The sequence below is a fragment of the Tauraco erythrolophus genome, chromosome 1, assembly GCF_009769465.1.
Source record: "Tauraco erythrolophus isolate bTauEry1 chromosome 1, bTauEry1.pri, whole genome shotgun sequence".
NCBI lineage: Eukaryota > Metazoa > Chordata > Aves > Musophagiformes > Musophagidae > Tauraco > Tauraco erythrolophus.
Genome location: NC_141465.1, coordinates 35870071 through 35940958, shown reverse-complemented (window position 1 = coordinate 35940958; position 70888 = coordinate 35870071). Strand labels below are relative to the sequence as shown.

General features: G+C 43.3%; 2 protein-coding genes across 4 annotated transcripts; both read left to right on the top strand.

Moving 5' to 3' along the window:
* Positions 1 to 594: 594 nt before the first annotated feature.
* On the top strand, positions 595 to 20042 carry ZBTB21 (zinc finger and BTB domain containing 21). 2 transcript variants are annotated; one of them, XM_086618332.1, is made up of 2 exons: positions 595 to 606; positions 12854 to 20042. In XM_086618332.1, exon 2 carries the CDS (start codon positions 12867 to 12869, stop codon positions 16041 to 16043), a length of 3177 nt encoding a protein of 1058 aa, XP_086474458.1. In that variant the 5' UTR covers positions 595 to 606; positions 12854 to 12866; the 3' UTR covers positions 16044 to 20042. The 2 variants fall into 2 exon arrangements, 1 of the variants encoding a protein (XP_086474458.1); XR_015222405.1 differs by lacking the exon at positions 595 to 606 and having other exon boundaries at positions 12854 to 16194; positions 18112 to 20042.
* Positions 20043 to 32593: 12551 nt separating this feature from the next.
* On the top strand, positions 32594 to 70403 carry C2CD2 (C2 calcium dependent domain containing 2). Of its 2 annotated transcripts, none has more exons than XM_086618309.1 (14): positions 32594 to 32881; positions 35106 to 35204; positions 45445 to 45564; positions 45951 to 46052; positions 49681 to 49803; positions 50102 to 50222; positions 53214 to 53322; positions 56397 to 56458; positions 58835 to 58974; positions 59257 to 59428; positions 60175 to 60288; positions 62994 to 63121; positions 64388 to 64697; positions 70022 to 70403. In XM_086618309.1, the coding sequence occupies exons 1-14, from the start codon at positions 32594 to 32596 to the stop codon at positions 70246 to 70248; spliced, it is 2115 nt and encodes a 704-aa protein (XP_086474435.1). In that variant the 3' UTR covers positions 70249 to 70403. The 2 variants fall into 2 exon arrangements, with proteins under 2 accessions (XP_086474435.1, XP_086474444.1); XM_086618318.1 differs by lacking the exon at positions 32594 to 32881 and adding an exon at positions 34092 to 34530.
* The last annotated feature ends 485 nt before the right edge of the window (positions 70404 to 70888 follow it).

The window sequence follows — 70888 nt, the reverse complement described above, 5'->3', positions numbered from 1 at the left end:
GCGGCGGGGAAGCGACCGCCTCCCCGCCGCGCACCCCCGCCGTCGTCCCTTTCCTCCCGCTTCCCCCGCCGTGTCCCGACCTGCGGACCCCTCCCCGCGCCCCTCTTCCCGCCCATCCCCCCCACCTCCGCGGCTGCCTCAGTTTCCCTTCCGCGCGCTACGCCGTTAGCGGGCGAGAGGTTGCGGGGGGGGGGGGGAGGGGGGGTGACGGTGGCAGCCGGGGACACGTCGGTGGACGCCACGCGCCGCCCGGCGCGGCAGAGCGCGTGAGGCCTCCCGCCCGCCCGCCCGCCCGCCGCCGCGCGCTACCTGCGGGGGAGGGGCGGCGGGTGGGGGATCCCCCCCCCCCCATAACCGCCACTAACCGCCGCCACCCTCCCCGCCGCGCCAGCGCCTCGCCCCCCCCCCCCCCCCCGCTCCCCCGCCGGCCAATCGGAGCGCCGCGCACGTGACGAGCGTTCCCTTCGATGACCTCATCCCTGGTGTGGGATGACGTCAAATTCAAGATGGATGGAATCACGGCGGTGGCAGCAGCGCGCGCGGGCGAACCGTGAAAGGAGGCGCCGAGGGGGGCAGCAGGGGGGGGCGCGGCTGGCGGCGGAGAGGGTGAGTAACGGCCGCGTCTCGCACCCGTTCCAGGGGCTGCCCGCGCCGTACGGGTCTCCCCGCGTACAAAGGCGTCTTTTCCTGACGTAACTCTGAGGTGTTTTTTTTTTTTTTTTTTTTCCCCACCGAGCGGGGCTGCGGTCTCCGAGCAGCGCGCTGCGCCTGCGCCGGTTACGAAACCCGTCTCCCTCATCTCCGCGCATGCTCCTTTTGCTTTGAGGAAACGGCTCGATGCCCGGAGCGCCGGCACACGCCCGCCACATAGACCCGCCGGCCTGCCTTCTGCGCATGCTCCGTGCCCGCGCTCGGCTTCAGCTGTGCCTCGTGCGCATGTGCCGCACCTCCCCTTTCCCCCCGCCCCGCCCCGTGCCGGAATCCCGCGGAACTGCGCCTGTGTGGCGGCCGGAACCGGCAGCAGCGCCCGCCGTCGTCACTCTCCCTCACGGCGCATGCGGAGCGGCGCCGTTGCCGGGCGGGCGGGTGGCGGGGTGGGGGGAGCGGCGTCGCGTGGGGTGGGGGCGCGCGCGCCTGCGCCCCGCCGGGGCTGGGTGGGGTGGCGGGAAGGAGCGCGCGGCCGCCCGCGCGCACGTGCCCGCCCACCTGCGCCGCGCCCCGTCACAACGGCCGCGTGAGGAGCGGCGGGGCGGGCGGCCGGGACGCCCCGGTGGTACCGGCACTTCCGTCTGCCGCGGGAGCGGCAGATCACGACTCTCCCCGGGCAGATACCGGCTCTGGTCTGAACTGTAAAACATGGCAGAGGATCCAGGAGGGCTGTGCCTCAGCGTCACAGGCCCTCCCAGGTGTGTCTTGAAGGGAGAGCCACGCTAGCCTGCAGATTTCAGGGCGGAAAGCAATCCAGCAAGGTTCCTGCGACCTATAAGTACATGCAGGTACTAAACGAAGTGCAGTTTTGCTAATCCAAGCGCTCTTTGGCTGTATTATTAATGAGTAGGAAAAAGTACTGTCTAGCGGGAAAATCCTCTCTGCTGTATGCCAGCATGTGCTATGCGTTTGCAGGAAGCTGTGGAAGGTATTCTAGCCGATCACAGCTGTCAGAGAAAATTTTACTTCAATGCTCTTAAAAGTCCGAACTGTCATATGTCCAGATTGGATGTGGCTCATGTAAAGTATCAAACGGCAGGAAAACTTAATCTAAAGGAGTTACTATGAGGAAGGAAACATTGTGGAATTTTATTGTGTACTGAGTAAGCTCTTCTTAATAATTAAATGGCACTTGTTTTAAAAGCTGTTCAGTTTTTTTGTTGTTGGACTCACAGTGGAAGTAAGAGGTAGGTAGGCTGTGGGTATCAGAAGAGATCGTGATGAATTAAATAATCACATGACTTTTTGTGAATACAGTGAAGATCTTGTAGTTACAGTTAATATTTGTATCCTTAGATGTTAATAGGAAAACATATTTAAAATGTATTTTTATACATCAAGGCTTTCAATATTAAATCAAAGGTAGTAAATATGTATTACAGGTAAATCTAGTACTGCTTTATGTTTGTATTGCCTGAACAATGCCAGTTATAGTGTTCTGTTCTGACTTTACTCAAACTGACAAAGTTACTGCTTTGACTACAATTTTCCACCAGGGTTATGCTGATGTTTTTGAGGGGAAGTTTTGAGCAAACTTTAGCAACTGTTTTTATAAACCTTGTTTGCAAAAAAAAAACCCCGCAACAAATTATGTGGCCGTCTCTTGGGTGGAAGGGGATCTGGCATCCCTTTGTCTCAGAAATTTTATTACCCACATGCTGTATGGTTGTAAACTCATAGGAATACTTGGTTTAATCTACCTGTAGAAAATCCACCCAAACTGACTGGATTATGAACATTTAAAGAACTGTCATTTGCTTGTTCTCAGTAGGGACTTGCAGGGAGATGTCACAAATTGCAGCCTCTGGGGTTTTCGGCTACAACAGTATGTGCCAGACCAGGATTTATCAGGGGGTTCTCCAGATGTGAGCTCCTCTGAGCCTGCTGGAGCCAAGATAACCCCTGGGGATTGGAACTGAGAGTGAGCGACCTTGTCTCTTGCTCTTAGTGGTGCTCCTACTCCTCCACTAATTTCAACATGGCCCCGTGATCCAAAACAGGATTAAAGTCATAATGAGTTGGGTGCTTTTTTGACACTTAAGGTAACTTATCCTTTTGTACATATTAGCACTCTAATATAAGAGGCAATAGGTTGTTAGAAATTCCTGAAGTCCTCTTTGCGCAGTACATTTAATGATACACAGGTGTGATAAATGTGAGCATTTGTGCTTCCTTTTCCTACTAGGGAGGTTCCAAGTGGCAGGGTGATGCTCTGTCAGCTAGCTCAAATTCAACGTGCTTCTCAGACTGAGAATCCTCCAGATTACTAGAAGCTTGATATCACCAAGAGATTAGGTTTTATGAGCTCATGTTTTTTGTGTATGATGCTAGAGAATACTGATACACAGACAATTAGTTGGTGCTCTGATCATCTTCATAGTAGTGGCTGACTATGCTTACTTTTAAATTTTTAGTTTGAGGCATGCCAACATTTGGGTTCCAAAGGACAACTGTACAGAAAGCCATGAGCTTTCATGCTGTATTGAAGTTGTTTCTTTTTGAACTTCAGTAGCTGTGAAGCAGTTACTGTAAAAAAAAAAAAAAAAAAAAAAAAAAGTAATTTACCATTATAGTTTTCAAGGCTTTGAAAGTTGTTTTATCTGCAAAATATTGATAACTACCGTCTATAAACAAGTGTAGACTTACAGGTTAGAGGAAGGAGGAGCTGGGGAGAGGAAGTTGGGCTGTAATGACCCGAATGGTTTGTACTGCACTGGGAGGTACTATGCTATGAGTCACACACTACAGTTGCAGCTATTTCCCACTCTCCTTAGAAGAAATTCTCAACTTTTGAGCAAGTCAGCCGTTTCATAATGAACTCTGCTACATTTAACGATCTGAGATCCTCAGAAGGGAAGAAAAAAAAAATCTTTACAGGAAGCAAAATCGTTTGTTGCAAGTGGAAAGACTGTAATGTACCCTGCTTTAAAATAGGTATTTTGTGCAGAAGGAGTTGCTTTCCCCAAATATTTATGGTGTAGGTTTAATATCAGTCTATGTACTGTATTTTTTTTCCCTTTTTTTCCTTAATGAAATTTAAGACAGCAGTTCTATTTTCTTTCATTCAGCAGTGAAATAATAAAAAAGCAGCTTATTGGCTGCTTTATGTATTATCTTTTTCTAGAATAGTTCAGACATTTTATGAACAAGAAAAGAGTGTTGCAACTCTTTACCTTCCTAAACTCATTCTACCTCCACCACAACCACCATCAGTTCAGCAGTCTTCCAGCCCATCAAAAATAAGAAAGTTTTAAAATCACCTAGTCCTGATTTTTGAGGGGGTTTCTCCTCTGAGATTTAGTGAAACACCACACCTTTGTTGTGTAAAACTGTTCCATACAACCTCTGATGAAAAAGCATGAAAAATCCTTTGGCCAAATAATTTCCAAAAAATGTTGTGAAACTTGTCCTTGTATTTGTATACAATTTGTGTATATACATATAAATACATTGTATACAAATTAAATTGTCATTTGTATACAATTAAATTGCATTCTTCAGGAAAGGAATAAATATGTTTCCCTTTTTTTCTCAGAGCATTAATCTCCTTATCCATGGTTTATCCTACATCAGTGTGAGTAATCTTTAGGTTGCGATTCAGTCTCTTCGATAAGTTGTCGTTAGCGCAGGGGCAGTTCTTTCACACGAGGCAGTGAGTGTCCCTGCTGCCCCATCCCTCTGACTCACTCATTTCCCTCCAGCACAGCGTAGCTCCTGCGCAGGCCAGCACCAGGCCTGACACCACAACACACTGGAACTAGGAGCACCAGTAGCCCCACTGGAGTGGGTGCCCTCCAGCTAAAAAACATCAGAGCTACTTTAGAGTGAACTGTTTGACATTCTGGCCTGAATACGTTTGTGAGTGTCTTTGGAGAATTTTTCAAAAATAGTATAGTTGGTTCAATAAATAATGTCTCGCAGAAATCCTTTTAAATTAAGTTAAGAAACATGGATAGAAGAGCAGCAGAATTGCAGTGATTTCTAATCACTGCTTGCCACTACCTAATCTACCTGTCACAAGCAAGAGGAATTAGTTTATTTTGTGCCAGGACATAACTCTGAGTACAGTCCTTCAGCTGTTGAGGTCAGTGGCCAAATACCCTGCAAGTTCAGTAAGGATAGGATCAGCCCCTTTCTCATAAATACTTTTGAGGAATGAAGAAAAAATACATGTTTTTCTTGTTCATGGAGGAGGATTTTAAATATTTTTTTAAAAGCAGTATGAGTCGTTGCCTGCCTCCAAATGCACGTGAACTTGGAGTAAGCTAAAAATATTCCACATTCTGTTCATGACCTTGTAAATCTCTTATGTGAAACTCATGTAAAGTTACTGTTGTCCTTCCCCTTTTACAGTATCTTGCATCTTCTTCCCAGTATCTTGCCTGTAATTAATGATGGCTGAATGGAGTTTTCTTTAGATCCCTTCAGTGTGCGGGAGACACCTGCATTCCCTCACCCACAAGTTTCTCACTTGGCAATTTTCTAGACTCAGCTTTTCTGCATGTTTCAGATTAAGTGCATGACTTTTTTCTGCCATCTCTAGTTTTCTTATAGAAACCTTAGTGTAAACAATTCTGTTGATAGAAAATTACCTTATATGGGTATAGCTGGTTTCTCTTCCCATCTAAAATATACTATGCCTGTAAAAAGCACCTTTATATTAATAGAAATATGCCCACAGTTACAGTTTGTCATTTTCACTATACCAGCAAAATTAAAAGCAGTATGTAGACAAGATTTTATTGTGAATTGGGCCAGTGAAACAAAGAAAGAGTGACTCATACAGTAAAGCAGACGACTGAATGTTATGCAGTTTGGTAAGTATGTCTCAGTATTACCAATAAAATAATAAAGTCAACCTGTAGAAAGAGTACAAGTGTACACATTTGGTGTGTCTCCCCTTCTTCAAATTCTTGATTTCATGCATCTCTTACCAAGAAATTATATGAAATATTTCTGGGGATGAGCTTTTTGTAGGTGTTTAAATTGAATATTCTGCTATCAAGCCTTTAGGTCCTGTCCCATCGGAGAGTTTAATGGCAATGTTGCAAAACTCAAGAGAATGAAAACTGAAGAATTCTTTAGGACTTTTAAACTTTTTAGTCTCGTGATTTAGTTTACAGTAATTTGGGTGATGAGTTACACACCTTTCATTGAGGCTAGGACAAACATTTTACCAAACTGTTTCATGTGTTTGAATCTTCCTGAGCTCGTTCAAGAAGAATTAGAAAAGCTCGAAGCCAGCGCACATTCCTGCCCTCTCCCTCACATCCAGTAGTTGTGCAATCCCATGGTCAGCTGGATCAGTTTACTGATCTGACAGAAAGCTAGTCCTTCCTTGTTGGGGGAGGAGACATGGACTGCTCCTTGCAGGAGGAATCTCTGGTTAGATTGGACTGAGAGTAAGATGAAATTGCACCCTTAGCTGCTGCTTGTTTGTAAACAAGAATGAGAAGGACAAGTGGAGCTTTGCGGTGTTATTCTGATGTTTTGTAGTTTGCTGCAAGTCAGGAGGAGCTGTTTTGAATGCCAGTTGGCAAAAGTGTGGGTATGACCTGAAAGTGAAAAGTAGCCTCTAATTTCTGAGAGAATTTCTAGTCTGTATCAGGATAACTGCTAATTATTTGTCTCTAATGGAGCGCAAAATAGAGAGACTGCACAATGTTACAGAATTTCTTGTTTTCCTCTCCCCAAATTTCTGCGATAAGTAGTTGGAAATTAATACATCAATTTCACACACTAGCAAATACATTATTTATCTGATGTTAATACCTGTCTTCATACAAGTGAGTCTTTACTTACTGCTGACCTGTTGGAAATTAAAAACGTTTGTCTTCATGGAGAAAGTTCACATTATTTTCTGCAGTGGAAAACAGTGGTAACAGCTGCAATCACATTTCGTTAAATCCAGGAAGAGAGAATCCCCAAACTTGCAGCAATAGATTACTCAAAAATTTAGTTAGAAAAAGATTGTAGAAGTGCAAACAATCTTGCTCTGCAGGTTTAGAGCTTTTACATGTAACTTTTGGAGGTATGTGAGGGGGGGTGTGTATAAATATATATGGACTGTAGGAGAGTATCTGTTGCAAAAGCTGTTAATGGGAGAAGAGACATTTGAAAAACTGTTGTCGAACTTAAGTAATAAAATCCAGCATAGGATACTTGAGTAGAAGTTTAAGCAGTGTATCTTTTGCATCTGGACTCTTGATGAGTAATGGGACTTTTTTTCCTCTATTTTGTCTGAAACAGCGCGTGAATTCTCAGAGCCATCAAATCCTTTGCAAAGCACTCACAACTGAGTGCAACATTCCTACATTTACCTGGGGATACCCCAGGAAGTCACTTGTATTTCTTAGCTGAGTCTTGTAATCCATGTTTCTTTGGTTTCTTTAGTGGGTTTGCTCCCACCACACTACTTATGTATGTTTTCCCTGTTGAAACCCCTGTTGAATCTCCCTTGTTGCTCATCTCCTCTTTCCTTGTGTTCTCCACTTCTAACTGCGGTTTCCCACAGCCCTGGTGCCTCCTTGCTGCAACATTGCATCTCATTAAGTGTTTCAGAACATCATCTTTCCCACTGCCACCCCCAACGTGCTATTAACACAGCTTTAGCTGACAGCTATGTTGTTATAATGGAAGTCAGCAGGCAACATCAACATCTTGTTCTAGTTGCTTGTGTATTTGCAAGTGTAAGCTGTTACACTGAAATTGTTCACACAAATATCTCCATGATTCTATTTGTAAACTTTCAGCGTCATTGACTTCACTGCTTCTGAAGGTGAAGTTTCACATGGGCAAAGTTGATTGAACAACTTGCTGAGAAAGAATGGGTAGTTTCATGACTTCTCTTGCTGCAACGTTGATGCTCATCTGACCTCTCAGTGAGCCGATTATGCTTCCAACTTATAAAATAGCAAACTGATATAAAAAGGTGGGTTGATTTTGTTTGGTCTTTCAGTTGTTTCCTACTTCATTTTAGGGAGCTGAATCAGCTTACTGGGAGGTCAGCTGAGCAGCAGAACTGGTGAAAGAAAGAGGAGAGTACCACAGGGCTGGGAGGAGGAGATGTGAGAGTAAGGGACAGAGGAAAGGAAGGGGAATTACTACTTCAAGGGCAGGTAGCTGTTGAATATCAATAAACTGCTGAGCCAAAGATTAAGCTTTTTCACCCTTTCCTTGTGAAGAGTTTTCCTGAGAAGAGATTTCCTTTTTGCAGAACGTAATTTTAAAATAGCAGAGGTGTCTTTTTCTATCCTTGTTCAAAAATAAAATAAAATCAAATAGATCTCGTACTAATTATAGTACTTAGTTTTCTGAAATTTAGTTTGCTGAGATCAGTAGAGGGCTGTTGAAGACTGACACTAGAATCTCTTCTTGGCCTCCTGACGAAGGCTGCGGGGGCTCCTGCTGCACTTGCTCTTCTTGGGTCTGGAGTCTTGCTGTCACTGTTCCTCCTGAGGACCAGCAGCTGCTCTAGCATGTGGCACCTGAACACAGACAACAGGATATTTTCTGATATGCTCCTGCTGTTTCCTTGATGTCGCCTGAAGGTCGTGGAAGAAAAGAGGAAAGAGCTTTGTTTCCAGTCAGTAGTGAAGATGGCTGGGAAAAAATGGTTGGAGAGAATGGAAGCACATTATCTAGAGAAAAGAGCTGAGGTAGTTAATAGCAAAATAATCTTCATCTGAGGAAATATGAGTCCTCAAACACCTGGAATCAAATCTGGTATTACAAGAGACTGCCATAGTTCTGTTACCTACACGATAGCTGGGCACCGCTTTTGTGTCAGGGCTGAGCGCAGCCCGCCAGGCGTTGGCTTTGATGACAAACTGTTGTAAGAAGTTCTTGTCTTCTCATAGCTGCTCTGCTGCCACCGTTTGCTACCTCTTCAGCTGTGCCAATGTGATCGTTCTTGAGATTGTGGTTTAATATAAAAATTGACCAGCATTTGAAAAGAAATATTTTTTGATTTTCATTTATTGTCTGATCTGCTGTGTAATACAGGCCTGCAAGTATTTGTACTGCCATAGATGAAAGAGTGAACTGCAGCATGCAGATAAAATAAAAAAAAAAAGAGACCAGAAATGTCTTGGATCAACTTTGCTACTAAGAAGTGTTCATGTAGTGAAATGAAATCGTACATTTACTGTAGTAATTTTCAGGGGTTTTTTACATCTAAGTATTTCAGGCTTTCAGATGATCTGTGTGAATGTCTTTAAATGTTTCTGTAAACGGGTTCTGGTTTTGTTTCTTGAGGTATCATAGCTTGTTTTGTTTCTGACTGTTGTGTTTAAAGGCTATTAAGCTGCAAGTCAAGCACTTGAATTAGGAAATACCAGGATTAAAGCTGCCTTTCCAGGATTAATTTGGTCCCTTGCAGTTTGTGTATGTTGCAGCCTTGGTTACTGTTAAAGTGACAGAGTTACATTACACCAAAGTGCTCTGCCTCCTTCACTGCACAAAAGAGAATCTGAGAATGACAGGAAGGATTGTAGCAGGATGCTTATCTCTGTCTTGTTTAATGTAATAAATTGAAGGTGTTCTATGAATAAACAAGGAGAATGTGGAAAGAAGGATGATGACTATTGAATTCTGCTTTAGACGTGTAGATTTTACACTCGTCTCTACTAATGCCATTGCTGTGTTATGATGGACAAAGGAACACATAGTGATTACACTGTGTTTATTCTGCGAGTGTCTTATGGAAGACACGAGGCCTGGGTGTCTTGCATAAAGCAGATTAAAATGAAATATTTTCAAATATTTCCAAACATTTGGCTAATATACTCTTTCTTCACTGTGTTCTTGAAGTTCAGGTTCAGCAGCAACTTCTATTGGGTGTTTCTACAATACTGTTTTAGATCAAGTTTCCTCCGTAAGCACACTGTTGACCTGTTACCTCCATGTACCATTCTGCAACTTGCATCCCAGATGAATCACTTGCGTTTGCAAATTCAATTTCTTTCAGATGAAGCTAAAGGAATTAGCTAGATGGTCACTCAGAGTTGCGGGCAATGGCTCGATGTCCAAGTGGAGAGCAGTGACTAGCAGCGTTCCTCAGGTGTCAATATTGGGGTCGGTGCTGTTTAGCGTCTTTGTCAGTGACATGGACAGTGAGATCGAGTGCACCCTCAGCATGTTTGCTGACGACATCAAGCTGTGTGGTGTTGTGGACATGCTGGAGGGAAAGGATGCCATCCAGAGGGACCTTGACAGGCTGAAGAGGTGGGCCTGTGAGAATCTCATGAAGTTCAACAAGGCCAAGTGCAAGGGCCTGCATTTGGGTCGGGGCAATCCCAAGCACAAGTACAGGCTGGGTGGAGAATGGATTGAGAGCAGCCCTGAGAAAAAGGACTTGGGGGTGTTGATTGATGAGAAGCTCAACATGAGCCGGCAATGTGTGCTGGCAGCCCAGAAAGCCAACCGGCTCCTGGCCTGCATCCAAAGAAGCGTGGCCAGCAGGTCGAGGGAGGTGATTCTGACCCTCTACTCTGCTCTCGTGAGACCTCACCTGGAATACTGCGTTCAGCTCTGGGGTCCTCAATATGAGAAGGACATGGAGCTGCTGGAGTGAGTCCAGAGGAGGCCCACAAAGATGATCCGAGGGCTGGAGCACCCCGCTTCTGAAGACAGGCTGAGAGAGTTGGGGCTGTTCAGTCTGGAGAAGAGAAGGCTCTGGGGTGATCTTATAGCAGCCTTCCAGTACTTAAAGGGGGCCTACAGGAAAGCTGGAGAGGGACTTTTTACAAGGGCGTGCAGTGACAAGACAAGGGGCAATGGCTTTAAACTGAAAAAGGGTAGATTTAAATTGGATATAAGGAATAAATTTTTCACTCAGAGCGTGGTGAGGCAGTGGAACAGGTTGCCCAGAGAAGTTGTGGATGCCACATCCCTGGAAGTGTTCAAGGCAGGTTGGATGAGGCTTTGAGCAACCTGATGTAGTGGAGGGTGTCCCTGCCCATGGCAGGGAGGTTGGAACTAGATGATCTTTGAGGTCCCTTCCAACCCAAACCATTCTATCATTCTACAAAAAGATGCATTCCTGCAACACTTGTTCTAGTAACAATCCAAGTGTTAATGGGTGCTCAGACCACAAGACTGGATGAGGGCCAAACTCCACCACTTTAAATTGCAGTGGCATCCACAAAGGAGATGGTAGCTCACCCCCTTCCACTAGACGATACTTTTAAGTAAAACATAGAAAGCAAACCAAAACAGATTTGTTTCTCAACTTCATAGAAGCTTGACTGGTCTGCTCTTTTTAGATGGAGGTGTGGGGATTTACGCATTACAACTATCCGAGGTGAATTAAGGATAAATTAGTGTCTATGAAATGACACTGCAAGACACTGAAACACTCAGTAAAGACAGATCTGGTGAGGAAAGAGAATTCTGCTGTTGCTATTGCCATGACACTGTTAACTCATTTGGTGGTTTCAGATGGAGAAGTGGTAGCCCAGTCCTATGATATCATCATTGGCCTGAGATGCTGTGTGCAGCACCCTTTAAGTAATTTCTCAATAATACCAATTTAGACTTTGATCACTTATTCATATCCATTAATATATCCATCCACCCTTGTTTATTACTCATAGGCTTCTTAATATTGTTTTTTATTTTTATAAACTTTTCAGGTTTGCATGTAAGCTGATGAATAGTGAAACTTTTTTGTTGTAGTAGCATACATCACGTATAAACTAAAGAGTAGTTTCTCAAATCATCTATAAAAGGAAAATAATTGCTTTTAACTGACACATCATTGACTTGTTTTAGTACCACCATGGAGGAAGGCAGTGTCAAATTCTTACAGGTTAACTTGAACAGAATTGTAAGAGTATCCATGAAAAAAAAGAAAATTGGATATTGCTGATTTCCGTGTGTGTGTGCATGTGCACAGATGTGTAAATTTCAAGTCATGCCACAGAAGTTCTTTGCTTAAACTAATGTAAAACCTGATTCTCTTCTTTTGTTAAGACCTAATCAGGAGCAGTCTATTGAGTTATTGAGACATCCTGCAGTATGGAATGGGCTGTCTTTTGAAGCATGCGGAACATGGAGATTTCTGCACTGCAGTTTAATTTGTGCTTTTTGTACTCTTGGATGCATCCGAGGGTAACTGTTCCTCAAGTATATGGGTTGTAAGCCTGAAGTGCTCTTATGCTAATGAATGAAATGGGGAATTCAGTTCTCTGATAGCTTTTAAGCTAGAACAAAGCAATATGGGGATACTTCAGTTGTAGTTGTGACATTTCGAAGAAAACAGATCCTGTCAATGCAGTTATAAGTAATGCATATTTGATAGCTAGAAGTATATATTAAAAACACTTATTAAGTGTAAGAAAACATGATGAATTAATCTAGATTACAGACAGTAATCTTGCTTCCTTCTCCCTTCCCAGTGTTAATGTCCTTTCCATCCTCCTATTAAAAATGACAACAAAACCCCATTAATTTGTTTAGTCAGCAGCAGACTGTCGGGCTTGCTTAGCCTCAGAAAGGTGACTTGGCTTAACAAAGCTTCAGGTATCTGATTCAAGAGTTTATCAAAGCAGTTGTCAAGATAGATCTTCATAAAGCTAAAGCTGAGAAAAAGATGATCAAGAGTGAAACGATTGAACCGTTCCTTCATGTGGACAGGTGTATTGCAGGAAGAGAACAGAGCCCCCTTATCTCCCCCCTCCTCAGTTAGTGTTCTGGTTCTGTCTGGGATAGAGTTAATTTTCTTCCTAGTAGCTGGTATAGCACTGTGTTTTGGATCTAGGATGAGAATAATGTTGATAACACACTGATGTTTTAGTTGTTGACGAGCAGTGCTTACACCAAGTCAAGGACTTTCAGCTTCTCACACTGCCCTGGCAGTGAGAAGGCTGGGAGTGCACAAGAAGCTGGGAGGGTACATAGCCAGGACAGCTGACTCAAACTGGCCAAAGAGATATTCCATACCATATGATGTCATGCTGAACATTAACACTGAGATGTTTTAATTCCCGTACCTTTCCTCCAAACAAGCTGTTTTTTTTCAGCACTGCTGATGGTTGTTTAGCCAGCTTATGAAGTGCAGAGGGATTAGGTGTGTTTGCTTTATCTCTAACAACAGTTCACATAAGGCAACCTACAACTTTTTTTTGTTGTTGTTCTTTTTCAGAAACATCAGAATCATGGAGGGGCTTTTGCATTACATAAATCCAGCACATGCCATTTCACTTCTAAGCGCACTGAATGAGGAGCGTCTAAAGGGACAGCTGTGTGATGTTGTTCTTATAGTAGGAGATCAGAAATTTCGAGCTCATAAAAACATTCTGGCTGCCAGCAGTGAATACTTCCAGAGTCTGTTCACGAATAAGGAGAATGAGTCTCAGTCAGTGTTTCAACTCGACTTTTGTGAGCCAGATGCTTTTGAAAATGTGCTAAACTACATTTATTCTTCATCTTTGTTCATTGAGAAAGGCAGTCTTGCAGCTGTGCAAGAACTGGGCTACAGTCTTGGCATATCCTTTCTTACAAACATTGTTTCTAAGAGTCCTCAAGCTCCTTTTCCAGCTTGTCCTATTAAGAAAATACTGTACCAAGACGAAGACGAAAGTAGTTCTCAGAAGAGAAGTGTCATTGTCTGCCAGAACAGAATTGAAGCACAAGCGAAAAGTATAAATCAAACACAACATGATCTAAGCCATACTTCTAAACCTTCACCCTCTGTTGCTGTCAAAACTAGCGGTAGACCACAAGTAACAAAACCAACTGAAATCCTTCAGAACTTATCACTGACTGAAAGGAGATGGCTGAAAGAAAGCCCTGTGAGCTATACCAAGGTTCATGAAACTTCTGGAACTGTGGAGGATCACGGCAGAGGTGGTTTAGTGAAAAGGAACACAGTACTGCCTCAAATGCCTTTAGCAGAGAAAGAAATTGCAAGCGATGAACCAGGAAGCAGTGGGCAGCTTTTAAGAGGAAAGGCCGCAGAGATGTCATTAAAAAGACTGCGTCCACCAGTCTTGTCTCTGCGTGGCGCATCAGAATCTACGTTTTTGTTGCGAGAGGCAGGAAAAGGAAGTGGTCAAGGTGAAGAAAGGAATTTGCTATACTACTCAAAGTTAGGACTAGTAATCCCATCTAGTGGATCTGGTCCGGAAAACCAAAGTATTGACAGAAGTGGGCCGCTTGTAAAAAGCCTCCTTCGAAGGTCACTGTCCATGGACAGCCAGGTTCCTATTTACACATCTTCTGTTGACCTGAAACCTTCACAGGTATCATCATCCTCCTCACCAGGAACTAATGATTCCCAGAAGACGTTTAACGTTGTATCTCAAAAGTCATCCTTGAAAGAGTCGTCGGAGAAGTTAGTCTTAGATGAAAAACCACAGGTAATACAGCCACATCGCCTTAGGTCTTTCAGTGCCTCTCAGTCAACTGATAGGGAGGTTGCTTCCCCTCTCACAGAGGTGCGAATAAAAACTGAACCCAGCAGTCCGCTTTCAGATCCTGCCGAAATAATAAGAGTTACGGTGGATGATGCTTCAGCATCGACAAATAAAGACTTTCATTTTAAAACTGAGGATGATCATAAGGAACCAAGTAGACTCCCAGCAAAAAGGAGATTTCAAGCTGATAGCAGACTACCATTTAAGAAACTGAAGGCAGATGAGCAGGGTTCTCCTGGGTCGGAAGATAACTTTGAGGAAGGTTCAAGCCCTACGCACCTTGATGCTGATTTTCCTGATTCTGATGTCAGTAAAGATGAATACAACGAGCTGGAAGAAGCAAGACCAAATAAAAAATTTAAATGCAAGCACTGCCTTAAAATTTTCAGATCGACAGCAGGTCTTCATCGTCACGTGAACATGTATCATAATCCAGAGAAGCCCTATGCTTGTGACATATGCCACAAGAGATTTCACACAAATTTCAAAGTGTGGACGCACTGCCAGACACAACATGGAATTGTGAAGAATCCCTCACCAGCTTCCAGTTCGCATGCTATTTTGGATGAAAAATTCCAAAGAAAACTGATCGATATAGTGAGAGAGAGAGAAATTAAAAAAGCTCTAATTGTTAAACTAAGACGTGGCAAGCAAGGTTTTCAGGGACAGTCTGCTTCACAAGCACAACAAGTCATCAAAAGGAATTTGAGATCGAGAACTAAAGGAGCCTATATTTGTACCTACTGTGGGAAAGCTTATCGTTTCTTCTCACAATTTAAACAGCACATAAAAATGCACCCAGGGGAGAAAGCAGTCGGAGGAAATAAGGCTCCTAAGCAGAAAGATCATGTTCATACTGAAAATCTGGTAGAAAGCAAAGAGGTTTATCAGTGCCGTCTCTGCAACGCGAAGCTCTCCTCACTTATTGAGCAGGGAAATCATGAGCGACTCTGCAGAAGTGCTGCCGTCTGTCCTTACTGCAGCCTTAGGTTTTCTTCTCCAGAGCTGACGCATGAGCATGAAAGCAAGTGTGAATACAAGAAGCTTACCTGCCTTGAGTGTATGCGTACCTTTAAGTCATCCTTTAGTATTTGGCGTCATCAAGTCGAAGTTCACAATCAAAACACAATGGCTCCATCAGAGAACTTTTCTTTACCTATCCTGGATCACAACGGAGAAATAACTAGTTCGTCAAGATTGCCTCCTCAGTCAGAATCCAATAAAAAGAAGAGTTTTGTTGCTGCGAAGGAAGATGGTGTGTTCAGTGATTCGTCAGAACAAATAAATTTTGATTCTGAAGATTCCTCATGCCTACCTGAAGACTTAAGTGTTTCAAAGCAGTTTAAAATTCAGATCAAAGAAGAGCCTGCAGATGATATAGAGGATGAGGTCACTGAAACGAGCAAAGAACCTAAGAAAGTATTCTCCAACAGAGATGCTGGTGTGTGGTCCTGCGAAAAGTGTGGGAAGATTTTCACTCTGCGCAAACAGCTGGAGCGTCACCAAGAGCTCCTGTGCTCTGTGAAGCCATTTATCTGTCATGTGTGTCACAAGGCCTTCCGAACCAATTTCCGGCTGTGGAGTCACTTCCAGTCTCATATGTCACAGCCTGCAGAGGAGTCCACAAATAAGGAGCCTGAGATATGTCCACCAGCTAATTCACCATCACCACCACCCTTACCTCCACCCCCACCCCTCCCCAAAATCCAGCCTTTGGAACCTGATAGTCCAACAGGCTTGTCTGAAAGCTCCACTACTACTGAAAAATTATTTGTACCACAGGAGTCAGATACACTCTTCTATCATGCTCCACCACTCTCAGCAATCACATTCAAAAGACAATATATGTGTAAACTCTGTCACAGGACTTTCAAGACAGCTTTTAGCCTTTGGAGCCATGAACAGACACACAATTAGCTTTAACAGGTACCTTAAAAAGCTGGTTCGGTGGAGGCTGTGTTCGGGATCTCAGATGTATGCCATATAAACTAGAAATCTAAGAGGATCAAAACGATGACAACAGCGAAAAATTTGGAATTTGTGATGCTGCTTGGATTTGAAGATTAAGGTAAACTAGCTTGGTTAGTAGGTAGAAAGCAGAGTAATTTAAAATACTGTGGTCTGGGATCTAATAGTAACAGAATAATTTTTATTTCATTTAACACTGAAGTACGATCACATCTGGATTGTATGCATGGATCTTCATCCTGTGATGTTGGTGTGTGCGTGTGTATTATATATAAAGTTATATATTAAATGAAAGAGCAACAACAATTTGGTTTCTAATTGTGAGTTTATAGTAATGAAATACGGTAACCAACTTCATTAATTATTTTTTTTTTAAAGAAACCAACACACAAGCTCCATATAAATAGTTGCCATGCACTCGTGGTTAGGGAGGAAGTGGATTGAGTGTCTTGCTGTATTGACTTAGGTCTTAGAAACCTTTAGCAATAACAAACCAACCTCAAGTTTGAGTAATCTTGATGTTATTGGATACGAATGTTTGATATTTTAAGGGAACATAGAATTGTTTTGTTGTTATATGGAACTTGTGCAAATTAAAATAGAATCTAAAGTCAGCAATATTATTACTGAGATTTTATATAAAAGGTAGCAGCAAGCCTGCTTTCAGCCATTTAATTATAAGTTTCTAAGGAAAATTGGGGGAGAGGGTAGTTTGCTTTATATGATGTCCCAAAGACTAATTTACTATAGATACTTCGGTAGCTGAAGTCATTGTATTTAACAGCCATCATAATGCAAATGGTACTGTTTATAATATGAACTAAGATTGAATGGATGCCAGACAAGTTTCATAATTTTGTTTCCACTATTTGTACAACTGTTTGTAATTCTAACTACAAAGGAATGTATAACTATTAAATCAAAAAAAAGAGCTCGTTAAGGGACAGAAGATGAGTTGTGTTACTACACACAGTAATAAGCTTGGCCATGAGTACAAAGATACGATTTAACAAAAACTAAAAATGTAAATATTTATATAGACACCTGTATAAATGAAGATGTGTTTGAAATTTGTATTAAGCATACATATCCAGCTCAAAGCAGAGGAAAAACCATCACACTACAATCACTGCATTTTATGAATACAATGCTTAGAGTATTTCTTTCTACCGCTTTCTATCGTATGTGATACTGTGTTGCAATTTTCTAATTTGTTGAAAATCATGGTAATAATGGGCTGCAGATATTCTGTGGGGTTCCATTATTTTACCTCAAATCACAACTGGAGCATTTAGTGTACGTAGGATCATTGAAATTTACCAGAAGCTATAGTAAGGGTCCAAAATTACTCTGTAAGTGGAAGAAATGTTTACCCAGAAGTAGGTGGTGAACTAACAGTGAAAAATTCTTCTGCTAGAATTTAAACTTAATGAAGTGGTGATGGATTAAAGTGAACATAAATGATGCAAACGGTATTTGTGATCCTGACTAACTTTACCCTGTGTAGTTTGGGAAAGGGGGACTGCATTCCACACTATGTGGTCAGAGTCCTGTCTGGGTTCGCTGAAAGCAACAGGAGTTTGCTCACCAGTTTCAGGGGGAGCAGGAGTGAATCTTTAATTCTGTATGTAACCGTGAACAATTTTTCATCATCCCAAACTCAAAAGTAAGAAGAATTGCGAGCTGACACCAAGATTTAGCAAAATTAAGTGCAAGAGTAACTCCTAAGAATCTGAGGATGGGCATCGTTAGTTAGGTACGTGCAGGAATAGATTTTTCTCAGTGAAAGCCCAAGTGTGCTACCATTTTTTCCAAAGGATTTTTTTTTTTTACATTATTTTTCCTGTAAGTTAAGTTTAAAAGAATTGGCTCAGGATGGACCCCTGACTTTTTTTCAGCTACCGAAATAATTGCCATGTTAGTCTTAAACCTATTCTGTTTCATTTTGGATTAAAACCTAAAATTGTTACTAAACACTTCTAATAGTAACATGTTGTTCTTTTTTGTCCTCTTTCAGGCAAATTGTAGCTGAATATGATTATGCTAATTTGTTAGAATATCAGTTAAACTCTTTCGGTGACACTGCAATTAAAACAAGGTGCTTGTTTAATAGCGTTGTGGTTTAGGGCGGCCGGCAACTAAACCACGACAAATAGTGACATTTCTAGTTATTGACTTTTTTATTCCACCTAATAAGACTAAATTTCTTTCTTACCAGAAACAATTTCAAATTAAAGTGGTTATTGCACTTAGCCTGGTTTAACAAAATCAGAAAAACATAAAGCTTCGCTAAGTATCCTTTAAATGTATTTAAGAAATCTGTGCATATAGAATATGAACATGTTTTTGTAAAATGGTTCCTAAGTTTTCACCAGTGATTCCTCTACACAACAGTCTGAAAGTTTATGTGTAGCCTTATAAAAATCAGTGTGCTTTCTGAAGGAAGATGGCAACTAGTTCAACTATGTCATAGTCATCTAACTTCTAACTGGGATTCTGCTATGTGATGTGATGATGAATTCCACACGCTTTCAATCAAAACCTTGTGCAACATCTTTGAAGAAACCTTGACCTTCTTCCTGGTATACTATGTATTACAAAAAAATCCATAAACTATTTTTGGTTTAAATAGCCTCCTTCTACATTTTTCTTTAGTTGGTTTGGTTTGGTGTTTTTTTTAAAAAAAGTTTTGGTTTTAACTTTGAGCATGTTCTGTGGGTTTTGTTTTAATTCGGTTCCTGTTGTTTAGTAAAGGAATTCAGGATGTCTGAAGTTTAAATATGAGATGTTTATATAGCAGTTCTGGTTTTCTATTAGCTTTTATACAGTATCTTAAAAAACCCTTGATAGAAGTGTTTATTTTGGAGGATACAGAATAAATATGCTTCCACTTATATAACTTTAATATATGTTTAAAAAGTTAAATTATGGAAAAAATGTTAGTTGCTTGTTTATAAATAAAGGTCTTTTGAAGAGTGTCTAGTTTGGCCACAGCCAAAATAAAAGGCGAATTTATGATACAAAAGCCTGTCTTCATCATATTTTGTTTAATTTTGTAGCTATGTACTAAAGTGACACAAAGTTAGAGGTCTTGTTAATTATAAAAAGCGTTTCGCTTCTTTTCTTAAAGTTTGTGACAGGAATGTGCAGATGTTTTAATATATAGATTAGAATCTTTAATTCTTTTTTTGCTATTTTTATAATGTCAGATAAATCTCAGAGAACTATCCTGCTTCAGTGGAAGTACAGTGGAAACTTCTAGTGCATTTAAGAGAAGCAGGGTCGAGCCATGAAATGGATTTTGTTTTGGGATTTTTTTTCCTTTCAGGCACTGTGTTGGCAAAGCATCTAAGCCTATGGTTAAGTTCCATGAAGATCAGTCTTAATTTTCTTTAAACACACGCTTAAGTTCTTTGCTAAATTGGGACCATGATCAACCTTGAAAGTGAGCAATGACAGAAAAATACATACAGATTTTTTTTTCGGTAAAGGGAGAGTGAAACACCCTGTGACAGTTAATTGAGCAGATAACCTGCTGAAGCAGTAGGTGACACTAGAGTTTGTCTTGGATGTTTCAGATGGAGATGTAGCCTTATCAGTGAACCAAAACACAGCTGTAAGAGACTTGTTCCTGCATTTCCTACTTAGGCAGGCCTTCTAGTGACATCCAGTAGATTTTTTTGTCTGATGTTGTTTGTTTTCCCCCCAAGTAGGACATGCGGGTTTGATCTGAAGCTGCATGTGCTCTGTTTTTGTTCCAAGCTTCCAGTGATAAAACTAGAAGTTCCTCACATGGGATAAGGACAGACTATGCCTAACTTCTTGGCACTAACAGTGAGGGTGCAAATATCTGGCATGTGCCTATACTGTTCAGTAAAATTGTTTACATTTCCTACCAGAAGATTTAGATTAAAATCAAAGCAAGCATAGGGTTTTGTTTTGTTGGTTTTTTTTAAATGTTGCTGTTAATGAATCAGTGTTAAAATCTTTTGTTGTTGTTGTTGAACACAGCCTGATAGTATTTTTTAATGTCATTGATTCTTGTTTATTTAAAATGACTTGTGAAAAATTGTACTATAACTGTTGTACATAAAGGGACACTATCAAGAGAAAGGTTGTATACAGTAAATGTTCTTATCTGTATTAAGAATACTTAATAAAATCGAAGAATTTAAAAACATGAATTGAGTCATAACACTTGAGCTGCTTGAGCATGAAAATGCCCGTTAAGGGCATCCGCAATTGTTGCAAGGATGTCTGAAAAATGTGTCTGAGTTCTGTGGGTTGAGCTTATTTTTCATGTTGCTTTTTCTCTCACTGCTCCAGAATAAAGGACTCAGTCCATTTTTCCTTTTCCAGTTTCTCAGCGATAAACGTTACCTTTTAAAGACACGAGCTTCCCACTACTGCAGCAGCATCTATCATTAAAATATGTACGTAAAACCAGAACAAACCATCTTGTGCAATGTAACATACAAAATACATACGAAGTATGCATTTTGAGGCTTATTCTTGACAGTGTCCCTTTTTAAAAAGCAGGAAAATGGCACCACTTTTAGTGCTTGGGTACAGGGGAATAGTTTCCTACAGTTTCTAGAAATTGGAGTTATCCAATATATTTGCTATAGAATTTTCCAATTAGTTACACAAAATCACTTGTCATTTTAAAGGATTATAGAGGTAAAACGAAAGAAGCTGGCTTTATAATCCTGTATACCTTATAGTCATTCTATATCAGTTCAATACACCAGGATGGGTTTTTACTTTTTTTAGGACTGAGACTTAATAGCTTAGGGTAACTTTTTCTTTAATGTAATGTAAATCCATTGCTGCTTTGTACAACTTTTTCTACTGTGTGTTTTCTTTACTTAGATCTTGACTAAGAAATGTTGGCGTCCAATAAACTTACACTTTGTTTCTTTTGAATTACTGTGTCTCATACTGGAATCTCTTGGCAAAGGGTGATGTTATTGTACATACCATTGTGTCTGTGGGATGGGAATTTTATTTATAAAAGAGCATCTTTTGATCTGCTTGTTGGATGTAAATGATAGTTTTTACATTACTAAAATAATGGCTTTTTGTTTGTTTTAGTATGTGCTCCACTGGACCTTTTACTGGAAAACACAAGAAACCCAACTGCTTTAGACAATTTCTTACAAACTTGAGCACAGCCCAAATTCTCTTTCCTATGCAATCAGTGATTAAAATGGGACCTTGTGGAGGCAAGGTTACATCAACTGAGTATCTCTTTCATCTAAAACTGGATTGAACCAGATGTTTGAAAATACAAAGTCAGGAATCTTTATGGTATTTTGCAGTGCTCTCATCGAAAGCAATTTTGCTGCATGTATTACCCCTCTTCAAAAACCCCTGCATGGGAATGTAGAGCGTGGATTCCCACGATGCAGAAAATGATCTCTGTATCATTTGGGAACAGGGTTTACTAGGCTCCTGTCTTCGAAATAGAAGAGACCTATCTTTGAAAACTCTTAGGCCAGTTTTCTCAACTTCTTGGACTCCACATTTGCTGTCCTTTGCCATTTTTAATTTGTGTGGTTTGGTTGAACCCATTGACCAGTTTCACTCACGTTTAATAGAGGAGACAAGGTCTCAAGACAAGGTCTCAAACTCAACAAGTTTCATAAAAATCACTTGCTGGGTAGCAAAAGAACGGTCTTAGTGGGAAAGATGAGATTTGAAGGAAGAGCATGTGCTGAACAGTTTTCTGTGCTTTTTACCTCAGCACTTGTCACCGTGTGCAGGTGTACTGTTGTCAGAGTAAGCAGGGTAATACGTCAGGTGAAAAACATGGCAAAGCTGAAGTACTAGGTCTGCCAAACAGTCAGAATCGAGGGTTGAAAGGGCACTCCAAGCTCAAGAGGATTCAGGCCTTTGATGCTCTTTAAATCTCTTTGAAAACAGGGACAAAGAGATCCTGGCCTGTCCCTCGGCGGAGTATCCCTGCACTTCAGAAGTTAGGTGAGCTGTGGAAAAAGCAGAGGGAAGGCGGAGAGCTGCTCTCTGACTCGTTCACAGAGTCGTAAATCACCAATGTTTGGTGCTGTCTTTCTCCTTTCAGCATAAGGAATTCTGCCAGTTCTTTCTGCATCCAGTTAAGATCTACATACAGTCCTCTCTGTTACTGTTTCGGAGCAGTCTAACATCTGCTTAAGTGCTTCGCAGAAAATGTCCGCTCTAGAGACCATACAACCAATATTTGACATAAAAGTCAAGAAGCAAACCAAAATTATTAAAGAGGTACTGATAATGCCGTAAGCACTGTGCCTGTTTTCGTGGTTACTTTTTGTTCTAATTCCAGTTGTCTGCTTCTAAGACAGTTGCTCTGCAAACAAATCCAGTAATGTTTACTTACTTTTCCATTCATAGTATGTTTCCAGTTATCGCTCTTTTTTTTTTAATATACAAACACTAACAGGATAATTTTTACTATTAGACTTACATGGATAATATTTCTGTTTCCAGTCCCGAAGTACTCTGGCAATAAAAATCTTCAAGGTGTTGGCTGCAATGAAGCAACATACACAACTTTTATTTCCCCTCATTTTACATGCATTGAAAGCAAAGCCGGTTTCTACTAACAAGAACGTGCTTTAAATTGCCTCTGCAGTTTTGATACAACCGTTAACAATTTCTTAATGTCTTTTCAGTCAAGGATCTAGGATGGACACAGTTCTTCCATGTCATGGAGCCCTGGTTGTAGTCACTAACTTAGGCTGATATTTGAGGGCACAGGCTCTCATCCAGCAACATGCATCTCTCCAATGAAGTCCAGTGGTGTTACAAATGAGGCAGTGATGAGGCAGTAAGACCTGCTGGGATTACTAGCATCCAGGGATGCTTCTGCTGGAAGGAAGAGACCATGCTGAAGTTTGCAGGCTCTGCAGGCAGGTGTCTGAAGGAACAAAGGGCAATGAGCCAGAAGAAGAGGTGAGAGAAAGTAGGATGACAACAGCAGAAGAACGTAAGATACAGCAGAGAGCACACTGTGGCCCTGCCAAAAACAACGAAAAAAAACAGTCACTGTTTTAAGGTGTCATTTGTGATGAATACTGCTCTTTGGTTGCTGCTTTTTCCTTCCTTTCTTCCCTAATGAACAGCTAGGCATTCCTGGGGTTTGACACATTCCTAACCCTTTTTGGCTGACAGAAACTGCGTCCATTACTCTATGTTATGAACTCTATGAAAGAGTTTAATGGAAGAAAAACTTCCCAAAAGATTGTTTAAAAATGTTTCCCCTACAGTCTTGCACTGGGGGAAGTTTGGGTCCTCTTGGGACAGGCTTGGCAAACTGCTTGTCCTGAGAGCTTCACCAGGTGTGGCAACTATACCTGTGAAGATACACTTGCAGTTTCTCCACCTCACCACGTGCACCTGTGGTTCCTAAAAAGAGGGGGATGTAAAACCAGAGGAAGATCTGTACAACAATAAATACAGCTTTATTGACCACCATCCTTCTTACTCCTTCCACAGCTGGCTAGTCCTTGGCTTCATGCACACCTCTTGCTTAGTGGGGCACACTGTGTGGCATTCAGTTAATGTCAGAAGAGATACAGCTTCTCCCACTCGTAGGGGGAAAGGTAAAACTTCCTCTCTGCATGGCAGCCTGGGGCTATGGTTAACAATAGCAGCAGCAAATAGCAGCTGCCTGGTCTTCACTCATCAATCAACCCAGCAGCCAAATGCTACAAGAAGGAAACTTAGCCTTGTTAGCTTGAATTCACGTTACTTGTTTCAGGAGAAATTTAACTGCGGCATGTAAAGGCATGTAAATACGTTTTTTAAAAGCACGAGGAAAAAAAAACCCTGTAAAAATACCAGACTGTCGCTCTGAATAAGTCTGGAGGAGAATCACAGATATTAAAAATGAGATTTGAAATGGGGTAGTTTTTTAGCAAGTATTACTACAAGGCTCAAGAGAGGGAGAACCACATAGAACCTTCGTTTTATGGTGATGATCCTATAATCTCTTATGTACCTCTAATGCTGTGTAGAGGCACTAGGAGGAGCCGGAAACAAAAGTCTGCACCATCGCATCCACCTGAAGAGCCACACTGGAAAGCATCACACCGAAGGTGAACCCCTCTCTCTCTCTATGTATGTATGCATGCATGTATAAAAACGCATGTGAGTCTGTTTAAATGTGGCTCTGTTACATCGCAATTGCTGAGCTTGGAGAAAATGCCCTGTTAGGTCAAAGGCATATTGTAATACACTTTTGTCTAAAAGCTGTCTTCTCCAGTATTTCCTTCACTAAGCAGCATGGTTTCTGCCTAACTGACAAGTGGGAGTAGAGAGATGAGGTGCAACTCCAGGCTCTTCATTCCTTGGCTCCCTGTTGGGACTGCCAAGGAGAATGCCAATTTATCCCAACAGTTTCTGCAGCACAGACAGTTGTCTAAGAAATCACCAGAAGATTAGTTGTAGCTTAACACATACAGTCAATGCCCTTGAACACAATGTGAACTGATGATGAGGAGTTAAAAGCTTTTTACCCTTTGCCTGTGCCGTAACACGTTGCATTCTCCTTCGGCGTAGCCGTATTGCGAGTGAGCCTGCACCATGCACTCCACACTCCAAGTGGTTTAGCCTTAGGGCAGTACCCATCGGCATGTGCTCTGGGATGACTTGCAACGCAAAACTGGTACATGCCCTTGGATTTTCTTAGCCGTCTAGCTGAGTTGGAGCGTTTTCACGGCTCTTCTAGAAGAAGGTGTGGGTTCTGAGATTTTTCGAAAGCCTTTATTTTATTTCATACTCTTGCTATTAATTTCCTGCAACATTTCTTGAAATGCCTTTGCTCTCAGACTAAAACTTGAAGATCTCTCTTGCTACTTACCAAGTCCTTTCTTCTTTCTGATGCCCAGCAGTCCCAAAGCCAGCTGGTCGTCATGCCCTCAGGCATGTATCTGAGGGGCGTATGAGTGTTTGTACTGCATGGGAGAAGCACACCTTCCCGGGAGGTCAGCATCTCCTGAGCTGGAGCCCAAGATTCAGAAGGAGAGGCAGGAATCTCTCCAGTGGTTCCTTGTCAGGAGAGACTCCTCAGCTGAATCTTGGACATGGGAAGCCTTAACCATTTGGGCACAATGTTAACTCTGAGCCTACATTAACCCACAGGCAAGAAACTTAATGTAGCTGGAATCACCCATCATGTCCAGAGTGCCGTCCTTGAGGAAGGCAGCTCACAATACTGCTTGGAGTACAGCAATCCCCATCCCAGCACCATCACCTCTGGTGATACTTGCGCTCCCTGGTGGAGAGAATATAACTGGCTCCAGCAGGTGAAAATAAAGAAAATAAAAGAAGCTTGTCTGTCATGTTTTAGTTTCTAAAATCTCGTTGTATTTTACTGAAGTCTAGTAAATATATTTTTGAAGAGTCATCATCATAGAAAAAATAACGCTCTCAAAAATATTTTTCCTTCTTCCATTGCTTCCATTTACAAGTAGTAAAAGAAACAATCAGCAATTCAAGACAAAATGTCTGTTGTTAGCCTTACAAAATGTTCCTTCTGCAAAGTTGCGACCACTTAGTGATAGATTATTTATGCAGATACTGGAGAGTTGGAAAAGTGTAATCCTACAGAGAAAAAGCAAAATAGTTATAATACGACAAAATTGTAAGAGACTTCTACAATTAATGGGTGAAATACTGATGTGCTACGATGAATACAAACACTGTGGTGCCATTATTTGTGTGCTTTCTCACGTTGGGGTGGGGTTTTTTCCTTCATAGGCTGTATTTTTGGTGCATGAATGGCTTCAGAAGAAAGTACAAGTATACGATTGAAATATGGCTTTGCAGTTTCGCTTTACATCTGAATACATAATTTGAAATTATGTTTGATCAAAATAAAACATTGTGACCCATTTGTTTTGAAACTTAACCAATTTGTCAACACTTATATTTATGGGCATGTTGTTTTTTGAAGATTTTTTTTTTTAGGACCATGCCTATATATTAATAACGTATATAATAACAAAGCTGCAAGAACAATTTTCTGATCTAATGAAAAATTCAACTGCTGGCAGTATGCCTTCTTAAGCACTTAAGAGATATAGGTATTTGGGTAAAAAAGAACTAAGTGACCTAAATGAATTGAAGTTTTTCTACTAGAAGGTCATGGTGGACAAAATTTTTTTTTTCCATAGAGATTTGTGCTTGGATAGATCAGATATCTCTTGATTTTGCAAATGTACCAAAAATAAGAATAATTAGTCAAAGTGAGGTTCTAATGATGTCATAATCTCAGAGCCTTTTTTGTATGGAGCAAGACTCCATTAAGAAGAGGATGATCTCTGGAAGACACAAGGTGGGGGGAGTTATCCCAGATCAAGAACCAGCCCAGCACTAGCCTCCTTTACCCCCATGCTAGCTCCTCATTATGAAAGCTTGCTTAGCGGTACCTCCTTGGTGGCAGACTGCTGACTATCTTCCACCAAGGCTTCTCTGGACATGCCACCTGGCCCTTGTTCCAGCTCTTTGCACACTCATCACTCTCTTTCTCAGACAGCCGTTGCCAAGCAGGGGACAGTGTTTTCTGGTATGTTGAGTCACGTGAGATAAGATGGGTCACACGTGCTGAATCTCACCTAGAAAGGGGCTACAGAAAACAGACCGGAGAGTATACACAAGGGCAGGACCAAATTGAGGAGCTCACCTTCTGGATTTAGCATTGTGCCTTTTCTTGCCCAACCCTGAAGCAGACTTGCTGGGGTTAGCAGGCAGAAGGCCATGCCTGTTACCTGCCTCTGGCACAGCAGGTAAAAGAGTGGGAGAGAGACTGAAATGCTACATGTGAAAGGGGAAATGGTCCCCTTTTCCATGGGAAGTAACATGCCGAGGGGTCACATTTCAGGCGTGAAGATTGACAGGTCTACTTCTACCAGCAGAGCTGTCACTGAAGAGTGTGCAGTGATACCATCTCAGGCTGACTGTTATGCTAGCAAAAATCTCATCATGAAGACATGGTTATAGCCACCCCACAGGTAGAGGTGGCATCACACAGAGTTCTGGGACACTAGAATAAGCTCTGCTGTCCAAAGTGCAGTTTTGTCAGACTAAAGATCTCGTACACTACTATAGTGTCCTGACAAAGCACTTGTTTCAGACTTCGTGTTAGACTGCATGTATGGCCTCTTTACGAACCTTCTCTTTCTTTCATGTGTGTAAAAAATACTCTGGAGCTCAGAGGCAGAGAGTGGGAAAGGTTTAGGTTGATTTTATCTCTGTCTGTTGTATAAGTGATCATTTAATTGCAGTGATTGAACCTAGCGTGCTTTTTTTTGTCATTGTTCTGCTCATAGCTTTGAAAATGAAATTGGTGAAATAACTATGATCTCATCCTGCTCTGTTTGCTTCTATCTATAACACAGGACTCAGGGAAGTCTTAGATCTAGCACTTTCTGGACTTTCTAGATCTGAGTGCATACCCTGCTATGTCCCTTCCTGGCATACACATTTGCCTGTGCCAAGTCCAAGCCACCATTCCACCCACTTGCAACAAATCTGGAAAGTTCAAACAAATAGTCAAGGTCCTAAAACTCTGCCCACATTCTGTCTGTGGGGTGAAAAAGAGCATCTCTGAACTTGGCAGCACTAGTTAACGGGTGAGATGATACTTCTTTGTTGTTCACATGCCTAGAGTAGCTCTACCAGTAAAACATTCTAGCGTAGAGTCAGAGTAAGCTACAGGTCTGCAGTTTTCTTCTTGCCTTTCCAACACAGAGTGAAACAGTTAACAAAATTCGTACTTCAAAGGACCAAAACAGGACGTGCGAGGTAGCCACTATGCATGATGCGCTTATAACTCTCTTGTTCCAGAACCCCTGTAAAATCAACTCTCTATCCATCTCACTCACTTCACATTTTTTAAACTTGCTTTGCAACCATTACTGACAGAGCTATATACTTGCTAATTAAAAGAAAAGCTGGGATTTGGGAAATACAGAAGTTGCTTAATAGAAATACAGCACATAGCAGAGCCTAGGAGCAAGTCAGAATCACAGTTCCCAGCTTCAAAGTACACAGAACTATGAAAAACTAATTACTTTACTAATCACATCCCCAGAGCTATGCTTTGATGGGTAAGATCCTGAATGTTCAGAGAGGGCTATTCCAAGTTCACAGGTGCATGAAAAAGGAAAATAATTAAATATTAGTTGCCACATATTTTTCCTATACTTCAAAAGTAAAAATGTAAAATATTTCTAGTAACAAGATAGCTGATAAAGTTCGATAAATGAAAGCTGTTCTTAATATCTCAATGTAATATTTTACTCTTTCTTGTCATTTCGTGTCACTAATTAGACTCACAAAAGTCCTGCCAGTTAAAGAAAACTACATAGCATATGTGGGGAATTGAAACATGGGACAAGCTGAGGGCATGTTTGTCTGCCACAATGCAGTGCTGCATTAGAAATTCCTGAGCTATCTGCAGAAAAGCTGGTACAGCAAAGATACTGATTTGGATCTTAAAATTAGCCTGGCTAATCAATTTGGTCTCTCAGCAGGGTCAATTAACCTCCGTATGCAGCTGTGCTAACAGCAATATGTTGTGGATCTCTGGAGATCTCAGCAACTTGCTCCTTGGTATCATGTAGGTGTACTCTGAATCGCACGCCTGGAGTCAGTCAGGCAGAAAGCAACTGGTCAGTGAATGGAGTGTATTTGTCCCAGGCAAATACTTTGACCTCTGAGTAGCCCATTCTTCTTATGCCCATGCAATAAGCTAACCGCAGCAGATAAAACCATGTTCTGGCCCTGTCAAGTTTGCAGCTTATAGGTGCAAATGTGGACAATGTATTTACAACACAAAACAGTCAAATTGCTTCTCAGGCAGCAACCTGTTCCTCCTCCCAGAGGAGGAACATATTCTAAAATACTGTATTAAATATTGATGTAACAGCCTTTCAGGAATCCCGGGTCCCAGAGACCAAGGTGAAAGTCTGGAGCAAAGATGTGCCCTTGGTGGAAGAGGATCAGGTCAGGGAATACTTAGGCAAACTGGACATATTTAACTCCGTGGGCCCTAATGAGATGTACCTGCAAGTACTGAAGGACTGGCAGATGTCATTTCAAGTTACTCTTGATCATCTTTGCATGATCATGGTCACTGGAAGAAATGCCCAAGGACTGGAGGAAAGCAAACGCCAATTCTAACTTCAAGAAAGGCAGGATGGAAGATGCCAGGACCTACGGACCAGGCAGCCTCACCTTGATCCCTGAGAAGGTGATGGAGCAGCTAATCCTGGACACCATTTCCAGACACATGAAGAACAAGAAAGTCATCAGGAGTAGTCAGCATGGATTTGCCAAGAGAAAGTCGTGCTTGACTGACTTGATAAACTTCTACAATTAAACTACTGGCTTGATAGACAAGGGGAGAGCAGTTGACGTTATCTACCTAGACTTTTAACACTATCTCCCATAAGATCCTCATAGAGAAGCTGATGAAGTATGGGCTGGATGAGCAGACAGCGAGATGGATTGAAAACTGGCTGAACATCTGAACCAGGAGAGTGGGCACAAAGTCTAGTTGGAAGTCAGTAACTAGTAGTGTACCCCAGGAGCCAATACTGTGTTCAATCCTGTTCAACAGCTTCATTAATGATCTGGATGGTGGGGCACAGTGTACCCTTGGCAAGTTTGCTGATGACACAAAACTGGGAGGAGTGGCTGATACACCAGCGGGTCATGCTGCCATCCAGAGGGACCTTGACAGGCTGGAGAAACGGGCTGACAGGAACCTCATGAAGTTCAGCAAGGGGAAGTGCAAAGTCCTGTACCTGAGGAGGAACAGCTCCAGGAACCAGTAGATGCTGGGGGTCGACCAGCTGGAAAGCAGCTTTGCAGAAATGACCTGATGAACAGCAAATTGGGGTCCTGATGAACAGCAAATTGAACATGAGACGACAACACGCTCTGACAGCAAAGGCAGCTAATGGCATCCTGGACTGCATTAGGAAGAGTGTCGCTAGCAGGCTGAGGGAAGTGATCCTTCCCCTCTACTCAGCAATGCTAAGGCCTACCTGGAGTGCTCTGTCTCCACTGGAGAGAGTCCAGTGAAAAGCCACTAAGATGATTAAGGGGCTGGAGCACCTCTCCTGTGAGGGAGAACCTCAGGAACCTTTCCTGTGAGGAAAGGCTCATGGGAGGAAGGCTAGAGAAGGCTCAGGGGGGATTTAATTGGTATATATAAATATCTGAAGGGAAAATGCAAAGATGATGGAGTCAGACTCTTTCCAGTGGTGTCCAAGTGACAGAATAAGAGATAATAATGGGCACAGACTGAAATACAGGAGGTTCCCTCTGAACATAAGGAAAAACACTTTTTCACTGTGTGGGTGACCGAGCACTAGAACAGGTTGCTCAGAGAAGTTGTGGAGTCCTTGGAGATACTCAAAAGCCATCTATCTGGACATGGTCCTGGGCAACTAGCTCTGGCTGGCCTTGCTTGAGTTAGAGAGGTTGGACCAGATGACCTCCAGAGGTCCCTTCCAACCTCAACCAGTCGGAGATTCTGTAATGCACTCATTTCCCTTTTGTTTTTACCTCTGCTTGGAGCCGTGAATTTGCCTGAAAACATCCAGCAAACAACCTTTTGCTGTCTGGTCTGTGAGCCCACACAGCTTCTGTGCCTCGACACCTGCCATCTGCACCATTCCCTTGGGAGGCGTGCCAGAGCCAGGCACCGCGGGTCTCCTGGTAATTCCCCACTGTGATCCACGGCACGCACTTCAATGTCTGGAATTCCAGTTCCCAGCAAGGAAAAGATGTTTCTGCCCTTTAAGGCTGTAGTGGCAATAGCCTAAACCTGAATGGAGCAAGAACTTAAAATGACATTTCACAACCAACCTCCATGACTTAGTCGCTGGTTGTTGTAGCGCATGGATTGGGTAAAATATACAAGTGCGGTTGATCGGCTGGGAGCTGCCACGGGTAAAGAAAGTCACTGTGAAAGAAACCGAGCAGGCGAAGAAAAGCAGAAGAATGAGGACACAAGTAGCCATGAACTCATAAGGTAGCACTCTGAAAACCGCACAGAAACTTACTAAAAATGAATGTGACAGAAATAAATAACGATGAAACTTTTATTTACTATCAAAAGACAATTTCCTCCCCTTTATTGCAAACTTCCTACTGATAACAGCAGTCATTCACCGTGGTTTGCAGAAAGTACTGAGTTCTCAATTTAACGCTCCAGGCCGCAGATCACAATGAAACACAGAAATGTTTTTTCTCCCTTCCGGCGAGTTTGACATCCTCGGCAGAGGAGATGCTGAGGCACCAGGAAGAAAAGGGAAGCTTGTGTTTGCCCTTTGATAAGAAGCAGAGGGAAAAATAAAATGCCTCGTAATCTCCTCAGCTGTTCCCGCAGTGCTGTGAAGGGGTGAGCAGGAGGGCGGATCACGGAGCCGTGAGCGTGACCCTGTTCCGCGAGAGATGCCTTTGCAAAACACCCACTTGCTACTGAGGGGCAGTGGGGCAATTTTATCCACTGGGCTTTGTGATTCTGACATAAGCTAGGTGGTGAGTATGCCTCAGCCTCTGGAACACAAAGGTTACACTATCTTTCTTTTTTGGGGAAAGTCAGGCCTGTCTTGTAACTGACTCCCGCCCGCACGCAGGCATTAGCAGGTCTACCTATTGTGTGCAAAGATGAGAGGGTCTGCTCACTTATTCTTCACTTGCAGTTACTTCTTAGTGTGCAAATGACATCATTAAATAACAGTGACGTGAAGGCAAACCTTTTGTTGTATGAGAAACAACAAAAACGATGAGTTTGACACTTGTGTCCTTCCCGGGCCTCTGAACGCCTCTCCTGCCCCTCTGCCTACACTGAAACTCCCCCTTTTTGCCCATCCTTGAAAGCGCTCTTCTCGTCCCGTTCTGCCCACAGCACCGCCCGATACGGCAAATGGTTTCTCCGAGAAGCGCCGGCTCAGGGCGCCTACGAACCCGCCCGGCAGCAGCTGTCCCGGCCGCAGCCTGCGCCCCCCACAACCCACCCCGAGCCCCACTCCCTCCCGCTGCAGCCGCCCCCCGCCGCCGCCCGGGGAACCGGGCGCCCCCTCACCCGCTCTGCCGCAGGACGCCCGGGGGGGACCGGGCACCGAGCGCCACCCGCCGCCGGGCGATGCGCTGCGCGGCGCGGCCCGGCCCCGCCGACAGCGCGCCAGCCCCCCGCCGCGCTCACGGGCCGCCCCGCCGCCGCCCACGCCGGTACGGCTGGGCAGGGGCCAGGGCCAGGGCCGGGCCGGGCCGGGCCGCCCCGTCGGCAGGGGCGGGCCGGGCGGTGACTGCGCCGTGGGCGGGCGGTGCGGGGCGGCGCGGCGCGTCCGCGGGCAGGCGGCCGGACGCCGTGCCGCCGCTCCCGGCTCCGGCCCTGCGCGGGCTGCGGTTGGCGCTGCCCGGCCCCGCCGCCGCGCACGCCTTGGTGGGGGCCGGTAACGCGGCTCCCATTATGGTCAGCCATGGCGTGGCTGGCGGGCGGGCTGGGCGAGCTGGGCTGGTGCGCGCTGGTCGCCCTCTTCGTGGTGGCGCTGGCCACCCTGGCCGTCTACCTGGTGCAATATGCGCTGCTGGCCCTGCGGCGGGGCCGGCGGCCATCGCCGCCGCCGCTGCCATCGCCGCCGCAGCGGGACGAGCTGCTGGAGGAGGGCGGCTCGGTGCTGGCCTGGGCGCTGTCGCTGGGCACCTGGCGGCGGCAGTGGCGGCGGGCCTGGGTGGCGGCTCTCAGCGCCGAGGCAGCGGCGCGGGCGGTGAGTGCCGGGGACGCAGGTGAGGGGCGGCGGGCGGGGAGACGGGAGCCGCCCCATCGCAGGGCCCGGCCGGGGAGCCGCTCCCCCCGCGCCCGCCGGGCTGAGGCCGGGGCCGGGGCCGGGGCCTCCCGGCCGTGGGGCGTCACACCGGGCCATGCCGGCGCGGGCGAGGGCGGCGTGTGCTGCTGTGCCGGTGGGACTCTCCCCGCCCGGGGCGAGGAGCGGCTGCAGGGACACTGGGACTTGCTGCAGAGATAGTTGGGGTGCCGTCAGCACGCTGCCGACAGTGCCTGCCGGTGTGTTACTGCCCCGCCGTATGCAAATGCGTGTGTATGTAGGCATGCATATGCGTGTGTGTGTGTATATATCTGTTTGCGCTTGTGTACTGTATACATATGTATATGTTTGGCGGCAGCTTGGCAGGAATTTGCAGGAAGGAGCTGGCCAGAGGCACGGAGCGGGCGCACGCGTGGGAGCGGGGAAGGACGGGCAGGAAAGCCGTGACCCCCGCGGCCCCCGGCCGGGGCTTTCGCCGCCGAGAACATTGTTCGGGCGCGGGGAGGAGGAAACAATGGAAGCTTCCTGCCCGGGGCGCCGGCACGGGGCCTGCGGCCGGTCCTTCGGCAAGTAACTCCCAGAGCTGGGCTTCACTGGCGTTTTCTGAGGCCGTGCTGAACCCCTGTGCGTGTCAGTGGGACGCTGAGGGCCGGCGTCCTCCAGACTGCCGCGGGATGGTGGGCTCCTCGGGTTTTGGTCAGTTTGCTTTTAACCCGGGTCAGGCAAGATGCACAAAACGTGGCATCCCTTCCCATCCCATCCTGCCCTTCTCGCAAAGGGCGCAGCGTGACATCCCGCTCGGTGGTTTGTAGCGGTATGGCCAGATCTAAGAGGTGAGGAGGTTAGGTGAGGCCATGGCAAACTAATTCCCTGGTCCTGAGGACTGGACCTTTGCCCTGTCAATGGAAAATGCTGAGGCTAAACTATCTGGGAAGAGGCATGTACTCAGGTCTCCGAATTTTTGTGCAGCCCTCTCTCTAGGTCTAGGAGGTTCTTTTGCTGGCAGCCCCAGTGTGCTTTCTTCTTAACATGTCTGCAGGCAGGCTGAGGGAGAAGGAAGAGCCGGACAACATGTGTGAGTGAAAGATAAGGAAAGCAGTTTAACACTTTCCGAACATCACCGTAAGTTAGGGCAGCGGAAAGAAAATACTTCGTCTGCCCTCTCAAATTGCACGGTGCAGTTGAGAAAAGCATGGGTTGTGCTAAGAAACCAAGGTTTGCTTTGCGTTTGTGGGAGAGCCCCAACAGCTTGGGTACAGGTGCTAGGAACTGAAAGTAACTAGAAACAAGTGGCAGCTTCCTGTCCCTGATCGGAGACCAAAGCCACTTTGACGGAGACACACGCACCCTCACTCCCTGGGCAAGCAGCTGGAGCCGTCTCTTGCCGTGAGTTCACAGCCTGGCACTGCAGCGTGGTGTTGCTCCCGCTGTCAGGCTCCCAAAACAATGTCAGTGGCACACAGCTAATGAAATTCCTGTGTGCAAAACAACCTCGGGTGACGAGGGATGCATCGCTGACCACTCAGTGTGGGTAGCAGGTGGAGAATGCGAGTGTTGATGCCTCTGAAAGTATGACCTCACTGCCAAAGCAGGTATGCGCTGTCTTTTCCTTGCTGTCTGTGAAGATGGAGTAGCTGTCATCACTGCCTGCCTTCACGCATGAGGAAGGATTGTGGAGGGGAAGGCTTCTTTCCTCACCTCTGCAGGATGATATTTGCATTTTCTTAGTTTTGGCATAGCCTAGTACTGCCATATGTGCTCTATGACCTTTTTTTTTTTTTTCCCCTTTGGTAAGATTGCGTTATTAGGCCAAACCAAAAACGCCTTTTTAAACTATCGCACCAATTAATCCTTCCTCAAGTAGAACGGTTTCACTGAACTCGGTCGCCGTTCGTGGCCTTCACCCTCTGCTGTGTACCTTGATGTTCCGCTGCAGTGAAGGATGACTTATGATTAGGCCCGTAGTTATGTCCTAAGTATAGGTTTTCAGGCTCTACCCTGTATTATGTAGTGAGTTGTCGTGCAATTAATACATAAAACTTTGACATACATTTGTAGTTCCGTCTCTGGTTCTTCCAGGAACTTTGCTGGCAGTGCATTTTTATCAGTTGTTTTCAAGTGATAAGTTCATCACCTAACGATGCTTCTTTTTTTTCTTCTTTCTTAGGATTCACAGTTGCTTACATTTGAGGAAGATGACCCACCAGAACCGCTTGAGCTAGCAGTTAAACAAGTTGTTAGTGTTGTAAAGTCAGCTCAAGAGAAGGTAAACTTCAGTTTGGTTTTGTTTCAGTGTGCTTTGGGACAGGAAATGTTAAATTTTCTTATTGGCATCCGTGGGAGTTTTATTTGTCAATACTTCTGTACTCTTGACCTAAGTTTGTTGAGGCTGGTAGAAGGCTGCCTGTCTAATCAACCTGTGCAAAAGAAGTAAATCAATGTGGTTTACAAGTCATGAGCAGAGTGTGCTCCAGGGCTTCTACTAAATGAACAATAACCAGGGTTATACCAAGTTTTTAGGTACATCTGCAATGAACTCAGAACACAGCAGCCCTTTCCCCCCACCCCTACTATCGTTAGGATGGTTCCCCATCCTATTGCTGAAGCGTGTGGTGGGGAAATAATGAAGAAGGAAAGGGTCACTTCTCCTCTGAGAGAGGAAAACATCTTTGTCTGTCTCTTGCTGGTTGTGTGGCTGATTACTGGTTTGTTTCAGAAGTCAGAGCTGGGTAAAGATCAGTGGGACAGGTGCAAAGTCATGAGAGTGAAGTCTTGACTCTGCCGAATCCTGTATTCAGTGAAGAGCAAATGGTCTCTTCCTTCCTCTCCCACCCCTACCCCACATACTGTGAAGTGATTTTCCCCATGCTTAGTGCGTATAAAATTGAAATAAGGCAGAATGTGGCTCTTAGAACAGGGTATAAATATATGTATGCTTATTAGCAATGATAGCTTCTGCATTTTCTTCCTAGTGGCTGTACTCACGTCTGAACTGGTGCTCAGCTTTAGGCATCTGCATCGAATTAGCCTAATGCTTTTCTTGTTTTGCTTTGTTATTTTGGTTTAGATGTTAAGCTGCTCTATCATGATTCCTTTGAAAACTATGCATACTTATCTGCCTGATACACAGCTTATATGCACACCCTGATTGGTGGCACCTGGGGATTGCCAACCTGTAAAGTTATTTGTGCACTTGTTCTCTCTTCTTTTTCTTCCTTTTTTATTTTGTTTGTTTTTTTTTTTCCTTCTTTTCCTGTACCAGTGGTCCCTGCCCCAGCAGTGGGACTAGAGAGACTGGAGTTGGTAGGGCTGTAGAGTTGGTTCTAATCTTAACTCCATGCCACTGGAAGACACCGTGAGGGGAAATTTTAAGGAGAGGGGACTGCTAGATCTAAAAGTGGTGTGTTGTATAATGTGTGAACCCAGCAACAAGGGAGATCTGCTACAAATAAAAGCTAGCGACTAACAGCACAAAAACCAGTGCATTGCAGTGCATTGTCTAAAACATTGCTGGGAAGTGGGCAGGGCTGCAAATGAGTTTGCATGGGAGATGACTAAGAGGTTTGGGTCTGCGAGCTGTCCTTGGCCAGCGTCGAAGTTCAGCAGGGGTGCATGTGGCAAGCTCTGTGCTCAAAAGTACCATGCCCATGGCTGGACCACAATGAGAGCTGCCTTTCAAGGCTAAAACCCTCTTTTGGTCTTGCCTGCATGCCAGAACCAAGGCACGATGCTACAGTCCTGGATTTCCGTGAAGTCATGTTGCACCACTGGGAACGTCTCTGCTGCAGTCCTCAGTTAACTTCTGTATTGTTTAAATGTAGATTCTGACTGCCATAGCAGCGAATAAGTTAGTGCCCACGGTGCCCTGTGGGCACCTTAACCTGCTGTGGTTAAACTTGTGCAGCAGAAGGTAGCGAGTGCTGGCTCCGCAACAGCCTAAGCCCAGGGAACTGCTGGCTGCTGTAGGGCTGTTCTCTTGCTCTCCTCTACCTGTGGCTCTGCTATCCAGCACTCTCCCTCCCTTGTGCAGTCTCTGGTCCTTGTCTGACCTTGGTTTTGAGGCATTTCAGCATGTGAGTCGAGCTGTTATGCTGCAGCCAGCAATCTAATGTGGTTTCGCAGCAGCTTAAACCAATATAAGCACATTTAAAAATGTATTGGATGAAAACAGGTTTGCTTACGTAAACCGACTTGTTCTGAACTGTCCCAAACCCCATTTCCATAATCTTGTGCACAGCTGCTGGAAAAATTTCTGTGAATTATTCCTACTCCTTCCGTTAAGTTACTAGCTGAATATTTATTTGGATTTCAGTGTATAATAACCCTAGAGTGGCACTCTTTCTCTAAACACCTCAGGAGTCCTCTCATATGGTAATTGTCTCTCTTACATATTCCATATACGAAGAGTCCAAAAGGTTTTTTTTCTGTGGTATTTTCTCACCCCTGCTCTTCAAAGTCTTAATCTTTGCATATGAAATTGAAATCTCTCTGCAGCTTGTCCAAACTCAAACTTGCGATACAACGTTTGTAACTCACTGCCGATGTGACCAGCTCTGAATGGAGCTTGTGACCATATGCTGCATGTTTGTCATTGTTGTAGCATCCCACAGAGCTCTGCATTTGCCTGAGGCATAAGCTGGCACAAGACTGTTTTCCTGCAATCAGTTCAACAGGCTGCTTTACTTGTGATCTGTATGGCAAGAGTGTATAGGTGTCTTGGTTCAGCAGCCAGGGTTTGATTTATTGCATGTCGTTTCAAATATGTATTTGACCTTGCATCGGAGAGGTTGTGGTTATCAAAGGAAGCTGAGGATTGAGGATGAGAGCAAAATAGCAGTAAACATGGGATGTGTGACACTTTAATGCAGCTGTATGCTGATAAGAGCGCTGTGGTATGTCTTTTGTGGTGGGTGATCCTCTGTCCTCTTGAGTGCTGGGCCTTGGAGCACACCCAGGTGATGGGCCTGCCCGGTGCTGGGAGCGAGCCTCCTGCCTGGGAAGGCTCACGTGCAGTCTTGCTCTGAAACAATACAGGATTGCCAGCCAGACTGTAATTATTATATTACTGTAGGCAGCCCTGTTTATGGCCGGGACGCATGCCAACACGTGCAGTCCATAGGTGTATACACACTGTCCTTGCCTTGGAGAAGCTGAGAGTTGTAAGGCTGTTGTATGCTCCACAGTGCACACACGCACTGCTGACATGGTTGTGGTGCTGCAGACACGGTTGTGGAAGCTGCTGGTTGTGAGCTTGGCCAAAGCCATTGTGATAGGGACAGAGCTGCTCTGTGGCTGAAGGTTACACCACACCGCGTCTTGACAAAGACTCTATTTATACGTCGCCTTCACTCCAATTTTGGGCCAGAGCCTAAATATATAGAATGAAGAGGCCTGTTTTCATTGTGTGGTGTTGGTTGTTTTGTTTTAATAAAGTAAACATTAGCAATACTCTTAGCTAGTTCTGCCAACCTTTCCATTACTGCAGTCTATTTCCAGAGGCTTTGAACGTCACGGCCACAAAAAAGATGGTTCTCTTGTTAGGGACTTGGCACAAAGGGTTTAGACAGAGCAGACTACAACAGAAGTCTCACTTCTTTTCCTGCTTCATGCTTAAATAGAAAGGAGGAAAATGCCCCCAGAGTGCCGTTCTTTTAATGATTGATAGTAAGTTGCTGTACAGGAAATGACCGTCCTGGATCACAACAGGCAACGGTAGATATGAAAGCTTCATGTTAATTTTTGTGTGATGAATCTTGCTGGGGGAAATGGTGGAGAGAAAGGAGGACTGTTTAGCATGCTTATGAGAGGTCCTGTTTTCTGATGGGCTGTGCAGCATGCCCAAAAAGGCCTTATCCACTCACGCAGCTGTCGTAGCTTTGTCTTGGTATCACTTTGTTTGCAGCCACCCTGCTGCAAGCTGGCAGCCTGTGTCCATGCCACGCTGGGGCATTGAGGCTTCAGCTCCGCTTGCTCTGAAGTAGGTAGAGGCATTGTGCAGCAAAGGCTGCTTTCTGCTCCAGGAAAGACTGGTTTCTTGTCATCACCACTATATTACTAACTGGGACTCATTCCTAGTTATGTAGGTGTGTTTATTTCTGATTATTTTTGGTGGGGTCAGTTGCCCTGACCGTCATGTGCAGTTCCTATTGGCTTTTAACTCCCTGTTTTGTTTGAAAAGCTGTCCTGGATCTTTGCTGCTTTAATGACTGGGGTTTTTTACAAACCAAAGTGGAATCATGGCCCATGCAGCTTTTTTACCTTTTTTTTTTTTTTTTTTTTACTTTCTGTACTATTATAGTGCTTTATCCTTAATGTATTTACTTTTCTTCTGTGGTGCTTGTTGTCAGTAAATACATTATGAAGGAATTATATTTCCTTCCAGCCTTTTTTTACCTCGGCTAAATAAGGTGTTACTACAAGTCTCCTTTCATGATGTTGTCCTGTGTCCTGAGTCGCTCCTATGCGCTCACTCTCTGCAGCAGCTCCAGTTAAATCCATTTTCTGAACTTGATGATTGAAGTGACACACAGCAGTACAGGTGAGGTCTCACCATGCAAGGGGATTACTGCTTCTTTGTGTCTCCGAAAGTACTTTCTTGATGTGTTTTGGGCTTCCGATCTGCCTCTCCTGTGGCTGCTTCACACTGAAACTGACTTGATGCATCCAAGTCTCTCTTCCTTTGGTGTCTCCCAGTGGTAAGCGGCCCTTTATAGGAGTAGTATTTGTTAATTCTCATACACAGACGCTCTGTATTTTGAATTGCATTTCTCTTCTAGTCTTCGTTGAATTGCATTTCTCTTCTCTTTTTCAGCTTTTTTGTGTGATGTCCTAATCTTCTTCTATATTGCAGCTTCCCAGCTCACTTTCCTCAGCATCACACTTTCTTTCAGATTTCTGCTGAGAGATTTTGGACCTTAACAGTACAATAGGGTTGGTGCCTGACAGGCTGCTTCATAACTTGCTTCCAGCTTTCACCTCCCTTCTCACTGTACTGTCCTCTCCCTTTCAGACACACCCCCTTTCACCTTAACATGGGAACGATTATCAGTGGGGTGACCCTTCTAAAATAGACAAGACAACATAATGGATCTACCTAAGAACCGAGTGTCTTGTCAAAGGAAGACCTCAAGGTGGGGATTTGTTTGCTTCAGTGGAGATAATACTGGGTTTGGCACTGTCAGATAGCCTGCCTGTCTTCCAGCTGCTACTGCAGATGTGTGTGGGCTTGTGCCACATCTGGCAGCTCAGCACAGGGGTCAGGGATGCCTTGGCACCATGACGGCGTGATCTGCCTGTGTCTCCACAACTGACTCTCTCTCCAAGCTACTGTAGCACAAATTGGCCAACCTCTCCTGCATTTTATTGTCTTCCGCTTGTCTCTGTGTCTTCAGATATGCTGTCTCTTAAATTGTTTGCAAAGACTTGCGTGTTAGTGAGGCCAAAATAGCAAGTCTATTTCTGGTATTCATTTATTTACCACCTTCTTAAATACAAATACTGCTTCCTGTCCTAGCACTGTTTGGTATTCACTTTACTTGATAGGCGGATTGAAAATTCTTCCTGTCCTATCTCCTTATACTCCCTGCTTGTTTGTTCTATTCCCCTTTTTGTACTTTTTTGAATTTGTCTGTCTGTCAGTCTCAAAGAAATGAATAAATTCACTTGTTTTATCAGCTTCTGCTTTGTTTCTGTTGCTGACATGATAACTCTCTCTCCTGCACTCATTCCATCACTCATCCTGCCTTAACCCTGATGTTTACCACCTCTTTGGAAAAATGGTCGGGAGTTGTCTTGTTATATAGTTGAAGGCAAACTCGTTTTGATACTAGCCTCTGAAAATCCACCCCTAGCTGTGCCTGGGTTAAATGTTGCATTTGTCATCTTTAGTTTGTCTGTGTTGCTTAGTAAACCGCTTGGGTAAAGAGGGAATGGTGAATAAGCTACAGAAACCCCCTCCAGAAGTTAATGTGCAGGCTCTGGTAACCAAGGAAGATGGTGTAATTCTTCTTCTGAACAGCCGAGTGTTATGACTGTGAAAAGGCAGAAGTTTCTCACTGGAGAATTTTCTTATGGTGAGGTTTTAAGCTGAGCACACAAAGAGCCTGTGTGGCTGTTGACAAGATAAGTTTGCTGTGCTGAAAGAAGAGCCTTCTCCTTCTCAGAGTAGTACTCCTAAGGAAACATGAGAAATGGTGGAGGTCCTGAATCTAATGGCGTGCTGGTCCCTACAGTTGGGATCGACGCATTTTTAACTGCATGGCTGCATCACAGTGTATACTCACTTTCTTGTGAAAACGTTAAAGGTTTGTATTACATACTATTGAGTAACCTTGAGTAACTTGCCGTTTCTGGGAATAAATACCAAATGCAGTTAAACTGATTTCCTTCCAGGAGAAAAAGCAATCAAGGCGTGTAATCCCACATGGACAGGTGGTGCAGTCAGGGCCTGGGGAAGGTGAGGATGACCTTTGGTGGCAGAGCTATCAGAACTTCCCCTGAAGTAACAGCCCTCCACCCCTCCCTTGGCCGCGGGAGGGAACCTGCTGCTGCACGTGAGGAGGGGAGTGAGGAGTGAGGAAAAGGCCGTGTGTAGTGCACGAATCGATGGGTGCCAGCACCAAAAGTGAAACTGGAAGGCGAGAGGACGCCACGTGGGAGGAGCAGAGGCACTCCGGTGCTCCCTGAGGTGAAGCAGCTTCTGCTGCTGCTTCAGGAAGGGAAGAAACTGAAATTGTGCAGCTCTGTCCAGAGGAACCGCAAAGGGAACAAGTCAAGATATAGAGAGGGAGGGCAAAGCAGAGGGAAGGGCTTTAATAGCTGTGGATACACGAGTTCAGATACTTGAGTTTCTCAGAAAAATATTTGTCTTACTCCAACAGTAGTGCTCTTTCAGTCTCCTTTGTTCCTGCAGTTGTTTATCTGAAAGAGATTTTTTTTTTTCTTTTTTAGGATAATTGTACCAACAATTTTAGATACGTGTAAGCAAGGTGTGTTACAGCATCTGCAGCTCATTGGAGCTGGATGCCAGCATGGGGCAGACGGGGAACAGAGCCCACCCAGGTCGAGAGGTTTTGCCCTGGCAGCTCACCCACATCGGGGACTAGTGCGGTTGGGGATGGAGACGGTGGGGCGGGAGAGGCTGGAGGGTGTTGAGGAGACAGCAAGAATAACCCTGGCATGGGGGTGATCAAGTGCCAGGAGTCAGCTGAGTGTGGGGAGGGACAGCAGAGGTCTGAGGAGGAGGAGCAGGGGCACAGCTGTACCAGCAAAGGCCCTGAGGAAGGGTCGTGAATACCTTCCATGGGAGAGCCCCAAAGCACGTGGAGAGACCTTGGCTGGTGACAGCATGTTTGTGCTGGAGGAGGCTGGAGCCATGGAGTTGCTGGAGATAGGAAACACCTTGGTCCTGCTGGTAGAAAAGTCCTGGTTTCTTTGTGCTGCTACTTCACCTCACCTTATTCCTGCTAGTTTAGGAAGTCTTGCTTGTCCAGATGTAAGATAAGAAAAGAGAGCTGGAGTGTGACCCCTCTGGGAGTCCAGAATTAGCAGGCCACAGTCACTGTGTGGTGGTGCAAGGGCTTAATTTTTAAAGAGCGGTTTGTTATAAAAATGACAGGTTTTCTAGACTCTGAAACACAAAAGTGTTGATGACCGGGGATGTCCCTGGTAAGGAGAGATGGGAGAGAGTAAGATGAGGAAGATAAATGCAGTTGAAGAGAAAATCCCTTCCCATGAGTTCAGGTGCTGCTGTTTTCTTGTGAACATCTATCCTTCCTCTTTCTCTCCTCTGTTGACCAGAAAGGGATGCTTTGCCTGACCCTTCCTTCTCTTGCTCTTCATCTGTGCAGAGAAAATGAATTTGAGGAAGCAGGTTGGATGGGGGCATGGAGGACGAGGAGCGTAGCACAGGAAGCTTCAGTATTTTACTTCATGTGAGTGTTCTGGGGGAAATGACCTACATAGTTCTGCTCTGGTCTATCAAAATCATCTGCTACACTTCTAAAGGAATGTCACTTAAAAAGGGAAGTGGCAGTTGTGGTCTCTTTAATCAACTTCTTAGCACTTGTGGCTGCATCTTAGATGAAAATAGTATTGCTTTCTCTTCAAATTCTAGCTCATAACTCTGTTTCTCTCAGTATTCTGACTCTATAATCCATCCTGCTCCCAGAACAAAGGGATTCACCTGATATAAAGACACTATTTTCCGTTAACAAATGTGAAACCTCTCCTTTTTCTGATTGGATTAAAATTTAACAGACCTCTGTACCTGAAGACCACAGTTACTTTAATAGTAAAGTAAGGAAAGAAGAGGAGTAGGACTTGGTAGATGTCTTAGCAGAAAATAAATTAATCAAGGAGACTAAAGGCCCAAACTCTGCTAATTTGGGCTCCTAAACTAAAGATACAAATATAAAAAAATGGATTTAGTATCTCTTGACAAGGTGTAGAAAGACACGTGAGAGTTCCACCGCCTGCGGTGTCTGTTTCCATCCTTTACTTATAAGTAAACATGATTAAGAAAAAAGTGGCACGTGAACTCATCTATGAACTCTCCTGCCACGTGTTGTTTTTTTTTTTAAAGCAGTAGTCAACTGTGTACCTGACAACCTTGGCTCTTAGACATCCAGAAATTCCAGACAAATGGCTCTGCATCATTTGTGCAGCAAGTCCAACTTGTTCTCAATGCACTGAACTTCCTATGTGTGTGTGGATGAAATGTGCATGAATGATAAACCTTTGCATTTAGGACATGGAAGTGTCAGCAGCTGTTGTATCAGACCTGTCCTTTTCCCTCCTCTGCCCTTGAAAAAGAGGGAAGAACCTATTCATTTTTGAAGTGTCTAAAGATCCACCGTGCCAAACCATCGTCGTGAATGAAAGGAGTGATTCTGTGTTTCAACTTGACTACAAGTAAAATAAGCCGTTAGGTTCTTTGGTCTCGTTAGCCATTTAAAATGCTTAGAAATTCTTCATGCTGTATTATATCAGTGGGTGTTTGTGTTGATTATGTGGGATTAAGGGTCAGAAATCACTTCTAAAGGAATTTAGACTTTGGGGAAGAGGAAAGGTGAGGGAAATTGATTTGTCCACTTCTAAACTATTATTTGCAGAAGACAAGCTTGAAAAGGCAAATCTTGTTACTTGTGGGTGTGGTTGGGATTTTAGTTTGTCCTGTCCACCTCCTAGCCCCGCTCCTTTGTCATTAAGTCACCTTAATGGATGTGCTCTGAAGCCCTTGCTAATGCTTGAGTGCTTCTTATAATGTATGCTATAGAGCCTTGGGAGATAAAATATATTTTAAGGAGAGACTGATAAGGATCTTCCAGAAGGTACATGATTCATTTTAAAGCCTTCAGCTTCAATTCCAGTGCCCGTAAGTGAAGCGATAAGTGCGCAAACATAATTTAATAGTATATGTGCAGAGTTTCCGTCAAACAAATCTTGCAGCGAATTATTTGTCTGCGCATTGCATTAATCCAGTTAACTTTGCCTGAGTCGGTCCAAGGAGTGCTCAGCTATCCTTTGCAGTGGTGGAGCTGTGCGGACAGTAACCACACAGGGACAGTGACAAGCAGCTGTCTTCAACCAGCAAAGCAACAGCTCTGCTTAGTGACCTTCTCTCTATGGCATAATGAGTGATTTCTGACTTGTGTTCCTGAGGTTTCCTGTGCTGCCAGGCACTTTCTGCACACTCTAGGAATTTTGCACAGCAGCTCTGGCACCTCAGTCGGTTCGCAGATGAGAGGGAGGGAAAAACACTCAGTGTTTGTAAACTCATTGTGATAACAGGTTAAATTACTGCTCATAAAAGTGAGGGAGTGTATTGAATGAAGTATATTGCAGTCAAGCGACATACAAATTTGTCCCAGTCATTTAGCTTCGACGCCAAATTTCAGGGCCTTCTTGGTTTAGTCACAGACTTGAATAAACTTTTAAAGGCTTCTGCTCCTCCCCACCCCACTGGGAACTGGAATTACTCAAGCAGAATCCTCTTCATCAGCAGGGTTATGCCGAAGTTTCACATTTGTAAGATACCGCTAAACCAAATCTTGTTTGATAAAACCAGCTGTCTTATGGTTGGATACTTAGTTTGGAGCAGAATAGGAAGAAGAACAAACTTCTTTGCTTCCTTTATGCAAAATTTTGATCTGTGAGCTTTTAATACATAGATAGGCGAAACACAAAGGACTCTTTGTCAGGTGAGGAGTTACTTCTGTTTTGAATAACAATACAAAAGGAATTATGGAAAATATTAGAATTGCCAAGTGTTAAATTCTTTGTCCAGAAGCAAACGCTTGAACTGTGTTTTTTAGAAGTAAATGTACAGAAGCAGGTAGGGACATTAATGAAATTGCTTAGAAATCTCCCACCTATGGAGTTTAGCATAATTCTGGTAGCTTAAAGTCCTTCCTCTTCTTAGGTCCTTTCTTGCCTTCACCAAACCTTCTTCTGAAGACTAAACTGTTTTTCTCTTCCTTTGTCTCCCTCCACCCCTTTTTCTTTAGGTGGTTTCTTGCAATGTTGTGGGAGATTCCGTTAAATTTGTTGTCACTGTCTCAGATACTTCGCCCGCGGCGGCAGAAGGTCAGTCGTACAGCGTGAAGCTGTCTCCACTTCACTTGCAGGTAAAGTGTTAAGTGTTGTTCTCTTTCTTCCTTTTGTTACATCTCACCCTGCAGCTGAACCTCCTGTTTGCAAAATGCATGTAAGCTTATGTTAACTCTGGTAAAACGTTTCATGATATTACAGTTTCCCTCTGGGGCAAGTGATAAATTCATAAATTAAGCTGCCTCTTTAGGAGACTGTAGATAAATAACACATTGGGTAGACTACTTGGATGTATAGAACAAAAATACCCTGCCTGCTTCCGCCTTCTTAGGCTGTCACTTTGAATTTGCTTACTCAGAAACTGGTATCATTCTTCCTTTGGCGAGCCTTAGTATGGAGCTTGACCTACAATTTCTTTACAGGACACCAGAACACTCTCCAATAACTGCTTTCCTATCCGCAGCTTCAGCTCTATGTGAAAGACAAAGGAGAAGATGTCAAAGTTGAGTGGTTCCTCATTAACGCCAATGAAATAAACTTTGAAATCCAGCCAACAGTGCAGGAGGTCAGTCAGTAAGTTTTATATTTTGTAATGGTAAAGAAGATGGGTCTTCGTCGCTTTGATGCTAAATCCAGTGCAATGCTTTAGGTTAACAGTAGAAGTGTCTAGAGCTAAGGTATCAGGTAAGGCTGGAAAAGCTGAAGCAAAAATGCCCATTTCTTTCTGTTGGCTGCCTTCAGTGGAAGCATGGGGCAGTTACCTGTCAGCAGTGCCATCTTGAACTGCTTTAGTGAAATCTGCTGCAGCTCATCTGTCAAAACCCTACCTCTCTGACCTCTAGGAGCATTTCTCAAGAGTACTGAAGCATTAAAGATAAATCAAGTCTGCATTTGACAGAAAAGTGACCTGGCAAATGTTTTTCACCCAAATTCAAAGGTGTGAAAAATATCTGTTTCTAAATAGAGCGCTTCTAAAATAACAAAAAAAAAACCCCAACAATTGTAATGATATTCCCAGCAAAGTAATGACAAAGTTGCCCCTTCCGTAACTTAGATCAGTTTTGAAATCTGGCAACAATAGTTTGGAAGCAGCTCTGAAAAAATAAAATTATTTAAGGAAATGATGAGTGATTTAAAAATATCTTGATGGCTTTGGAATTGCACCTTATCTTAGTAAACACTGGTTCATTGGGGGATTTTTACTGGGACATGCTCTGAAAGAGTTTCATCATGACTGAGGGTCTCTTCTGACTTTGACCCTTCACAATTGGATTTTTTTTTTGGCACAAACTTGGTGACTTAAGCCTTTCTTGCAACAATGGGTGAACAGTTGCTTGTGTTTTGTGGAGTTGGTTTTCCTACTGAAGGCCTCGTTAAAAAATAGGTTTATTGGATAGTAGAGCTGCTTCTAAAGACCTGTACTGAGTGACCTAGAATTGTAGGAATTTATTACCATGGTTTTTGTACGCAAAAATGTGAAACTCGTAGCTAGAGACAGACGAGTCTTTTGAAGTATGTTTTAATGTAGATTTTACTGTGCACGCATAGCTGTGTAAATGGCCTTCACGCATCGGGGTGGCATGCTGATTATCCACATATTGAACTGTCATTAAGTACTCACTGACAAATGCAGATGGCTCTGGTACAGTTACTGGACTTCACAACCAGCTTTTTGAGAGATGCCTGAGTCCAGGATTGCAAAGGAGTTGCAACTTGTTGGGCTTTGCCCATATTTTTGAAATGAGTCTGTTAAGTTCTTAGTAGTTAAGGGCTTTATTTTCACTTTGAAGTTTCTATTAGCACTTAGGGAAGAGGGGAGGCAATAAACAAAGAGCTAAAACCTGTGAGCAACCTGCACCTTGGAAATTGCTTCAGCTCCTAGACTTAAATGTCAGCTTTCATGTCTTGTTTTTTCCTCTTTTGGAAGCAATATTGTGTGTACAAATAAATACCTTTAATTGTTTGTGATTATCTGCACAGTGGTTTTGCGATCAGTCAAACAAGGTGGGTATAATAACCTATTTTCTGTTGATAATAGCTGGGTGAACCTGAGTTGCATTTGGCAGCCTGGCTGACTGGCAGGACTCGGGTTAGCATGTGGTGACTGCATGTGCTGGTGTGCCCCAAGCTGGCTGTGGTAGCTGGCTGTATGCCCCTAGCACATGTCAAATCCAAAGTAAAACATGTTGTCTAAGCCTTTTCGGTTGGCGGTTAAGCTGTTATGGCTTGCCGTGGGGCAATGAGGGTGGCATGATAGAGCATTACTTTACAAATAAGAATGGCTAAAAATGAGGTTGGGCTGACAGGAGGCTCTCTAGCCAAACTGCTTTCCAAATAACTATGGAAACGTCAGAAAATACTTACGAGTAGAAGTCAAATTACTATTGTTGTTTGTTATTCAGTGATAACAACAGCGTCTGATTAGGTTGGTGGCAAAGCGAGAGTTGGCTGGTATTTTACAAGTTGACACTGTTCTTCATCAAACACTCTTTAGGTAAGGGCAGGAGAGGGAAATTACCTCCCAACTACTGAAAACTAACCACAATTTCCTGCTTATTTTAATGGCATAAGCAATGAAATTACTGAAGCTTCAGCTTCAGACAGCCTAATTTACTTTAGTATTTTTTAAAGTATAAGAATACTTGTGGAGAAGGTGTTGCTGCCTCTTTCCTTGGCAGCTGTTTGAATGAGCACGGTGTGAACGAAGCAGAATTTCTGTGGGACTGGTCGATGCTGTTGTATGTTTTGAACTGTAGCGCCCTGTCATCAAAGGGTGGTTAGGTAAGAAGGCGGTGAAACAGGATTTCTGTACGCAGCATTCCTGGGATTTTAATGAAACACCCTAAATGTGTCTGTAACACTGGGATAATTGGGAAAGGGCAGTTACTCCAAATCTGTTTGACCTGTTGTGCAAGCTGCAAGCACACCTTTAGGAGCGCAGAAGTCATTGCACAATCATTCTTCTACACTTAGGAAAGGACAGAGGCTTTTGAAAGGACAGCTTGCCTCTCGTGCTGAGAGCTCCTGTAATGGACGAGCGTGGTGTGGGGTGTCCAGCGTGGCAGAGCAAAGCCTGTGCTCTGCTGCATTCCCGGAGATGCGGTCGTTTTGAGGCTTGAGCCGTCGCTGCCCGGTGGCTTCATTGTGCCGCGTGGCTGCACCAGCGCGGGTCGGGTAGCGCCAAAAGCTGGTGGTGCGCAGCCACGGTGTTAACAAAGCAATCTGCCAGGATTAGACCTTCAGTCCCCCACTTGCCTTTCTTTTAAAGTCTTGTGATGTCTCTCAGGTGAGAAAAGACCAGCGAGTCCTCTGTTGTTTAGATCAGATCTTTGTCTCCTACTTCAATTTTTCTTTAGAAAAGAAACCTCACTGAGATCTCTCTTGTGCTACCTTCAGAGCTGTTGGGTATCAGACTCGCCTTTCTGTGATACCTTCATTTAAAAATCCACTCCCTGTAGGTAACTGAACAGAAGAAATTTTCTGAGGAGTGTGACATGGGAAGCAGGCTTCTCCAGGGGCACAGGGAGGGCAGGGGCGGTTCACCTTCTTCATACACCTTAGAATTAATCGTGTGAAGCTATGTGTGTAAGCAAAATCTGTGGTCTGTTCTGATCCCTCAGAGATAGTGGTGCTAAGTGCAGGTTGTCATGAGATTTTTGAATGCACAAACGTGCGAGTCCATCCCCCAGAGCAGCAGTCTTTTCAGCCAGATTGAAGACGTCTAAGAGATGCTGTAATATTTTTTTCAGTGCAGCACAGGATTAGCTGCTTCTCAGTTGTTGCAGCCTGGCATAACTCCCATTAAATCGGTGGAACAGTGCCGATCTGCTTATCTGATGACCTGATCTGCTCTCTCAGTGGGGTGCAAAGCAATGCAAAAACTTTAAAACACCATCATAAGCTACAAACTGTTAATGAAGCTTCTGGTTTTGTGGCTAATAGCTGTGCCTTCCTAACTCTCAGAACAGCATGTGACTTTTTCAGTGTGGATTTCTAGTTTTCCTTTCACACATAATATAGAAATTTAAGTAATTATTTGCATGGTCTCTTGTTAACGTTTTGTTGTGGCAACAGAAACCATGTCTCTCTCTGATGAAGTTAATGTTAGGTAGCTTTGGTGGTTTAGATATACCAAATTAATTTTTGCCTTAGTTTCTTTCTTCTGAGAAGCATGATTGTTTGTTTCCTCTTAGGGACAGACAGCAGGGACATGTGCAATATCTGAAACGCTCAGAGATGTTTTGAAGAACCTGTTTAGTTCAGTTTCTCCATCTGTAGTGTTGAGCACAAGGCCTACAGATATAAAGGAGGTTCAGGTAAGTCTTATTCCTACCTAAGTCTTTTGAGAAGCGTCCTTCTGCTTAGTGTTTTTATGATATATTCATGACTCACAGACGAGTAAGTTTAACACCGTTTGGTGATCAGAAACAACTGGAACGCATTCTTTAAAACAATATAGCCTTTGGCAGTGAAAGCTCTGTGATCATAACTCCTGTGTGGCTATCTGTTGATGTTACACCCCATCGCATTCTTCCGTATAGTGATGTGACAGAAGTTAAAAGTATTTTGTATTTGCATATGCGTGATCCGTCTTGTTCTGCTTGCTTTTCACAGAATGTACAGAACATAAGCCTTCTCCCTCAGGGCACTAGTCCGCCAAAACCTCCAAGGGCTCATGAACTCAAACTGCTGGTAAAGAACGTCGCGGTAAACCTAACTGATCACAGTGCTGCAGGTAGCGTAGCTCATGCGATGCTGCTTGTTTTTAAACAGGGTTGGGTTTTTTCTGTTTGGCTGAAATCATTTGGAAGTTCTGGGTTATAACCTTCTCTCAAAAGGACATGTAAGAAATTGCTGTACTCTGAGAAACAGACTTAGTTATGCTTGTACAAAACTGTGTATGTTTTGGTTTAAGTATTGAAACATCTTGATCTTCTTATAAACAAATCCATCATTTTTGAAATTGAAATGAGCATATTTATAAAGTTGGTTGATTATTTTCTGGATTTATTTTTAATTTCTAGAAGTTATCTCTTTGGGTGTAGCCGAGATGAGGGGCTCAAATCCAGCTCTCCCATTAACTGCTCTTAATGACATTGCTTTGGTTCAGTTTTACCTTATTTTTACTGCTGCTTTGCTTTACTTTTGAGCAATTTGCTGATTTATCTAAAACTCTCCTCTTCTGTGTAAACTCTCCTCAAAGGTAGTGTTTTCTTGTTGGGGATTTTTTTCCCCCCTTATAAAGTACCTCAGTGGATAGGGGAGGGAGTACCTCTTGCAAGTGAAGAATAAAGGCAAAAAGGAGGTCACCGCCTAGTGAAGTTGCACTGTTGATTTTGGAAAGAAGCACCAAGCCTGCCTAACAAGTACCAAGACTTCTTCAAATGCAAGCACGCCTGTGTCACTGATTGAGGCATGAGCAAGCACATTTCAGATTTTGTCAGCGGAAATAGAAATTTGAAGCTCTGTTATTTATGGTCGCTAACAATTCCTTAACAGTCTTTTTAATGGAAGCTTGTGGCTTCTAAATTGGGCAAGGCACTAGTTTTGGATAAATACATCCTACTTGCTATACTCCTTTTTTCAGTTAGATGTAATAGGTTTCTGCCCCAGACTTTTGCATAATGCTGCTTTGCTCATCCTGGTTGGAAGTGATTTCCCTGTAACTTTCTGCAGACTGTTTTTTAAAAACGAATTATTTCTGTAGCAGTTCTGGAACTCTTTGCAGTGAAGTGTCCTACATAACTAAAACTGTGCTGGAAACTGTAGATTGCAGGAAAACCTCATTCAGAATTTGTTATTACTCTGCAGTTTTGTAGTGCAAATTAAGCTTTGCAAAAGAGCAGATATATCGTTTTGGCTGCCTTTAAAACTCACGAGATGAGACACCTTTATGTGCTTACAGCGCATGCAACAGGGGATTCGTCTTATGGGAAGCCTCTCTGACCGCTCTCTGAAAATGAGAGGAAAAGGGGACCATTAGTGTGCTCTACTTTGAGAACTCAGATATTGAGAGGCAAAATCACCGTTCTCTCTTCTAAAAGGAGATGAAGGAAACTTTGCTGGTTCCCTAGCAACTCTGGGAGTGTAAATGCTTTGGAACTGAGCATGAGAAATAAAGCTTCATAGTGGGGTTCAGCAGATACGCTTGACATCCAGTGGAAGAACTGCACAGCTGGGAAGATGCTAGCTTCTGGACATAGCTTGCTGCCTTTTAATTATTGTTCTCTTCCCTTTTCCTGGCCTTGTCTTGCAGCAATAATTAATGATTCTATTGCAACTCGGAGACTTAGTAAGAGTATGCGGTGTTGCAGGCTGACCTGCATAGATACATGATAGAGGGTTGGGGAGTAGCAGGACTGGCCTCTGCTTATGGGCTGTGCTCGTTTTTATCTCCTTAGTTTGTGTATGTAAACAAAGATTATCCTAGATTTAGGACTATATGGTCTGCAGTGTATCATCTAGGGCAAAAATGATCTCTGCTCTTAAGGAAAAGATTGTTAGTTGTGTACACCAGGGTGTGCAGGGCAGAAATGTTGAAATACCCTGTTCAGTATCAGTTGGTCAGTGACTCCAGTGCAGTTTCAGGCAGAGCTATACAGGCGTTTCTGCCCTGGGTTGCGGAGATCTGCTAGCAGCAAGAGCAGGCTACAGAGACATATGGCTGTGTTAACAGAAAACTGCCACAGGTTCATTAACTCAGGCTCAGGGCGCTGTGAAAGCAGCTAAACTACTTACTCCAGGGTCAGCTTGAATCTCAAATAAGCTGCGTGTACATAGTGCTTTGTCTCCTCTAATAACCTTGCCAGGCCCAAGCTGCTGCCGTGCCTCAGACAGGGCTCATCCACAGCCCTGATGCACCACCAGAAGACAACTGGGAGTTGCTGATAGTAATTATAAACCTAGATTCTTCTGGAGAACTGGAGGCAGCATATCTTTTGTTTGCTTTGCATACAGTCAATACTGAGCTTTTAGCCACTTTCCTTGATATCTTAGAACCCTGGGACTGAAATGATTTCTAATGCTGTGAAAGTCATACAAAAGAAATTGTTTTAAAAGTAACACATTGTGCAAACTGTTTCCCCTTGGAGCAACAGTATAACTACTTTAATATGCCAATTTGCCACACTATCAAATTCCAAGATCAAGGTAGAGATAATTCTGCACCAGTACTCTAAAATGCCATGAACTTGTTAAAAACCACAGTCCGCAAAGTCATTGTTAATTAACACTGCTGTCACTGTTCACTTGCTAGGAGAAGCAGCTTGCTTTGATGTCCAAAGAAACCACTCTGTGTGTGGCCAGTAGGAACTTCGAAAACTTCTGGGTGTTTTAAAGCAGCTGAACGCAACTTTACTCCCTCCCCACCTCACACTCACACCACCACCTCCTTGCTGTTCATTCTATCTCCCCATCTTTTTTGATCTTCTTATGCCTGTACTTTTTTGCTTCATGCTAGAATTTAAATCGGGTCATCATGTTTCACACTGTGTAGAACTGTGTGTAGACAACAATGACCCAGTCTTGATCATTGCCATTAATGTAGATGGTGTACAAACTGAGGGGAGGGGAGAAATTTATTCTGTTAGTGGGTGAGAAGTGTTTCTGATAGTCTTTCAGAAGTGCAGTATGTAAGGAAGGGGGTTCTTCACTTGCTTGTGAGTAAGTGTGCCTTCCTGGGGATGGAATATTAATAACTGGATATTGATTTTTCTTGCCCTTACAGGCAGCACAAACCTTGTGTGTATAGTTCAGTTGAATGACCCTATGCAGAAGTTTTCCAGCTCTGTAGCCAAAAATGCTGCAAATCCCTTTTGGAAGGAAGAGTTTATCTTGTAAGTAACTTACCTACTGAGAATACTTTTATAGTAGAGGATCTTTTTTTTTTTTATAGTAGAGCATCTTTTACTTAAACTATGTGAGGTTTTTGAGGGAAGAATGGCATTTTGAAATATGTCTGGTCAGGTGGCCTCAGAAATTCAGGATATCTAATTACACTCTGCATGGGTATGAGATCAAATAGGTCTCTAAATCTTCTCTGATAGATATATGATTCTAGTAAATGACAGCAGTAAGAGGCATAATAAATCACCCTATTCTTTCATACAGTGCCAAAAAAAGTGTTAGCAAGGTTTTGAAGTCACTTTACCTTGAAAACTGCATTTGAAGAAATCTGATGTCTCTCCCTTCCCCCTCGAGTGGGAAATGTAAATGTGCAAAAACATTGACTGTCTGAAAGAATGGTGGCTATGATTAAAAAGGCAGCGTAAAACTAACTAGATTTTTTTTTTTTCTGCAGAACAAAAAGGGAACGTTTGGGTAGCCTGCGCAGTATTCTGTGCTTCACACAGCTTCTGTAAATAAAGTCAAAAATGAGCAATTTTAAAACTGTTTCCATTTCCACTTTCTAGCAGCAGAGCAGAAATATCTGGTAGCTTCTGTATTATATGAGTTGAGGAAGGGGGAGGGACTGATGGCAGAGTGGGTCGGAGTGATGTTTCTCTGGTGGCTTTAAACACACGCACAGACCTGCAGACGCAGCTTCCCAGGGGAATAGGGTAGAGATGCTGCCCTGCATCATACTGCACATATTGCTTGCTTTATTTTCTACCAGATTATTTGTTTGAGAGGCTCTTCATGTGCAGTGGAGTCTCTGGTTCTTTCTGTAGCTTTCCTCTCCCATCTCAGTTCCATTTCTCTCTCTCTCTCTCTAAAAACATGTATTTCAGAGAGTAGTATTTCAGTTGTTTTTGTGTGATGTTTTTCTTCACTGTCTAGTCACAGCCTGGCATCCACTGTATCCGTTCCTTCAGCAGAGGCTTAGCTTACAAGGAACTGGGTGTATATTCAGACCTGTGCCCATCTGTGCTGAGTGCCTGCTTTTTCGAGGAATGGAGTGCATGTCTGTGTGCTCCTCCTCAACTTGAAAAGGGAGTGAGCGTGCAATGCACAGATCTTTTTCTGCCTCCTCATCGCAGTCTGCTGAACTGCACCTGTGTTATGTTTTGGGATAATGCACTGCAGAAACAGGAGAGCTGAGGGCAAAAGCGACAGGGGCTCCTTGATTTGAAGGAAGGCACCAGGGTTGGTGGTCATGAGTTACACGGAACTTGGAGAACACCAGACCCCTCTGAGAGTGTGTAGGGGGTGGAGGTGATTAGAAGTCACTATAGTCAAGAAAAATTGATGTTATTGAGCAACACGGACAGGCCTCACTTTTTTTATGTGGTCTGATGGAGGTATGTGCAACTGCTTCTCATCCTGCTGTCAAGTGGAAAACCAGATAGGAAGCTCTATTCCTTGAGACACATGCAGTCCAGCGACTTTTAAAGTCTGATTCAGTTTTCATAGAAAGCTGCAGATCAGACAACGTTCTTGTGTGACAGTGTGCTGCGTTGCCATCAGGACTTAAGGATTAATGTGATGCAATTTCTTCTCCACAATAAGGAGTGGGGGGGAAATGCTGTTCTGTAGCACCTTTCTATTCTAGAGTATCTCAGAGTGCTTCAGCCACTGGGTCTGAATCACTTCAGCCATCTGTTGGTAGAACAGCATCTGTGCTTGATGTTGCAGAGCAGACATGTTCCCAGCCATTTCATACAGGAAATTTGTCAGAATAATACCCTTACCAACTGAAAATGCAGAGAGAGGGCAAGCAGGATGTGATTAAGTTGACTGGAATTTGGCCTTGACGCTAGGCATAATGCTGAGTTTTCCACGGTATTGGCTGCTTTTTAGAAGTGCATGAGGTAAGCGTGGGGACTTTCGCAGATGAGTGATCAGGATTTGGCTGTGTAACTTCTTTCAAGTTCACATCCCATTGCCCCACACCACCCCCCTGCCTCTTCTTTGTTCAAAAATGAAAATACCTGTCAGTCTGAAGACCAGTGTGCTGACCACTGTGTCAGGCTCTGCTTTAGCTTCGTGGGAAGAGTAATACTAGCACCACCAAGGTGCTTCCTTTCAAGTTTTAGAGGTGCAGGAGGGAATGGGAGTGGCAGGGAAAAGCTTAAAACCTGCTGCATAGATGATGTCCCACAGCATCTAATGGAGGTGGGATGCCTGCAACCAAGATCACACCATCCTGAAATGGAGACATAAAAATAAGATACATACATGCACGCCCTTAAGGTTTTTGACAGAAGACCTTCTGAGAAGATTATAAAATCAAGTTTTACTGGAAGGTTCCTCAGTAGGTACCCAGTTTACTTCACTGTCTCAATTAGAGGAAAGTTTTTGTGTCTATTGACTAGTCCATCTTATGAAGTACTTGCACATGCCAGTAATTCTGCTAGTAGTTCATGTCGGTTCTTGCACACAGAAACTAGTTCTTGTTATCTTGCAACATCCTTGAGTCTTATTTTGGAAAAGTAATATTGACTCTTCTCACAGAAGACTGTAACTACTACTATTTACTCGCAACTGTCCTGCTTTTGCAGGACACACAGGATATCCCACAGCTTTGAACAGGTTGTTGATTGGACCTGTTCCAGGATCTTGACTTCGAAATTGATCCTGCTGGGAAAAAATAGCCCCTTAGTGCTGTGGTGTAGCAGTTGGATTAGGGACCAACATCAGCTTGAAGGGCAGTGTTTGTCAACTACTGGGGAGAAGAAAAGCCTCTAAAATTCTAGGAAAACTTATGCAACAGTGCTGGAGAGAAGCAAGCCAAGCTTTTCTGACTGTGATCCCTTTAGTCAGTCTTACCTGAGGTCAGAAAGACGCTACACACGCAGTGTACCCAGCAGCCCGCCGCCATGTAGTGCTGCCTGCCTCGGTTAGCACGTGGTACTGCTTGGCCTAGTGAGAGCCAAGAAAAGTGTTGGCAACCAGAACGGGAAGGAGGAAAACTAAGTGGGAAGGAGAATCTCACCTTTAAAGACCTAACATAATTTCATTTGCTCCACAGTGAACTAAGTGCCAAATCAAAAGCATTGCAACTGCAAATAGTAGAAGATGGAAAGTTGGATAGTAAGTATTAAAACTGAATTATTTTGCATGATCAGCTCGTGAGCATTGCTCAGTGTTGACTTAAGTCCTCTTTTAGTTCTACCTGGCTGTATAGCCATGTAAGAAATTCACAGATTTCTGAACCTGCCTTACAGCATAGATGTCTTATGCCAACTTGTCCTGGTATTGAAATCGGGTATGTCTCAAGCATGGCTCTGGGCAGCCCTGGGGGAAAGGACAGCTGGGGAAGGGAGATCAGCTGAAAATAGCCAGTGAAACTTGTATGAAACGGACAGCTTGGAGAAAATTTATAACCCAAGTTTGTGTTTTTAACCTCCCTAAGCCTGTCCTTAAATTTGTGTCCTAGAGTTGAAATCCATGGAAAATCACAGAGTTCTTGGGCAACACTGATTGACCTGGGTTAAGTGCTGTCTTTGTACACTGTTACTTCCACCGGTAATCATGGACAGAAGGGAATACACTGTTCACGTGTCTCTGTCCTCCTCAGAGTTAAGGTTACAAATAAGCCTTGAGTTTCCTTCAAGACTGTCAACATCCTGAGTCTTCCATCTGCTGATAGCCTAATTTTTCAGCCTTCTAAACTTTTAACAGATCCACTATGAGCAATTTTGGTTTCAAATTAAGCTTTCCAGGCCTTTCTGTGGCTCAAGGGAAATCATGGGTGTTAATCCTAAATCTTTCCTTTTCACGCCCCAGAGGCTGCCTAGCAATTATCAGGTATAAAACACACTAATTCTGATTATATTGGTTTAAATACGAAACATGAGAGCTGAAACTTTTTTGCTACTTGATTCTACTGCTGCAGTTTGCAAGTAGCCTTCAGTGGCTAGAAAACCCCTCCACTGAACTATTGCATTTCGTTTATTTGGAGAAGCATTACCTTCCCAGTGAGGGTAAGAGGTGAGTGGGTGCTGAGCCCAGAGAGCATGTTGAGGTGTTTGTGTGAGCTTTGTAAACTTGCTCCAAGTACTTCATTACTTGGGCTTTATTTAAAAGTGATGACACAACATCATAAATTCTTCTCATATATGTTGCATGTTCTTTTGCTGATAGAGTTTTGCTGTAGCTAGAAATAGTAACTGAAATTCAGCTCTTGGATTCATTTGCTTTTTCCTTCTTGTGTGAGGTTTCAGGTGTAAAACAAACAAAAAAGCAGCATTACTTTTTGACACTCAGCTATTTGTCTGTGTTTAGTGCTGTCAGTTATATTCAACTTTGGTCAATACTTATAACTTTTTCCTGAACTAAGTTTTTCACACCCAGTGATTTAAAAAAAAAGTGCTTTTACTCATGGTGTGTTGGGATAGTGGATAAAGGCTTGGCCAATAATATTTTATCTAAGCCACAGTTAATAAGTCATATAGCCAAGTGGACGATGTTGGATCTTTTGGGTTTGGGTTACTGTATTTATTTATTTTTATTCTTAATAATTTGGATGTACAAAGTCATGCAATACCTTGCATATGATCCACAATTATTTGAGGGATTGGGAAGTCAAATTTAGGCAAATGCTTTAAAAAATTTCTCTGATGTGGATGCTGGTTTTTATTTTAAACAAAAAAATGGGATCTATATACAATCAGCAAAGACATATTGTTTCTTGCATAAAGTTTAGTCTTGCCTGTACCTGCGTATTTTTAGTAGTGGGTCTTTCAACCAATGCCAATAACATTCCACATCCTACTGAGAGTGTCACTACCAATCTGATTTCTTGAAGAAAAAAATCCCAATTGGTTACACCGGCAATCATCTTTCTTCCCTCCTATACCATACTAGCTGTTCTTCCCCTAGAAATTTGAATTGAAAATTCAAAGTAGAATCATATTAGTAAGGAGAAAGCTGGGTAATGTGAATATAACGTAGATCTGTATTTGTCTTTGAATTCTGCAGAAAACTAGAATTTCAGCCCTGAAATTGTGCACTGATTTTATTGATAGCTTGCTCCAGTCTAGTGTAGCTGATAAAGTAAGGGGAGGAGCAAGAGAACTGCTGAACTTACACTGAAGATCAAATTAAGAAAAAATACTAATGATGCACTAGTTTACCAGGAATCCAGAGTATTCTGTGAAACAAAACACTAGATGTTTTCTTTACCTCTAAAGATTCTGCATATACAGGGAAAAATAATGACTACAAAGAGGAACAAATGAGTACCGTTGCGTGTCTCTGTTCTTCCTTGTTGCAGAGTATTAGGGCAGGCTGAGGAACAGTCATAAAACGGAAACCTGTGAAAACTGCCATGTTTCTGCCCCATGGTGTAGAACCATTTCTTGCAATTAGCTGCCTGTGTTCTTCCACCTCCTTTCCCATCTTCTTGCCCTTAAACATACTGACAACTTGGATCTGCGCTGATTTTGTCGATTTTATTTCTTCTAGGACCTTTGTCTGCAAAGGTGACTGTACCTCTGGACTTGTTCAGGAAACAGCCCTCTGGCCAGCAAAGCTTCACACTGAACAGCAGGGCCAGTGAGAGCAGCTCGGAGCTGGGGCCTGGGCTGGGATCCGTTAGTGCAGAGGTACTGCTGCGTTTGGATGGTTAAAGTGGATCTTTTACTTCGGGAAGTACTTGTGAATGCTCATCTGCTTTGGACTATCACTCGCAGCGTGGTGCCATTTGTGACTGAGTTATAGTGCATTCAGATTGCGTGGTGACACTTCACATGGTATTTGTTTCTGTCAAAAGAATTATCTGTTTGGCTCTTGAACGTTAGTAAAATGTTAAAGGAGCACTAGCTAGAAATGTTAGTGTCCTCCTTATTTGACTGTGCTTCTAACGTGACTTTTTTGTGTTTTCCTAGTTCTCTTTTATAGAACCCAATGAATTAAAGACGTGGCAAGTCTCTTCTCCAGTGCCAGCCACTAAGATAGAGAAGGATCGCACGGTGATGCCCTGTGGGACTGTGGTCACTACTGTAACTGCTGTGAAAACCAAACCTCGTCTAGAAGGGAGATCGTCTCCACTGAGCACAGGTGAGGAAGTCCACTTCTTTGTGTTCACTCTTAGGGTTGCCTGTGGGGACCAGGAAAAGCTGGGGGCAGGAGTGGGATGTAAGGAAAGGTGCTGTTGTCCAGACTTCTCTGATGTGTTGGGGAGGTGGGGACATTGTTTATATTCTTCAGAATTGTTTTTTTAATTTTCGTGAAACTTTGTTCTTACCAGAGGAGTGGTTAATGCTCCTTTTAATACACTCTGTAAAGCTTCATGATAGAGTCATAACGCAGAAGAGCTTGGTTTTGGTGGATGGTTTTCCACATGACAAAAGTATCAGGCTATTGCAGTGTTTGCTGATGACAGTCCATCCTGTGCCTTCTAACTTTAATATGTATCATAATCTCTAATGAGGATTGGTGCCGTCTTGTGACAAAGCATATCTTTCAGGAGTAGATTCTCTGATTCTTCTTGGAGTAAGTATGAAAGTAAACAGTCTGTGTGAAGTTTCACAAAGAGGTGCATTCTTTTTAAGTTGTTAAAACAGATGTTTTACTTAAAATAGACTAATATGTTACAGTAAAATGTTTAAAAACAATTAATTCCTACACTTCACAGGTCTTTTGGGGTCAGGTTACTATAGAGAGCATGCATTGAGAATTTATATTAAACAACTTTCCTAAGCGCTTATTGTTTGAATAGGCTTTAACATTATTATAATAAATTTGTTTTATTTTCATAATAAATGTCTCGAATAGTTTAAATAACCAAAACACTTGGTCCTCAGATTCTCCTGTGAAAACTCCAGTTAAAGTAAAGGTGATTGAAAAGGATTTCTCAATTCAAGCTATCCATTCTCATGGTGCTCCAGTCAGCAAAACTTTATCATCTTCAGATACAGGTAAGAGAAATGCTCAAAGCTGCTAATGAGAATACGTCTCTCTGTGCTGCACATGGGTTTAATGTAATCTTGTTAAAATAACAGCAAACCCATATGGCTACTGCCTTTCAACAGGCACTGAGATGTTTATGTTAGTAAGTACTGTGGTTCCCTAACCACAGTAGCAGTCTTGCAATAAAAGTCTGTTTTTAATTGGTGATTTCAATTACTAATTTTGAGCAAATAACAATGAGCTGTGGTTTGGAGAGGGGTGGTGCCTGCAGAAAAGGCAGGCTGTCTTTTCTCTTACTTTTGAATGAAAGATTCCTCCTTTCGAAAGTCATGGGGACACTGCACAAAGTGAAACTTACCTCTTAGGCCATTGTGAAGTCCTCCCTGTCTGAACAGAAGGCAGGAGGCTGGACTCATGTAGCAAAGACTGAATTCTCTTCCTAGCCCTGCCACTGGGCTTTTTTGTGCTGATGCAAATACAGAGTCCTGCTGTGCCTGTTTGCCTACCTTCCTAGGTCACCTGGCATACAGCTGAAGTGCCTTCAGAGTGTCAGGTGGCATTGATAACTTTAATTATAAATTCACTTTCAGTGTATTAAACCCAATTTTAGAGCATTTTAACTTTTTGAGTTGCGGCTCTGAATCTTCAGTGTATTTTTCAGTCCTGTATGCGGTCACCATTCAGTCTTTTGTAGCTTTGTAGGCAATAGTAATGAAAGTCTAGCTGCAAATGGCAGATGATGTGAAGTTCAGTTTTCTTTGTACAGATTTGAGTGCAGATGGGACAATCTGAAAATGATCTAGACTGCTCCTGGAACAGTCAGAAGGCTTGCTGAGAGAGAGATGTATTGGGAGCATGAACCAATAACCACGAATAGCTGTAATAGCACTTAAATCTTTCCCTACCTCTAGACTAAGAAATACCCTGATGCCATGAAGCAGATTGGTATTAATAAGCCCATTTGGGATATGTTAAGATAGTGCTAGGCTTGTGAGTTAACTCTCATAACTCTTTATGATATTAAAGATACGAATCACTTACTGGAAAACTCATCTGAAGATGACTTAGAGCACGTCAATATAGGCAATGTTTTTCTTTCTAAGGGAGCACAGGGGAATTTCTGTGAAATGTTTATATAGTACAGCAGGAAGAATTACTCATTAGAACAAAAGTTTAAGCCAAATGAAAGAAAGACAAAGGAGCATTTGGTGTGGCAGTAACTTAGGTAGTAGTTATTACAAACATCATGCCAAAATAGCAACAAAAACTATGGAAAAGATGCCGTGGCCACGCCATAGTTCTAAGTGATGACAACAATAGGAATTAACAAGTGTCACTGATGCTGTCCTGGATGTTCTCAGCTGTTCCTGGGGGCTTTGCAGTGGCTAGGGAGATGGAAAAGTAGGTGTTTATACTGAGTGTGCAGACACACGTACTCTTAAGTTCCAAAAGTATCTGAGATACTTGGTAGAGTGTAATTATTCAGGCCTCATATTTTATTGCATTAATGTCACAGTAACAAAAGACACTGGTTGGTTTAATTAACAGTGGTGCTATTCCTGCCTGTGTTCTTTTGTTGTTAAAACTCTTATTAGAACAGCCCATCTCATACGATTAAATATGGGGATTTTTGTTTTGTTAACTTTCTTAGCTTTGTTTGTTCCTAAGCTTGACGAATTTGATTAGTATGTGTTTGCTGTGCCCAAAGTACTTGGGTACTAGATGCCAAAAATGGCCCTGCTTAAAAATAAAATTATGTTTGTCACTAAAGAGCATTTTATAAAGAAGGTTTTGTGCTCCTGAGCAATGTTTGGAGGAGAAAAGGAGGTGCTTTACAGGCTTTGGAGGCAGCTGATAAAGAGCAGAGTGACTGCCGTTTTGCCTTCCCCATCCTGTCATAGTGCCATAGCAAATCTGGAAATGCCAAGGAAGGATGTGTGGAAAAAGAGCAAAATAGTTACCTGAAGATGTAGTAGCATGTGCCAGCTTTGTAGCTGTTAGAACTATAGCTCTTCATGACTGTGATACCCGATGCTCTACCCACCACTTCTGGACTATAGTGACTGCAGTGTGGCAAAGGTGTCCCATCTTTGCCTGCCAGGTGCTCATGCCAGGCAGTAGAGGAGGTATGCAATGTGGTTATAAGTCATACAAGGGAAGATATTCCGTTTGTCTGTTGTAACCTTATCAACTGCAAGTTTAATACAAAAGATTATATAAAAACCTCCAATTATCACACTACCCAAAAGTTTAGCTCCTTCCCAGTGTACAGAATCCATCTACTTAGCAATCATTTCTTTGATAAATGATGCTCCTACTTGGCTTTACTCCAGGACTGGCAACATTCTAAATTTTGCAGCCTGCTTATGGAACTTTGCTGGATTCTGACAATACCATCAAATGAGGACAAACTCTGACAGAAAGCAAAAGATTAAGCATAGAAGTAACTGCACAACTCTTTTTGACTAATCTGGATGATTTGTCTTGGAGTTTGTAAATGAAACTTAGGTACCTTTTCTCAAAAGAATGGGTGACGGAATGGAAAGACGAGACTCAGTGGCTTGTTGGTGAATTGGAAGATGCTTTGGTATGCCTGATGTTTATACCATTTCTGCTAATTTCGTTGAATTTTAAGACAAGAACAAACTGCCTCTTTTTGCTGTGTTTTTTCCTGCTTTTCTTTCTTCCTTCTGAAATAACGCTTTCTTTTCAGAACTGCTGGTACTGAATGGCACCGATCCTGTTGCAGAAGCAGCCATTCGGCAGTTAAGTGAGTCTGCAAAGCAGAAGCTGAAGTCTCCTAGAAAGAAGAGCACCATTATCATATCAGGGGTGTCCAAGGTAGAGCAGAAAACCACACTTATATTTAATGCTTAGTACTGTAAAGCCTTTGCTGCACTGAGTACAGCATCAACTGAACGTGCGTTTTGCTGTGTGTCGTTCAGCAGTCTCTGCAGAATTAGGTCTGTGTGGTGGTTTGTTTCAGCAACTGTTTCAAGTTAAGCCAAATCAGCATGGGTTTGTTGGGGAGGCTGTTGGTTTTTGTTAGATTTGGCAGCCTGACTAAAAATGCATGGTATCCTTGGGTGGGAGTGGGATGATTAGGGATCTGGGAAAACCAATTTATGTGAGGATAATTAGTCCTTCTCTGTGTTTCACCCATGGAAGCAAGATGCACAGAAAAAGTATGAAAGTTTTTTCTATTTTTTTCAAAGTTGTGTAAACAAAACCCTCTGGAAAACCTCCTAGTCCTCTGGGCTCTATTCCAGGGGGAAGGCAAAGAAAAGACTGTTTCTCCCATGGTATATAGCATTTCTCCAGACTTTCTTCATCCACAGCTTGAGTATCCCATCTGATGCTTGGTCCCTGCCTGTAGTCCTTTCACTGCAGGCTGCTGTACAGATGTTTTCTGTCCAGTCTTGCAGTTATGCACGAGTTGCCTAAAGAGCTCTGAGGAAAAGCCGAGTCAGTGGGCATGGATCCCTTCATCATCACTGTGTTGTGCTGAGGGTGGGAATAACAATCAGCTGCCACAGTGCCAGATGTATCTGCTTGGGAACTGGGGGCACTGGGACTGCGTGGATTTGTGTTTAGCTGATACAGGTGCCGAGAAGTCCCTCTACAAGATTCATAGATTCATAGATTTCTAGGTTGGAAAAGACCTTAGAGATCATCGAGTCCAACCATCCCTAATCCCCATTAAACCATATCTTCAAGTAGCTCATCCACCCAAAGATGAAATGCTTTGATGTTTATTTTCTTAAAAAGACCAAACAATCGTCCATGCATGCTGATATTTCATTACAGCAGCACATGTAGAAAAGAGTCCCATTATTTGCAGTGGGGCCCAGGATAGGTGGGAGGCATATACTTAAATATTTTTTTCAGTCATTTAGCTTTAATAACGTGATTAAAACTTAGCTATATGCTCTGCTCTTTCCTTTAGTAGAGCAGAGCTAAGGAAGCTTCAATTGGCTTTCTGATAGCTCTCAGCAATACAAATAAAATTGTAAAGAAGAGAAAAGAACACAGTTTTTGCAGGGAGGCTTATGTTTTTTTCCAGCAGAGCGGCTTGTGTCAGTGTTGTCTCTTATTTTCACTGGGCAGACCTCTTTATCTCAGGACAGTGAAGCTGCACTGATGATGGACTATGCTGCAGCTATGGACAGCTCCTGCAAAGTAGACGCACCCACTGTGGAGGAAGCTGTTGCAAAAGGCACCTCAGATGAAAAGCTGTCATTAGGTGCTTCAGAAACGGTCCCTCATACTGACCCACAGCAAAATGCCCATGAGGCTTGGGGTTTGGAGAACGGCAGCCAACAGTGGGACACCAACACACTCTTAGACCAGACCTGTGAAGAAATGTCTGGGAGCTCATTAAGTGTTTCAGAAACTGGGAGCATGAAAAAATCTAAAGGTACGTGATCCTTACCTCCACTTTAATGAACGCCTGCTTTCTCTGTGTAATTGGCAGTGTCATGCAACACTGTAGTAGCTCATCCTTTCTTACTGATTTTTGTTCTTAAACTCCTTGTGATTGTAGTGTTGGTTGAAGCTGTCTTACTAGCAGTCAGAAAGTGTGCAGTCCTCTGGTTCTCTGAGCCAGGTCATGCCATCTTACACTCCCCTCCATCAGGAAACAGAAGGGCCTACCCTTAGAAGTTGAAGGGCAGCTCACTAAGCCCAGCTCAGTTATCTGAGAGAGAAATAGCTAGCCACATTGTCAATTCCTCGATGAAAACCGTGTTCTTGTAAACAAGGACTTGTTCTGTATTATTATATTGCTTTCTGATACATACCTTCTCCTCCTTCACAGCTCTGAGCACAGTACTCCCCTGCCCTTACTAAAGTGTGTGTTCAGGAAGCACCACAGCTAAACTAGAAGTACACTCTCTCTTAAGTGCCTTGTGAACAGTTTCTCCCTTTTCACTGATTTCATTAATACATAGTTTGCTAAAGAAAATGGAATAAAAGGTAATTTAATAAGTAAATAAGGGGTCAGATCATTTTGCTAATGTAGTTACACACCTGGATAGCTGCAGTTTGAAAACGTCTTAGGATTCTTTGTGTTTCCTTTATACATGCATTAACCTCTGAGGCTGTAGCACTGGTTTGTGGCTAAGTGGTAAACACAGGGGCTGTTATGATGTCTGACACAAGAGCCAGTGCCGTGGACTGTGCCCTGAACAGGTGGCACACCAGTCTCATGGGCTGCATGTTGAAGTTGCAGAAATTGTAGTGTTTCTCATCCATATCCATCCCTATTTCGCTTTATTATTTTCTATTCTTTCCTCACCAGAGATACTGTAAAATGGCTTACTACAAAATCTCAGTATATTACTAGATTATCATGACCCAAACACGCACAAGGCATACACTGGACCTCTTTGCCAAGGTTCCCCTTGGAGCATCGAGGTTTTCTCAGCCTTCTCAGAGCTGTGCTGCTCCACCTGATAGATCAGGATGGTACAGCAACAATCAATTTGACATAGATGGTCAGGCATTGGAAAGTTTTGCGTGTGTTTGGGGTGGGGATAGGGGCTTAGTTGTGAAGGGATTTGTCTCATTTGGAGCCTGGAAAAGTTCAAGAAGCCGCATGAGATTTTCCAAAACCTCTGGACTCTTGAAGATGTTACACTAAAACAAGCAAGCGGAAGTTTGTATGTGAGCTGTTGTCTAGTTTGTTTCATCCTGTGCAGTATGTTGCAAAGAGATCAGGCTTCTAAAGATCCTGTTTATACAATGTAGTATAGCTGCTGAAAAGCACAAAATATCTCTAATATTTGAGAGAGCTGTCTCATCTTGAAAAAATATGTTTGAAAAATGTCTCAAATCCCTTTATACACAGATATCTTCATGGAAGTCTTGAATCTCTGCTTTGTCATAGCTGGGTAGCTTTTGTGGAGTGAGATAGGAAGACATTTCAACCCCTCTGCCTTCAGTTAGCTTGGAATAGTTCAAGGTTTCTGTTTTGTCAAATGCTTTCTCTGTCAAAAAAAAACCACAACACAACAACACCAAACCCAAACAAAACTCAAACAAAGCAAACAAAACCCCTTCTGCTTTAAAAACCCTTGTGTGTGTATTAATGTCTTAGTTAGCACCGTTGTGTTTTTTTTTCACTTTTGCATATTTTTGTTTTTTTACCTTTCTGACTTCCTCTTTCTTACCCATTTCCTTTTAAAACTTAAGAGGACTACTATGCCAACCAGAATTAATTACAGTAAGTTGGTTTTGTCTTTTTTTTTTTTTTTTAAGAAAATGTAGCTTTACAATGGTACACTCATTGTAAAAACTGAAGCAAAACATAGTTTGACACCCGTTTTCTTCTTCCCCCATCCATTTCTTTCCTCCCTCCAAAATTACATTCCCATGCTCAGGTGTCTTAGCAGACTAGCCTGCTGTAACAAATCATTCTTCTGGTGGTCATGCTGTCCAGGTGGGTCATGCAGAATGGACAGCAAGGAAGGCTTGGAGGGATGCTCTACATTCCTGATCTCTCCCCATCATGCCCATTCCTGTAGTATCTGGTTATCAACCAAAATCTGCTCATGCACACCATGTATGACCCCATAACTGAGTATGCATACGCAGAAAGCTTATTTTAAAACCTGCTGCTTACAGTTTCCTAGATCTCTTTTCTAGCCTAACTTGTAGAGCTATCAGGACCTCCGCAGGTATTCACAAAACCACCTGGATAAAAATAAAAACTGTTTTGGAAGTTGGGAAGGAATGGAAAGAAGTGATCTCTGTTCATATCCTTGTAGATGTGGAAGGAAATCTTCCTTCATTAACAAAAATGAGATTCAGAAGTGATCCTAACCCCGCAAGCATTTTCAGAACACCCTAAACTAGTGCCAGAGGAGCCTATGAAGACCAGTAAGTCTGTACAGCACTCTTGACATGCTCTCTGCTTATCTCCTGGTGTTAGGGGCAGAGTCAGCATATGGATCCTGTTGAACTCAAGAAGTAAGCATGCAAATAGCACGAGCATCGCCAAGCTTGTGATTTGCCCTACCCTGCCTTCTTAGCAGGGGTGCATGCCTCCACAACAGCTGGAGCCACTGTCAGGCAGCCCATACCAAACTGGCTGGAGACTGATGGGTGGCAGTGGGGATGTGGCAAGCTTCCAGGTAGCAATGACCTCAGTACCTCCGATAACACAGGGAGCTTTCACGCCGCTTGTGCTGAGCCTGTGCTGCTCGCAAGGAAGCACTGCCTGCAGTTTTTCAGCTGCAGCGAGTTGTCCCAGGCCACCGGCACAATTTCTGCAGCACTCTTCGTTTGGTTCTGTTTCCTAATATGGGAAATCAGTCTGAATGGACAGTATTAAATAGCTTCTTACGGATAAACTCTTCTGTCCTGCTCCTTCTGTTGGCACAGCTTCAGCCACAGCTGCCAAGACTGCTGGGCAGGACAGCTGAGTGCTAAAACAAAAGCCGCTCAGCAGCAAGGCCTCGTCAGTCCCTGCCAGCCTTTGCATATTAACTACTGTCAGTATCATGGGGTTGAACACTGTTTCTTTTATGCTGTTGACGACAGCTTGAAGTGGCACTGCCTTGCCAAAAAGATCGATCAGAGGGCGATGGGAGAGCAGTCACGATTCAAATCCATGAGTTCCAGTTGCTTTCAGCTGACTTCTGCTTCCGTCCCATTGTGCCCGGTCGGAAAAGTCTCAGCAGCAGCAAGATGAAACATGCTAGAATATCCTCCCGGGTGCTGAGTGCTTAGGCCTTAAAATGCAAAGTAATAAACCCAAGCACGTGTTTGTAACTGCTCTGGTCCGAACAAAGAAGCATCTGGCTGCCTGCAACAGAGCTGCCATGAAATACCTATTCTGCAGCTGTCACTGTGCAAAGCAACACGCAGCCTGTGTCAAGTCCTTGGGGGACAAATATGTAATTCTAGCTATTGCACGGTATCACATGAAAGAATTGGTCTGTGTGTTGCTTTTTGTATCCATATGCAACGGAAGGAAAAAGTAGAATCAAGACCATGCGGTGACAGGAATTAATAGCTGAACTGAGAAAGAATCGGAAAACCGATAGTGGTGCAGGAACGAGGTGCGGAAGCTTTGCCAAGGAGATGACTGTCCTCACGTACTAGTCTGACTGCCAGAAGGCTCCTGTGTTGGCTTGCTACCTGGGTCCTCCTTCGTTCAAATGGGCTGGTGCCACTTGGACAACACCACTACCCGATTCTGCAGAAAACCGTTGATATTTTAACATGGGGCTGATGTACTGACACCAGGTTGAGTGTTGCTGGTAGCTCGGAGCGGTGTCCCTGCCAGCTGCGGCCGAGCTGCCTTATACATCAGGCACATGTGTGCACACGGAAAGGGAAGGTGGAATTTGGCAGAACAGAGGCTGCAAAAACAACCCAAGTTTGCAAGGAGAGAAGAGTGCTGGTGGCTGGTGTTGGCAACATGAGTCCTGAGTCCCTTCTGAGACGACAGCTGCGATTGTCTTGGCTGTGTAATAGGTTTGACATGGGATCAAGGGAAGGAATACAACAAAAATAAAGCAACTTAATTTACCGCAGAAGAGATTTGAGCAAATTTCTGAACCTGTTGGAAGCAGATGTAGTATTATTTTTAATCTGCTTGAAGCGAATTGCTATTCCTAACAGGATTTTAAAATAGCAAATGCTTCGCGATTGTGACTCTAGGTGGTGCTACTGAATTCGTACAGAACACATGCTGTCTGGCTTGTATGGGCCTACTGAATGCAAGTTGCCTGCCAGGCACTGTTCTCTGACACCAACAGTGTCCTTCACCTCAAATTAAAATGCCACCTTCATGTTGTGCTTCACAGGCTAATCTTTTCTTTTCAGCTCCTTTGACCTCTGAAACAACAGAGAGTAACATTACTTCCTCTATTTAATTCTTTTTATAAAATACTCAGTACTTTTATTGTATTGGAAAGATTGGATATGCCTGTTTGACCTGTGAGAACCCAGTGTACAACCCACACCAAACGCTGTGCATGTGTATGTTCGACCACTAACATAGCTTTCAGAAGAGCATTTGAAACTAAAAAGAAAAAGAAGGAGACTTCCCCAAGATGTGTGGATTGACTTTAGAAGCTGGAATCAGAGGATTAATATTTGATTACTCATAGGCATGTTTCACAGTAGCTTTTCTTCCTTTTCAACAGCATAATTTCTGAAAGAACTGAAGGAAAATTCCTTTTTTCTTTAGTGCTCCTCTAGCAATATACGTGAGCTCTTCTCTCCTGAACGTTTCTGCTAACTGTGCAAGTGTGTGTATATGCGTATATCTAGAACAACCAGTCTGTCATGAATCAGTTTGCATGATACTTGCATGGAATGAGGAGAAGCAGAGAAATACATACTTCCATGGAGTCTGAATTTCTCAGTGGCGTTGAGTTGGGAAGAGAGCGGGATCAACAGCAGGGCAAGAAGGATTCAGTAGCATGTAGTGTATGTATGGGCACCTCTGGCTGAAAGCACGATTGCTCATGTCTGCCAGTATCTGAAATCACTTGTTCCAAGGTGGAACTCGTACTATTATGGCCTCTAGGTTACAAACCATCAATATTCTTGCTTTAGATTCGCCACGCTCTTAGCTTTCTAACATGGTTTGAATAGTTACCTGGGTGATAAACTGAAAATACTAAGACCAAGGGTTTTTTCAGTTGTGCTGCAGTTATAGTTAAAGCTGAGTTCCAAGCAGCCTGTTCTGTCTAAAGTGTCCTGCACCTCTGCTGTTTGCTTTCGCAGGTGGGATTTTGAAAAAAAGCGCAAAGCTCTTTTTCCGCCGGCGACATCATCAGAAGGATCCAGGAATGAGTCAGTCGCACAACGATCTCGTCTACCTGCAGCAGCCACTGTCAGAGGAAGCGCGCAAGAAGGGAGGCACGCTTTCACGTATTCTGAACAGAAAGCTCCTTTCCAAACACAAAAGCAAGAACAAACTGAACGGTGCTTCGGCAGAACCATACGTGTAAAACTGAACACTCTCTGATGGGATACTTGCACATCAGTTGACCGTTTGTTTACAGAGCAGTACTAGAGAATACAAATACGGCTGATGACTTGCATAAAATGATGTTCACTGATACAGTGGTCCAGGAATAAACAGAAAGCGTGTCTTTTTTGGTTATTTTTCCAGAACGCTTTTTCTCTCCGATTATAAAATTGCTCCTCCAAATACAAGCAGCGCTAATTTCTATCGTGACAGCTTTTGGAGGACCATGTGGTTTATTGTAGAAGATGAAGGAGGATGGGGAATGGTGCAGGTGGGGAGGACCCGCATGTAAGCACCTAGTTTACATTAACGAGAAGCTAAGAACTGAAACATACCTGCTCTATGACTGAACCACTACAAAGAGAGAAGACACCACTGTGCTTCCTTACTGCAGCCTGGAATAGTAGCAACACAAGTCTCCGCTTGTTTTTGTAGTCAGGCTGAAAGGGAAAAGAGAGACCCAGATCCAGTAATTTGGAAACGGGTAGGTTTTCAGAAGCAGAACTAAAATGCTGATTAAGGTAGCCTACTGTAATAACTGTAGCCTGCTGTAATAACTGCTCAGTCCATGCAGGTGGAGAGATGCCTTTGATGTTAGCCATAAATAAATAAATTATGCA

Bases quoted from the DNA above. Each gene is read 5' to 3' on its own strand.
- ZBTB21 (XM_086618332.1), top strand. From the start codon at position 12,867: ATGGAGGGGCTTTTGCATTACATAAATCCAGCACATGCCATTTCACTT.
- C2CD2 (XM_086618309.1), top strand. From the start codon at position 32,594: ATGGCGTGGCTGGCGGGCGGGCTGGGCGAGCTGGGCTGGTGCGCGCTG. The intron at 35,205-45,444 runs GTAAACTTCAGT...CTTTTTCTTTAG, and splicing joins TAAAGTCAGCTCAAGAGAAG to GTGGTTTCTTGCAATGTTGT. The intron at 46,053-49,680 runs GTCAGTCAGTAA...GTTTCCTCTTAG, and splicing joins TCCAGCCAACAGTGCAGGAG to GGACAGACAGCAGGGACATG.